Below are 60,948 nucleotides of genomic sequence, written 5' to 3'. Positions count from 1 at the left end.
AAGTACAAAAGTCATTTAATAAACAGAAGCCCTGCCCAATTTCTCTCTCCACCGTTTTCATATTTTTACTGTTTTCGCTTTTGGAATGCAACTCGCAGAGAGAAGCGAGCACATGCAGCGGGAGCATGAGTCTTACTCTCACTCAGAGCCGCGACGGCTGGCTTGATCACTCGGCGATCACGTGAACGCGGCGCTGCACGGCGGCGGCGGCGACGGCGGCGGATCAATAGCTAGCGGGCAGGCGCATGCGGCCGCATGCACCCAGCATAACACATTACAGCTCCGGTATACAAAGGCCCTAGTCGGTCCCAGCTGACAGCACCAACTACGCAGTTCCAGCTACCCTCATCTGGATCGTGGTTCTACTTAACTCTCTCTTCTCCCAATTTGCGCTAAAGGTTTGCATTAATTTCTATTTCATATTTAATTTTGAGTTTTAAAAAGAGGATATAAAGGGGTTACTTGAGGGTTGTTTTTGTATGGCTTTGATTGAATTTCTAGACGTTTCGCTGGAAATTGAATCAGTTAAATACTTTCAAGTTTTCCGGCCTCTTTTTCCTATTTATATAAATAAAAGTTTAATCATTTTAAGCGTGTGTTGATCGAAAGCCGCTCCCTAGAGGCGAAATCCAATTTGTGTGAGTTGTCTATGAGGGTCTTACCGATGTAAGCCGTTTTATTTCATTACGCAAGCCAATATTTCAACAATCACGACAGCTTTGATGCGAAAATCGAAATTAAATTTCGCGTGTCCGCTGCTGTTGCCCCGTTTTCCTGAATCGGTCAGTGCATAATAGGATCAATACTCGGGTTCACTCTCGTCTGTGACCTTCACAGTCGGTAGCGTTCTGATACGCCTTCTCCTGATCAACTAGAACGCACGTCTCACAAAATCACGAGCATCACTGATCACTGCCCCAAGAATATGAGCTGAGTTTGATTTGAATCCGAGCAAAATCAGATTTATTTTGGTGGCGTAGCGAGCGACTGAGTGAGGCTCGCGCTTGCACCGACCGACCACCACTCCAGATAAGAAAGGGCGTAATCGCATGTTTATTCACGTTGTCACGACAATATACGGGATATTTAAACGTTCATACAAAAGTGTTCTTGTTTTGTGTAATTTTAATTTATAAACGCGCTGTGAAAAAATGAGTTTAGTGTCAGAACAATAATAATTATTGCAATATTTTTGCTAGTACTATGCCTTTTCTTGCTACGTTTTCTATTAATTTTATGTATTGACATGCAAGAATAAATTTCAATTATGAAATAAATAATGGTTATATAACCTCAAAAACGAAATACATTCCACAAGAAAAAGAAAAAAACGATCATTTGAAGCCAGCTATTAATTGATCACTACAAAACAAAGTTTAGAAAATCCGTCTAAATATAGCAGTCTAAAAGAAGTTTGCTCTTTTGACCAAGCCGTTCACAGCCGTTGCGTGTAAAAATAGGCATTGTTAAAACGAGGATTTATTTTACTTTCCAACCACGAGTGGAATTTTTACTCAAGATTGATGAAAGAATACGTACGCAGAAATAGCGAATTTTCCGCTGGCACATCATCTGTTTTGGAAGGATTGCAAAAATGTATTTTTACTTGCTGACAGAGGCATCATCACTTTGCAGAAATTTTTGGTATGCGTCATGATGACAACTTTTAAATACTATTTAATTTATCCACAGCTTCAATTGTAAAAAATTAACTTTATAAAGGTTAAATGAACTTGTTGACACAGACAAGTCGTACGCAGCAACTGAAAATTTAAAGTTCGATGTTCTAAAGTCAACACTGCGCATTTTTAAATTAAATTTGCCCTCAAAATGTTCATATTATTTCCTTTTTCAAGCAACACCATTCCCTGCTTCCCTTTAAAATTTTACTCATGAAAGAACCAGCCTCGATTGTTGACATCTTTTCTTTGGAAATTTCTGAGTTTTCTGACTTTGTAAGTTGAGTGCGATTTAGCTCAAATTATTTCTGCGAATGATTCACTACTTGTTATTGCAATAGGCTAACTACTATTTCAGAAATCTGTTGAAATTGAGTCGCTCGTCTTATGGGTCAAAATGAAAACAAGCTGATCTGCCAGCAAAAGATCATCGCGTGCATGCTAACGAGGCCGACGCAAATAAACGCATTTATAGCAATTAGAATTTCCGCGGCGCGACCTCTAGAGGAAAGTGTTTTGAGCACCGCAGCACTCGCGGTGCATGCGGCGACGCTTCATTAGGTTTTACCAAGGCCTCACTCACGCTGCTGCCGCGAGCACGCGGGTCTTCGCCGCCTCGTCTCGAGTGAATATTGTTTGCGCCTATTTATTTGCCGACAGAAAGTGCAGTCGTATTTTCAGCGCCGCGCCGTCCTATCTAATTAGTCCGGATGCGGTTACACGCCTGTTTTCGCAATTTAACTCCGGCGGGTGCCAAATATTTCGTTTCGGAGCGCACCCAAAGTGATTTTTTCATGTTCTTTCTTATCGCAAACCACTTCTGAGAATTTGAGTATTTTGAACTCGAGTTGGTGAATCAGTATATCCTCAAAGGCCTTGATCTTTAAGTTAATTGCTAGATTTGATTGCGTGAAGTGACAGCACGGAAGTCTTTCTTAAATGTTTTTGTTGACTGATTGTTTTAAGTATATAAATATTGTAAGAAGTGGTACAAGATGAAAAATACAATGATAAAGTGATAAGATAGAATAATGAAGGCCTAATGAAATTTTATATTTTCGTACCTTAATTCACCAGTTGTTTAAACCCTTAGTGTTCGAAGCCGCCAACAGATGGCGGCACCGTATACTATCATAAAAAATTTATTTTAAAGGCACTTCCCCTGCGATTTCAGACTCAATCCTGATACTGTGCATTCTTCACTTAATTTTCTTTCTTTTGACGTGCTGAAAACCAAAATCGGTTAAGCCAATCGCCGTAGAATCGTAAAAAACTATTTTTTGAAATTAAAAAATCTTTTCCAACGTTTCTACGGCGAATGGCTGGACTGATTTTGGTTTTCAGCACGTCAAAAGAAATCAAATTAAGTGAAGAATGCACAGTAGCAGAATTTAGTCTGAAATCGCAGCGGAAGTGCCTTAAAATTAAATTTAATACGAAAGTATACGGTGGCGCTATCTGTTGGCGGCTTCAAACGCTAAGGGTTTATACAACTGGTCATTTATGAAGATTGAATTTATTTTGAATGCGTCCAAACTGAATTTATATCAAAATAATCCACTTTAAATATTTGTTTTTGACGGAATCTGGCCGTACGATTAGTCCAACACTTCGATTCTCTAAACTAACTCTGCCATTTTGGGTTTAATTTTTATAGCATAATCTGCCGAAATGAACAAGCTGTGTCGGCAAGTAAGCATCGAGTCGCCCGGGCCGACCATCAAGGACTGCGTGTTCAGCTTTGAAGTGCCGATGCCGGACGTGCCGCCGCACGGTGCTCGCATCAGGGTGGCGTGTGCCGGGGCGTGCTACCGCCTCCACCGCACGCCGTCGCTCTCCTCCGTCTCCTCTGTCTCATCCATCTCGTCAGACAAGTCATTCGACCTGCCGCTGTTCACCAGCCCCTCCCACCCTGGGGTCAGGGACACAGCCCTCTACCCTGGCTATGAGGTAGCCGGCATCGTCGAGTCGCTCGGTTCGGAAGCCGTCGCCGACAATCCGCTTAAGGTTGGCGACCGGGTTGTCGTCTTCCCTTATGAGGGTGTGCCCCACGGGTGAGTACCTTAATTTTGATTTAAATTAGCGGGGGACGCGCAGACATGGCGTCCGAAAGAAAGGACACGTGAAAATGCGCGAAAAGAAGCAAATTTTCGTCAATCTTGTGACATAATTTGCTAATCGCGTCTTTTGGTTCGTAAAATCAGACTCTTGACACTCGTACGGCAATCCAAACGAGAGCTTTTTGCTTCCCACATTCAGACGCCATCTTGGATCTGCGCAGTGGGAACCAATTTTATCGCACATCTGGACCCCGCTGCTTTAAATATAAATTAATTTGACACCAATGAAAATTTGATACCATTTGGGAAAGACGTTTATTAAGAAAATGAATTTAATCGCTAATTTTTATCATTTATCACTTTTAAGTTTTTGTATTGGAGGTTTTAGGAACTTCAATTACAAGTAAAGATTTTGAATTTCGACTATGACCAGATTTTAAATAGTTCTGTCGTGTTCTCCGTGGGGAATGAAATTCATCCACCGTCTTATTAGCTCCAAAAACCGGGAAACTTCTTGTCATTTTGTCAGTCAGTATCTATTTACCAGTTTGTCCCGCTCAAAAAAATTAATCTTAATTTAAAAATAAAATTATTCCAAATCTAATCATAAAAATTTGAATTCTAGATATGCCGAGTTCATCACAGTGACAGACCTAAAGTACTTGGTGAAGATACCAGCGCACATGCCCCTGAGCGTGGCTGCAATGCTGCCGACCGGCGCTCTGCTGGCCATGAACACAGTCATCCACGCCAGGGAGTACACCGACCAGTTGTTCAAGGAAAAAGGCGAAAATGGTAAAAACCAGCGCTATAAAGGTCAATGGTTCGTTTTATTTTAAATATCGTTTCAGCTCGTGCAAAAATTTTGGTCGTGGGCACCGGAGGATTGGCCCTGTGGGCCCTGAAAATTGCAAGTTACGAGTTTCAAGACATCGAAACCAGGGTGTGCATATCCGTGGCCACCCTCAGGGATGAAGGATTCCAACTCGCCAAAGAAAATCTAAGGTGGAATAATTTAAATTAATTAAACTGACGTTTTTTTAATTATCTTAATTTTTCTAGAGTGAATCAGGTGCAGTGGAATGAAGACGTGTACGAGAAGCAGCTGATTGAGAGAACCATCGACGCTTGCAAGGGAGAAGTGGACATCGTCATCGACTTTGGCACAACCTCCAGGAGCCTGCACAGATCTCTGCAATGCCTGAGCAGGGTAAGCAGCAGCCCCGACATTCCCTGAAAGTCAATAATGACAAAAAAAAACAAATTGAATTCAGGGTGGTGTGGTGTTCATCAGCGCCGAGGTGGCTGAGCGGCTGATGCCCAAGTTCAGCAAAAGAGCGGAAGAGAAGGACCAGTGCATTCGCCCTGTCGACATGGGCTCCATTGAGCAGCTTGAGGAGCTAGTCGAGCTTGTCAGTAACAGAAAGGTAATGACGCCGGATTCTTTTAAAGAGGAATGATACTGGAAAAGCCTGGAAAATGCTTGTTGCCAATACATAAACTCTCCCTTAGGATTCAGTTAAAGCCTTACATTGACCTAAGAAACGCTGTAATCATTCGAGAAAATTGGCTGGAAAGTTAGCGTGCTTTTCAAATGGCAATGGCTGTCTCCTTACTTGAAATCCGATTAAATTTCAAAACAAAGAGTTTCCCCAATAAGTGGCATTCACCGTTGGACAGATCTCGACGATAGGAATCGAAATATGCCAAAAAAATATGTTCAAGCACTGTAAATTTTGGAGAAAATTGGCAAAATTTGAATTTTTATTGTAGGAAGGTCATTTTTTTATTATTGCAAATTGTTGAACAAATTGTTTATCGGTCAATTGTTTATGGCATCCAACAGTTTAAATAATTTTCAATTGTTGCCCAGTATTTCATTCCACTTTAATAGGTGGATGAGAGAAAATATATTGTGATTTTAAATACAAGCTGAATCCGAGAGGGTTGAAATAATATAAATTAATTTTTTTTAATAAAAAATTCGTGGGGAATGTGTAGAGTTATAAAGCATTGATAGGAGAACAAAAAAGAAGCAATATTCAGGTCAGGATATTTTTTTATTAAGGTTCTTCTCAGGAAATCAGAAAAAAGGAAGTGTTAAGCAATATATTTTGTATTTCTTGTTTTGAAAATTTTCTGGTTCAAAACAACTTTGTGAGAAATACAGATTTTATAGCTCAAAAAAGTATTTTCGTGCTCACCACGACATGCATTAATTCTGGGTCAGTAAACCATATCAATATTTTCGCTAATCAATAATTGCCCGGTTTCAGATCATCCCTCCTCCGCACACCGTATTCCCGGCGGAGCAGGCAACAGACGTCATTCAGAAGTTGTGCCACTCTGAAATCCCCGGCAGGGCAATACTGGAATTCTTCTCCTCTGACTAAGTACGCACGACGACGTGAATTGAACGACGATTGAACCGGGTCATTAGTCTATTATGTATACTTGTATAATGTATGTTGATATTTATGCACTTGTTCATTGCCAGGAGAGAAAAATGCAGAATGGTTTTTATAATTTTATGGCTGTTGACCAGACATAGAACGTAAGACAACCAACCCTTTTTGTATTTTCGACTAAAATTAGAGAGGCCATCGAGCCTAAGCATTTTAGTTAAATCGCATTGATTGGGTTTAAGGAGGAATTGAAATGAAAATGCACCTCAAAAATCCATGACAGTTCTGAGCACTTTTTGGCTAGTTCGCAGATCTCAAAGCATTTAGAAGCACAAACGGCAGGAGAGAAAAAAAGAGCTAGAAATTTCATGGTGGGTGTTTTATTGATTGATCGATGCATTTGAGACGATTCAGTTTTCAGGTTCTAATAGTGCGAGACGCGCGGTTGAGAGTTATTATATTATATAATTGACTGACATTCGACAGTTGTGAATGATGATTTAAACGTAATTATAAAACTAAAACTGTTAGTCCGTAAGTGGTTTGATATGATTTACGAGTTATAATTCATTTCTGGCTGTGCTTGATTAGGAAATAGGCTTACTACTGTTAACTGTTCATTCGAAAGTATTCATTAAACACGTGTCATGATGGCCATAAAAAAGTGCGGATCGAATGGTAAAGGTTTTGCGGACGGTGCTTGCTCAAAGCGACACACGAACCGAATGTGAACAGCATATTTTAGGCCAGTTTTATCGAATTCCACATTCAAGTACCACAACATCCACATGAGAAGTACAGAATATATATATTATTTTATATTTAACAAAGTATATTGTAGCTATTTTGTGAAAAGATACTAAGATGTTGGACAAAATGACGCAATAAAATCTAATTAAATTAGTTCAAAATCGGATTGTTTTAATTATCATACCTTTGAAATTATTCCTGCGGCCAGGACTTTTCTCTGGGAACGAAAATCTTATTTTAGAACAATTTGAGAGCCATAAGGGTCCGAGTTTACCTCTGAAAATCTTAGAAATTATTAAAATAAAAAAATATTCTCTGAGATGATTCTCGAATTGATTTTTCCCTAAAACAATTCATCCTGGTCCCGGTAAAATTGCGCAACGTTCAACAAACACCCAAATTTTCATTGTAAAATTTATTGTTGACCTTTTCTTGCAACAAGGAAATACGCGTTTGGTTGTTGAAAGTTGCGCAATTTTACCGGGACCAGGACGAATTGAAGGTCAAAAATTGAGAATATTAAATATGAGAAAAATTTGTTCAATGGGTAAAAAACTGGAAATTTAATCAGCCTTTTAATTTAGGCAATTTTCGACGCTACTATGAACTGGGGAATTTTAATGAAGCCAAACACAGACCCCTTTTGAAAATCTGCAATTTTTGAAAAAATTAAAAAAAACTTTCAAGACTCAAAAGTACTATTTTTATCTTCTAATTTTCATAATTTTTCTCACCCCGGAAGCAATTAATTTCCTTAGCTCAAAAAAGAGGGCGTAACCAGTAAAATTCGAAATTCATTTTTTTAACAAAAAATCATTCCACTTTAAAACAAAAAGAAGAAGAGTCTTTAGTTATGAGGGAGGAAATTTAAATATTTTGATCCTGTTTTTGGTCTCCTTGCACAATATTAAAATTTCACTTTCTGACTGTATAATTAAATAGAAAAACTTCTCTTCCACGTAGGGAATTTTTCTTTAAAAAATTTTTATTATAAATAAATTTGTGTCGAGGCTAGTTTTTGCCCCACAAATAATATTCTATCTGCGATTGAAAGATAAAAAGTGCTTGATCGACTTTAAAATTCCAATTGCCCCGTTACAAAATAAGAGGCTGAGCAGCGTTGGTTCATTCCCGAATTACTCGCTGGTGAGTTGGGTCGATGACCGGCACCCGCGGTCTCGCGCCAACCCCGCGGGTGCGGTGCGCGCGCCGGCGTCTGTGCGAGGGCGCACGTGCCACCCAGCGGCAACCAGCTGACACCCACCCTCTGCTCTGCACGGAGTATATATTTACCAAATAAATCTGGCCGCCGAGCATGGTGTGTATTATTTGGTGAAAGTCTCCGAAACGCAGACAAAAAATGTTCGGATTCGAACTGGGCGAGAAGCTGATGTACGCCTTCCGCGGATGGATCGCCTTCGTCGCCTTCATGGATTTGGGAACCGCCTTCCGCTGCTTCATCGACAAACGCACCTTCCTCGACGACGCCATCGTCGTCGGGGCCAACAACACCAACCAGCAGGCCACCACCGGGGAACAGGGTGAGTGTAGGCAACCGGCTTGACGCGCCGGTTCTCACAGTTGCCTACTTGGTGTGAAATGAGATCGATTGGTTGATTAGCATTCCCTGGGATTTTCCTACACTCTTTGTATTTGTTAGCTTTTATTTAACCACTACATACAATTCCCTTAAGAGGTATAATTGTCCATTAGCGAAAATATGACGCTCTTTTAATCCCCAGTCTGTTATTTCTTAAGTTAATAAGTTCTTAAATTAAAGGAGATAATTGAATAATTAAATAAAATCTTGCCGGATAAGAATAATTTATCCCCTCGTATGCCCTCCAACTGCAGTCAAAGATATAAGTAAAATTTACGGACAAATTCAATAAAAGTTTAAAATAATTAATTAGATGACTTCGGGGATTCTTTTGGCATATATATTTTTAAGCTTTTTAACCACAATGGCAGCTCTTTACCTCGAATTTTTAAATTCTGAACATTAAATGGCTTCTTTAAATCGATTTTCATTAACTCTTCGATCAAAATTCTCAATTAAACGGACTATATTTGACTAAAAATAAATTAAAATTAAAATTACAAATATTTCGACAAAAATCTTTGCTTTTCGCAAAATGTTTAAATAAATTTATTTCTCTCAAGCTAAGAATTTAGTGTAAAAAATAATTTACTTTATAACCTGAAACCTGGCCCTTCGAGACAGTTATTTATTCTCATGTTAAAGTTTAAAAATCATTTTTAGCAGCATAAATAAGATTTGAGGACTTTGCACACTCTCATAAAAAATATGCTTATCCTTTCCATTAATTGCAGAAATATTTTATTCCAATAAATACCACCTCCCCTATAAAAATTCCTGTCATATTCGCTCAGTCGTGTAAAATTTGCTTTAAGTCACTGTGTCTGTGAGAAGACACAAAATAAATAGAGAAATTGGCTGTCAACTCCTGTCAAGATTTATCCACTTTTGCATTTATAAACAAAATCCTTGTCCCTATCCTTCGATTTGCATTTTTCTCTTTGCTATTAAATCAAAATACCTTTTCCAGATCCTGCGTTAGCACGAATCGTAGGCGCCTACGCGATTATGAAGGCTGTGATTTTGATACACTGCGCTCTATTCATCCACTACAGGCCGTAAGAATTCTTTTTACACACATTATATTGTTATCTAAAAGGAATTTTCTATTCTTATAGTTTAATCAGTGTGGCGATTTTCTCTCTCATTCTAACGGTGCTTGTACATTTGACCGAGTGTTTCCTCTTCCAAACTGCGCCCTTTGGCTTCTACGTCATCTTTCCGGGACTTCTGAACAGTGCGAATATTAATTTTTGCATTTTTAAAATCCTCCTTGTGACTGTTTGAATTTTAGTGATCACTCTGATCGGGCTTTCCCTGGCGCCGCGCTATCTGCACAGAGTGGATGAGCTGGTCAAATCCTGTGGCGAAGACGAAAACGCAGAACTCCTGAGACAAGCCGGCGTCATGCGACGCAAAAGACACCACCGCAAGAACCAATAATAAATAACCCCGCTGCAATTACACAAATATTCAACTGAGGCCAAAAAACATGTTCAAATTACATTTCTTACTTAGGGCAACTAGGCAACGATATAGATAGCATTTTGATTTGTTTTACTTTTCACAATTTAAATGGACCATTCGCAGTTTTGATATTACCTCGAATTTCCTGCTGTTGCGAGTTTGATGTAGTTTATTGCCTAGAAAATCGGTGTTTTTGTACTTTTGCCGAATAAATACATAGTGCTAAATAATGATTCCTTACGAGTAAATATAACCAGATTTTTATTTGTGTGAGATATATGTACAATGTTTTAACGTCGTTTTTCCGAAGGCGCACAAGAAACGAATTCTAGTAATTAAATTTCGCAGAGCAACTGCTTTCATGAGGAATTGTGAATTCTTGAGGGGTGAGCAAAGAAAGGGTAGCAAATTGATTTTTTGTTAATTATTTGATTGAATTTTTGTTGAAATATTTAATCTAAATATCTGAATCTACTCTTTGAATTTTTCATCAACATTTAATATTTATTAAACTAACATAAGTGCTTGATACGCTGCTATCACGAAATGCTTTAAAAAATGTAAATAAATTTAGCATTTTTAATGATTGGTAGATGCAAATAAAGGCAGTTGTTGTGTAAGTATTTAAATTTTCGAAAATCTACAATTTTTAAACTACAAAATGAATAACAGGTGGATTAAATCATACCCCCACTTCCAAAAAATTAAATAAAACAAGTACTCCTCACGTAAATTTAACAAGTCCTAAAGTTTTAAGTGCCTTGTTTGATGCCTTAATTAGTTCACCCTTAAACCGCCGAATAGTCGTGTCAATCTGCAATTGAGCACCCCTTTCCGTCTTGCACTCATCCTCTTCCCTACCAACGCAATATTTATGCAGTTGGGCGTCAACGAAATCAGAACGGCAATTACTTCCTTGTCTAACACAAAAAAATGGAGAAGTGCTTTTGTGGAATACAGCATTTTCAATTGGCATATCCGCAGTGACGTTTGTCTCGAAGTTTCGATAGACGTGCTGCAACATGTGCAAATATTTTGGGACTTCAGCGGACCAGTCATGCAACTCGGCTTTGTCGTCCACGAACACGGAGCGATTTGCTGTGAAGGACGAAGCAGGGGATTTCTTTACAGGTTCAGAGAGTAGGGCTCGCCAATCCGGCGCAAGTTTTGGAATGATGACCTGGAAATTATTCATAAAATTTCAAAAATAAATAAATTGTCATTATAAATATGGATTTATTCGCTCTTTTGTGGAAATCATTCTCAAGCAACACAAACGAAAACTATTAAAAAAAATTAATAATGGTACTGGCGTTGAGAGAAAAATTCATAGATTTTTTTAGACTTTATTATATCTCCCATTATTTTATATTTCTAGAATTTTAGAATTTCTTCCCTAGGAATTGCGACTTTGTCAAAATTTATTTTGTTAGAAGTTAGAGCGAAAGAAGAGCGATTATAACAGAAATATAGAAATTACGAACCTCAAAGATGTCGAGCACTACAAGGAATTCAAACTGGTGCACGTATTTGTAATAACAGTCATTGTACGCGAGGTCCTCGATGAACGTACGAATGTGTGGTTTGGTGTTCAAGTAGGATAAAATGAAGTCCGGGACGTTTGTAAGGTAGCCTGGAAGGGACAAGCCAGACACTTCCACCTCGCCTGCGTTTGAATAGTGCTCCAACACCGACGACAAATTTGGATGCGTCTAGTTTTACACTTGCTAATTAATTTTAAAGGTGAACAACTCCATTTTCTGCTCTTTGAATCTCTTTTTTTAGGGTTTAGTTCAATTTGACTCTCATCCAGATCCCTTCTCCAACGAGGAATTTTATTTTACAAACTCTTATTCGTAAAATAAATTGAGATTCTAGGTAAGGAAACAATGATCAAGCCTGCTGACGCTGACTTTGCAGCGGCCATTTTTTTAAAAAGGTTAATTTTGGCTTAAACTCATTCCTCAAATGTTAAGTCACAGTTTAAAAATGGATTTTTCAGTGTCAATTTTCTTAAATTTCCCAGTTTTGCTTGGTTTTCGGAACAATTTACAAGTATTACAAAAGTAAAATCTGTAAAACAAAATGGTCAAGCACAGTAAGGTTTGGAGAAAATTTGGAGACACTTATATTTTTCATTAAATAAAGTCCTTCTTTCAATATTGTACTTTAACGAGTTTAATTATTCTCAAACAATTCACTCGATTGACTGCTTAGGAATGTTGGTTTTTGTGGAGTGTTTCTCTCAAAGTGACACCAAAATTAATTTCTGTAAGACCATTTTAGTTATTATTTTTGGGTGTGATTAAAATATTTTAGTTTCTTAATCCCCTGATCGACTCTAATTTTTCCTGGCAATAGGGGCTGCAGGGACATTTATTTGTGGCTTAAGTAGCGGTGATTTCGAGGCTTTAAATAACGATTCAAAGAACAGAAAAAGAAATCGATGAAAATTACCTTCATTTCGTGAAATACGATCTTCTCGGCACCAAGGATTTTAATCAGTTCGATCCACTCGACCAACCTGATAGGCAGGACGGGAAGATAGGACCTGAGAGACAACCCAAGAGCCGTGACGCACACGGCAAAGCCCTTCTTTGTACCGTTCGGTGCACCGTTGTAAACGACCCTGAGGTTGTTGGTCGCGTTTTGACAGGGTGCGCCCACCAAGGAGACCGACTCTGGCACCACGGAGTTATTCAATTTCGGCACCACGCAGCTCAGTAAAAACGGATGCAAATCACTGTCGCTCGAGTTTGAAGCATTTGCCCACAACTGTCGGTACTCTGACACCTCAAAGAACAATAATTAAAACAAATTAGATAAGAAACATATTTGAGAACAATTATAAAATGAGAATTTGAATTTAGATTTTCAGTCCTTTATTTTTTAATTCAATTTCTGATGTTTGGTATTTTGCCAGCGGGGGCCAGATTCGTGCGACGCGCAGATATGGCGTCCGGTGGAAAAACAGTCACGTGATAATGCGCGAAAAGAAGCAAGATTTGGTCAAAATTGAGACATAATTTGTTAATTGTGTCTTTTGGATCGTAAAAACAAACTCTTGACACTCGTACGGCAAACCAAAGAGAGCTTTTTGTTTCCCACAAGACGCCATCTTGGATCTGCGCAGTGGGAACCAATTTTACCGCACATCTGGCCCCCGCTGGTATTTTGCAAAAGAGTGGGATAAATGGAGATACCAATTATTTTAATTAGGTTAACTATTCTTAGCTCAAAACCTGCCCCGGAAATAAAACCAGAGCGATTCTATAAAATTTTAAATTGGACATACGGCTGAAACAATCGGCATTCGTTCTTTTTGGTACCAAAATTGGCACGTAAGGTTTTGCGTCCGGTTGCGCTTGTCCAGCATCGCGATGATTCGAACGGCCGGATCGGCGTTCAGGGTCGTGCGGTTATCGAGGTAAGCGCCGAATAAATAATAAGTGTCATTGGCAGCTCGCTGCTCCTGCCAGTAAATGTTGTTGTGATTGGCATCCAACATGTTCACGTACAGGGCACAGGAATCGTTTTGTCGAGGACCGTACTCCGTTAAGCGAGATGGCACGAGGTTTGGATGCGAATCAAACAGCTGAAATTATTTGCTCTCTCTAGAAAATGCAGTTTTTCCATTATATACCGTAAATTTTACCTTTTTTGCAATTTCATCATTTGATATATTAATTTTGTCTACACCGAGATAGTCTTGGGGATGGAAAACTTGCTCTGTGACAATTCTCTCCGTAGACGCGTCCGTTTCATTCTTGTATCCAATGTTGAAAAAAAATATTGTGGCGAGTACAACGCATAATAGGAAAATGAAAATGGATCTCAGCAATGAATTTTCCATCATATTCGCGTCTGCCTATCGCACCACAGACCTGCACATAAATGAAGCTTTCAACGACATTTCTGATGATTCGCTCGCTGCCAGAGCGATGTTGATAAATAATTTCGTCATTGCGGATGTGCCAGCGCTGCAAAATTCTACTAACAGAGAGAAGGACGCTCGCATTTTATATTTTTGGATAAAAATCAGGCCAATAGTTTTCTCCGTTACTGAAAAATTCAAACCTTTACTTTTAAAAATTAGGAATATTTATTCACCTGAGTCAAAGAGTTACGCTGATTTATCCATTTAAGCAAATTTAAATGGTATTTGCCTGACTGTAGGTGGTTTTGGCAAGTTTAAATTTATTTAAAGTTAATTTGGTTCAAATGATTCGTGCTCATTTGATGGCTACATGACAATTAGAAGTAGTAAATCATCTTAAATCCATTACACTGAAAATTAAAATATATTCCGGAGCACATTTTTATTAATTCTACAAAAAATGAAATTTTTGGACATGCGAACATTTTGAAATATGTTCCTGTTGCGGGATGGCCGCTTAGGAAAAGGAAAGAACTGCTCAGTTTGGCTGCTATAGTGATTGAATAACTTTATTTCACACTCTATACACTCTCTGCGTGCACATAGTCACGAAATAACTTGGGATATAACACATTTCACACTCAAATTTTTATTTAATTTCAAACAATTTAAAGAAATCCAATTGCGCGCAGGACTTTCTGCGTAGCTGGAATGAGTTTGTCCTTGAATCTCCACATGGACGTGTCCACCACCAGGTCCTTTCCTCGCTTCCACTTGCACTCACTCTTCTTCCTGCCAAGACAGTAGTGCTGCATGTGGGTATCCTCGATATCAAAATCGACGCAAGGGCAATAATCGCGGAGACAAAGCCGGGCAAAGTGGTTGTGCAGCGCCAGAACGTAATCTGTGTTGTGGAAACACTAGGAACGAAGTTTTCAATTATGGAAAGGAATAATTATATAGATCAGAAATAATTAAAACCTTAATCGCTTCGCCCTTCTTTGTGTGAGACACGTTGCGATGCACATTCTGCAGCATGTGCATGTATTTTGGTATTCCCTGGGTCCAGTCCTGATACTCATCCGTGTCGTCCATAAAGTGCACATTTCTTGCTACGAATGACGCTATGCCTTCTTTATTCTTCTTGTGCTTTGGAATGGTAACTTTGTAGATGAGGTCGTACCAATTATCGACTTTAAGCGGAAGGATAACCTTTAAATTTATTTCATTTTACAAATTTGAACTGAATTTCGACTTCCCAAATTATATTTTACTTCATCGATGTCGACAACAACGATGAACTCAAAGAGATTCATATTTTTCAGCAGGCAGTCGGTGTACTGGATGAGTTCGAGAGGGCACTGAATACCAAATGTCCTGTGACTCATGTACATTTCCATGAGGTCAGGAATGTTGGGGGCACTTCCTGGCAGGGCCAGTTTCGTGATCTCCACCAAGCCTTGCGCCTTGTAGTAATCCAAGACTCGTGTCGTATTTGGATGCACCTGATTTATGTTTAAAATAATATTCATCGATTAAATTAACACTTACCTGAAGCTCATAAATGATAATTTTATCAGCGCCGAGTATTTTGTGCATTTCAATCCACTCGACCAGCTTAACAGAAACGAGGGGCTGGTTTTTGAAGTTCATTGCCTTCACACAGACCGCAAAGTTGAGTTTTTTGTCTAATGGTGCCCGGTTGTCGATCACTCTCAAATTGTTGGTGGCGTTGTCGCACGGATTAGCAACCAGAGAGACGGATTCCGGAACCATCCCCAACGAAGAAGGCACGGCACAGCTGAACAGGTACGGCTGGTACGGCGATTTTTCGTTTCCCCAATACGTGTACCACAGAAAGTCTGCTCGCGTCACCTGTCAAAATTGGGATTCCAAATAATGATTTATTTCAATATGGTTCATATTTTGTCAATATGTTTCAATTATTCTCTTGGCTTGGTTTTGAAAGCTTGGAATAATTTTAACTATGTTTCATAATCAGTTGACGAAGAATAAAACCTCACAACGAAAAAAACAATGTCTTCAATGCGTAGCCCTTGTAAAATAACACTTTGGCCAAAGTCCCTTGTGCAAATTTTTTTTTTAAACAAAATACGTGTATATTTGAATTACTCTCCATTCCACGTCACATTTGCGTCACATTTGCGAACTATTTATTCGTTCCTGATTGGCTCTCATGTGTACTGAACAATTTTCCGCAATATATGCCACGCGGACAAAAATTTATTTCACTGACTACGCGGTTAGTTAAATTGCTTTAAATAACAAAATTTGCAAATACTTACATTTGATATCGTTGGCTCGGGCTTGTTGGCGAACCAAAGTTGGCAGAAGGTTTTGTTACTTGGCTCGCGTCTGTCAATGACGGCGAGGATTCGAACGAAGGAACCTTTGCCCATTATAGCGGTGCGGTTGTCAAAGTAGGCGTTGAAGAGGTGGTACGTTTCGCGGGGCGTTTTCTGCACTTGCCACATGATATTGTTATATTTCACGCCGTAGGGGTTGACGTAGTGGGCGCAAGTGTCGTTTAGTTTCCGGTCCGTGTCGTTCACGTGGTCTGCAAGAACGCTAGGCGCCCAGTCATGCACCTGAGAAATGATTAAAATTGGAGCTAAAAGTTTTAAATTTATTTGCGCTGTAAGTTTTGGATATTAAGTTTTCAAATTTTCATGGAAGATCAAAGGAGCTGATTCAAACCATAATTAAAATCATCTAATACTTTCTAGAACTAAAAAAATCGTCTTTTAAAGAGTTTAAAAGCAGTCAGAAATCGTCTAATTCAGTTTAAAGTTTCAGATCAGAAAAATTTGGAAACTTTTCTCATGAGATACATTTTGCGTGGAATTAATTTCCCAGTAAAACCTTTTTTTCTTCTTGTAAACCTTCCATGCTTGATTTTTACTTGGGGGAGTAGCCATTGTAAAATCAGTTGGGTTAAATTCACCCAAATTATTTTCATAAAGTTCTTTCTTAATGGAGAGCCTGTATATAAATTTGTCGTAAACGACGGGACCAAACTAAAATTAACAGCCATAAAAATTATTATGATTTTACCTTTTTTAATACATCATCTTGAGACAAGTTTTTGGATTCACCGATATTCAAAATGGCTTCTCCTTCCTCTATGTTGGTCAAATTGGCAGCAGCTTCTTCATTAGTCAAGGTTTCGTGAATTTCCTCGCGTATTTGCACAATGGACCAAGAGTGTTGCCGGTCAGATATTAAAATCAGAAGGGTGCACGTTGCCATCGTAATGATTAATGCAATTTTTAGAAAATTGCTCAGATTTCGCTCTGCTCGCATTCCCTGCATCGTTATTTGTGTGCTGTTTACGTAGGTCTGTTGCCTGTCATTGCGGGAGAGATACTATCGCGTTCTATTGCTTCTACTTCCGCTGCTCAAATACTGGGAACTGGCCTGTTGCTCCATATTACTCTGTTTTATAAAATATGATGCTTCGTCGGCGAAAATTTTGTTTCACTTCAACTTCAATCAAAAATGTAAAATTATAATAAGAAAAGTCTACAGATTTTACTTTCATAATAAGCACTTTAAAAAATAATTTCAAATTCAACTTTTACTTTTAATCGTATACTGTGTAATGTATCTTCTTAGCAAGTTGATTAATGAAATACCTGTAAAAATTAAAAGGTTCCGATCGCTATTGATTGCTAGAATAACTGTGAAATTAATATTTCCAAACTAGCTATTCCTCTGGTGTTCTTGACTAATTGAGACAAATACCGATTAACAATTGAAGAATTAATTAAAGCAGATTTAGCAGGATCTTGCATGAATAATAAAAGGGTGATGTGTAAGTTTTAAGTTAACGTGTATTATTTAATTCAGAAAACCTCAATACTTGTGTATACGATTTTACAAATGACATCAATTCAAATATTCACTCAAATCTTGATTCTTGTCCAGTCTTTTCACTATTGCGTCTTTCAGTTTGTTACTTCACTTGAGCTTGTTGACCTGGTCATTTATGGACCTGAATGGTATTGCTTTGCTGATCACCTGTGCTGCTGGTGACCTCTTGTTCTTGGTGCAGTTTTCTTGTGGCTGCTTATTGTCGAAAACAATGATTGCCTGCTTCAATTTGTATGTACCTTTCCTGTGTGGTACAGGAAAAGTACCTCTGCCCATTTGGCTTGGCTTGGACACATAAAACCTGTATCGCGGAACTCACTCTCTCCACAGGTGCTGATAGGGCCTGATTGCTGAGTCTTTGGTCACAGTTAGAACTTTATTTCACTGCACTTGGACAGACTGAGAAGACAGATGATGTCTAATTAGTCTAGGGGGTCGCGAAAGACTGACTTCTTCCTCTCGGACACCGACCTTCTCTCATGGACGTCCGAAATCCTTTGACTTTGATTGGTTAGTTAAAAAGTCAAAGAGTTTAGCTATTTTATGCATTTTAGCAAATTTAAATTGCATTTGACTATTTGTAGGTGGTCTTGGCAAGCTGAGATGGCTTTTAACCCTTTTAAGTTTGATTTAAATTGCTGGAAATTGCATGATTAGTGCTCATTAGATGACCACATGACAATTAGAAGCCCATAAAAATAGTCGATCTTCTTACACCCGTTACACTGATAATTAAAATATATTCCAAAGTATTTTTTACTTATTCATCAAGTATAAAAAATTTACATTTTGCTATAAAACAAACAATTTAGAGAAATCCAATTGCGCGCAGGACTTTTTGAGTAGCTGGAATGAGTTTGTCCTTGAACCTCCACATAGACGTGTCCACCACCAGGTCCTTTCCTCGCTTCCACTTGCACTCACTCTTCTTCCTGCCAAGACAGTAGTGCTGCATGTGGGTATCCTCGATATCAAAATCGACGCAAGGGCAATAATCGCGGAGACAAAGCCGGGCAAAGTGGTTGTGCAGTGCCAGAACGTAATCTGTGTTATGGAAACACTAAGAACGAAATTTTCAATTGATGGAAAGGAATAATTATATAGATCAGAAATTAGTAAAACCTTAATCGCATCGCCCTTCTTTGTGTGAGACACGTTGCGATGCACATTCTGCAGCATATGCATGTATTTTGGTATTCCCTGAGTCCAGTCCTGATACTCATCCGTGTCGTCCATAAAGTGCACATTTCTTGCTACGAATGACGCTATGCCTTCTTTATTCTTCTTGTGCTTTGGAATGGTAACTTTGTAGATGAGGTCGTACCAATTATCGACTTTAAGCGGAAGGATAACCTTTAAATTTTTCTCATTTTACAAATTTTTTACTTTCCAAATTATATTTTACTTCATCGATGTCGACAACAACGATGAACTCAAAGAGATTCATATTTTTCAGCAGGCAGTCGGTGTACTGGATGAGTTCGAGAGGGCACTGAATACCAAATGTCCTGTGACTCATGTACATTTCCATGAGGTCAGGAATGTTCGGGGCACTTCCTGGCAGGGCCAGTTTCGTGACCTCAACAAAGCCTTGCGCCTTGTAGTAATCCAGAACTCGTGTCGTATTCGGATGCACCTGATTTATTGTTAAAATAATATTCACCGATTAAATTAACACTTACCTGAAGCTCATAAATGATAATTTTATCAGCGCCGAGTATCTTGTGCATTTCAATCCACTCGACCAGCTTAACAGAAACGAGGGGCTGGTTTTTGAAGTTCATCGCCTTCACGCAAACTCCAAAATTGAGTTTTTTGTCTAATGGTGCCCGGTTGTCGATCACTCTCAAATTGTTGGTGGCGTTGTCGCACGGATTGGCAACCAGAGATACGGATTCCGGAACCATCCCTAACGAAGCAGGCACGGCACAGCTGAAAAGGTACGGCTGGTAGGGCGATTTTTCGTTTCCCCATTCATTGTACCACAGAAAGTCTGTTCGCGTCACCTGTTAAAGAAATCAATTTTTCATACACGAAACATTTTTTAGTCTCGTTAATAGATCAAAATTATTTTTTTTTTGCGAAAAATCTCTACCTGGCAAATACAAAGGTTGCAATTTTTACCATTTTTATATAATTTTTAGATGCTTTTCAAACAATTTTAAAAATGTTTCATAATCATTTGACTAAGAATAGAACTGTAAATAAAAAAACATTGTCTTAAATGCATAGCCCTTGTGAAAACCACTTCTACAAATTGGTCAAAAATGAGTATTTCATTAAATCACTTTCCATTCCACGTCAATCCTCCCATTTGTGAACTTTTTCTTCGTTCCTGATTGGTTCTCATGAATACTGAACAATATTTCCGCATATGCCACGCGAACAAAAATTTATTTCACTAAATACGCGGTTAGTTAAATTTCAAAATAAAAATTGCTGTAAATGTCATAAAATTTGCAAATAATTACATTTGATATCGTTGGCTCGGGCTTGTTTGCAAACCAAAGTTGGCAGAAGGTTTTGTTACTTGGCTCGCGTCTGTCAATGACGGCGAGGATTCGAACGAAGGAACCTTTGCCCATTATAGCGGTGCGGTTGTCAAAGTAGGCGTTGAAGAGGTGGTACGTTTCGCGGGGCGTTTTCTGCACTTGCCACATGATATTGTTGTATTTCACGCCGTAGGGGTTGACGTAGTGGGCGCAAGTGTCGTTAAATTTGCGGTTCGTGTCGTTCACGTGGTCTGCGAGAACGCTAGGCGCCCAGTCATGCACCTGAAAATAATTAAAATTGAAGATAAGGTTGTACATTTTTTGGGCTGTAAATTTTAGACGATTGGATGTTTTTTCTAAGTTTTCAAATTTGCATCGAAGATCAAATGAGCTGATTCAAACTACACTTAAAATCATCTTATACTTTCTAGGATTAAAAAATTGTCTTTTAAAGAGTTTAAAAGCAGTCAGAAATCGTCTAATTGAGTTTAAAGTTTCACACCAGAAAAATTTCGGAACATTTCTCATGAGATACATTTTGCGTAGAATTAATTTCCCAGTAAAACCTATTTTTATTCTTCTTGCAAGTCTTCTGTGCTCGAATTTTACTTGGGGGGGGGGGGGGGTAGCCATTGTAAAATCAGTTGGGTTAAATTCACCCGAATTATTTTCTGCAAGTTCTATTTTAATGGAGAGCCTGTATATAAATTTGTCGTAAACGACGGGACCAAACTAAAATTAACAGCCATAAAAATTATAATAATTTTACCTTTTTTAATACATCATCTTGAGACAAGTTTTTGGATTCACCGATATTCAAAATTGCTTCTCCTTCCTCTATGTTGGTCGAATTGGCAGCAGCTTCTTCATTAGTCAAGGTTTGGTAAATTTCCTCGCGTATTTGCACGATGGACCAAGAGTGTTGCCGGTCAGATATTAAAATCAGCAGGGTGCACGTTGCCATCGTAATGATTAATATAATTTTTAAGAAATTGCTCAGATTTTGCTGTGCTCGCGTCCCCTGCATCGTTATTTGTGTGTTGTTTACGTAGGTCTGTTGCCTGTCATTGCGAGAGAGATACTATATCGCGTCCTATTGCTTCTACTTCCGCTGCCCAAATACTGGGAACTGCGGCATGTTGCTACACATTCCTCTGTTTTATAAAATATGAAACTTCATCGGCGAAAATTTTGTTTCATTTCAACTTCAATCAAAAATGTAATTAATAAGAGAAGTGTAGAGATTTTACTTTGATAACAAGCACTATACAAAATAAATCCAACAACCCTAATTAAATTTTGAGACGGAAAATTAAAAATGTGGTTCATCGTCCTGAGATATTATAGCCCCATATTTTAAATCGTTCAAAATGTCTTTTGAAGTCAAAAAGACAAAATTTTCTTTATTTTAATTTATTTTAATCAGTACTCCCCAATATTTGTGATACGCTGATCGTTGCCAGAGCGATGTTGATAAATAATTTCGTCATTGCGGATGTGCCAGCCTGCCAGCGCTACAAAATTGTGTCGTTTTTACTGACTGAGAGAAGAACACTCATCCATATTTGAAGTTTTTAGATAAAACCAGAACTAGCTAACTTCATCTTTTTAATTTTTTGGGTTTTAAAAACATTGAAGATCTGAAAAGTGAAACCTTTAACTTTAAAAATTAGGAAAATTTGTTCACGTTAGCCAAGGAGTTACGTTATTTTATGCTTTTTAGCAAATTAATTGAAATTGTATTCGACTGTTTGTAGGTGGTTGCATGACAATTAGAAGCCCATAAAAATAATAAATCTTCTTAAACCCGTCTCACTGATAATTAAAACATATTCCAAATTATTTTTTACATATCTTTTATTTATTAACTATAAAAATTTTACATATTGCTATCAAACAAACAATTTAAAGAAATCCAATCGTGCGCAGGACTTTCTGAGTAGCAGGAATGAGTTTGTCCTTGAACCTCCACATAGACGTGTCCACCACCAGGTCCTTTCCTCGCTTCCACTTGCACTCACTCTTCTTCCTGCCAAGACAGTAGTGCTGCATATGGGCATCCTCAAGGTCAAAATCAACGTCTGGACAATAATCGCCAAGACAATGCCGGGCATAGTGGTTGTGCAGCGCCAGAACGTAATCTGTGTTGTGGATACACTAAGAAAAAAAAATTATTGGACGGAAAGGAATATAATTCTAGATCAGCAACCTTAATTGAATTGCCAATCTCCGAGTGAGACACGTTGCGATGGATATTCTGCAGCATGTGCATGTATTTTGGTATTCCCTGAGTCCAGTCCTGATACTCATCCGTGTCGTCCATAAAGTGCACATTTCTTGCTACGAATGACGCTATGCCTTCTGTTCTCTGCTTGTTCTTTGGAATGGCAACTTTGTAGATGAGATCGTACCAATTATCGACTTGGAGCGGAAGGATAACCTATAAATTTATTTAATTTTACAATTTGAACTGAATTTCGACTTCCCAATTTCTATTGTACCTCGTCGATGTCGACAACAACGATGAACTCAAAGAGATTCATATTTTTCAGCAGGCAGTCGGTGTACTGGATGAGTTCGAGAGGGCACTGAATACTAAATGTCCTGTGACTCATGTACATTTCCATGAGGTCAGGAATGTTCGGGGCACTTCCTGGCAGGGCCAGTTTCGTGACCTCCACCAAGCCTTGCGCCTTGTAGTAATCCAAAACTCGCGTCGTATTCGGATGCACCTGATTTATGTTTAAAATAATATTCACCGATTAAATTAACACTTACCTGAAGCTCGTAAATGAAAATTTTGTCTGCGCCGAGTATTTTGTGCATTTCGATCCACTCGACCAGCCTGATGGAAACAAGGGGCTGGTGTTTGAAGTTCATCGCCTTCACGCATACCCCAAAGTTGAGTTTTTTGCCAAATAGTGCCCGGTTGTCGATCACTCTCAAATTATTGGTCGCGTTGTCGCACGGATTGGCAACCAGAGATACGGATTCTGGAACCATCCCCAACGAAGCAGGCACGGCACAGCTGAAAAGGTACGGCTGGTACGGCGATTTGTCGTTTCCCCATTCCCTGTACCACAGAAAGTCTGTTTGCGACACCTGTTTTCAATTTTAAAATAAAAAATTTGATTCGAATATCGTAAAATTTGCAAATAATTACATCTGATATCGTTGGCTCGGGCTTGTTGGCGAACCAAAGTTGGCAGAAGCTTTTGTTACTTGGCTCAGGTCTGTCAATGACGGCGAGGATTCGAACGAAGGAGCCTCCGCCCGTTAAAACGGTGCGGTTGTCAAAGTAGGCGTTAAAGAGCAGGTACGTTTCGCGGGGCATTTTCTGCACTTGCCACATGATATTGTTGTATTTCACGTCGTAGGGGTTGACGTAGTGAGCGCAAGTGTCGTTTAATTTGCGGTCCGTGTCGTTCACGTGATCTGCAAGAACACTAGGCGCCCAGTCATGCACCTGAAAATAATTATAAATGGGAAATTAATTAACTTTTTGTAACTTTTGGGCTGAGTTTCAAATTTACATGAGAGGATAATGCTAATTCAAACCCTTTAAACCATCATTTAAAATCATCTAAAACTAAATTGTTGTCTAATAAAGAGTCTAAAAACAATTAGAAGCCGTCTAAGTCATAGCTTAATGTTTCACGTCAGGAAATTTCGAGTTATATTTTAGCCTGAAAATAATTTTGATCAATTTCCCAGTGCCACTATCTATTTTTCCTTGAGAGACACCTAGCCATTCTAAAAACAAGAGAATTAAATTAACCACACTATTTTATTTGCGTTTAAGTAAAAACTATTTATACATATTTATTTTATTTAGAGATGCGAAAATCAGTTTAAACGTATTTCGTCAGTGTTTTTCTTTAAAGCAAAGTTTCTGCAAATAGTTTTTTTTACTAATCTTCTTACATTAGCATGCCTTGTCCGTTCGGCAAGAAATAAACTGTAAAATATTCAAACAAATTTTATAATTAATAGCACGATCCCTACTATTTCGGCTGAAAATTCAAATAAATCCTTATAACTAGTTTTGTAATGTACGGTTGAAAATAAAAATAATTAACTTTTGTTTCAATTTCTTAACAAACCTATTTATTTCGTGCCTGTGGCCCCTAAAATATTACATTTTACAGAATTTTTGTCAAACAAGTTATATTTTATTAGAGAATCTGTAAATTTGGCTAAAATGACGAGACAAAAAAGACTAAAACCATCTGAAATTCACAGCCATAAAATTATTATGATTTTTTACCTTTTTTAATATATCCTCTTGAGTCAAGTTTTCGGCTTCACCGATGAACAAAATTGCTTCCCCTTCTTCCGTGATGGATAAATTGGCAGCCGCTTCATTAATCAAAGTTTCGTAAATTTCCTCGCGTATTTGCACGATGGACCAAGAGTGCTGCCGGTCAGATATTAAAATCAGCAGGGTACACGTTGCCATCGTAATGATTAATGCAATTTTTAGAAAATTGCTCAAATTTCGCTCTGCTCGCGTCCCCTGCATCGTTCGTGTGCTGTTTGTAGGTATGTCGCCTGCCGTTGCAGGAGAGATACTGAGATACTATCGCTCCACTGCTGCAACTTCCGCTGCCCATAAACATTAAACTGGCACGTTGCTCCATATTACTCTATGATTTATAAAATTTGATGCTTCATCGTCAAAATTTTTGTTTCATTTCGACTTCAATCAAAATATAATTAACTAGAGGAGTGTATAGTAATGTTACTTTGATAATGAAGCACTACACAAAAATTAATTTTCAAATCGTTGAATTTCTTTGAGAGAGATATTGTTTGTGCCATCTATCTGAGTGATTGTGAAATATATTTTGCTGTTAATATGTGAATTTGTGAAATTTTGTGAGCCGCCAGGGGCTTTTTTATGCTCAGCTCGGCATATAAGGAGTGCAGCACGTTTCGTCCTCCAAAGGTGGCTTGGCCAAGACCACGTGAAGGGTCTCGCATTGAATTGCGGATTTCAACCATGAAATTGATTTGTATAGTCAATCAAATTGAATTTATTGTAATAATATTAATTGTTATACAAGAATATTATTTTGATGTTTGCATGAATACTTGTTTGTAAAAAGGGAACCTGGCCAACTGGCTGATTAGACGCCCGATTAGGACGACAATTCTGATTTGAGATGATTTGTGATGACGACGAAGGATTTGAATTTTATGTTTCGTACTGACGGATCTGAAACGTTTTTGTTTAAGACTCAATTTGAAGATCGCATCGTTAATGTCGAACCATATTCCGATTTGTTAAGTATTGACTAACCCCGAAGTTATGATTTGGCTTAAACGTCTCTATGATTAAACCGACGTCTTTTATAGAATTTTATATAAAATCGAATGTTTTTTACTGTTATTAATTTATTAATTCAAAAATTCTACATTTCACACTAAAATTGAATATATTTCAAACAATTTAAAGAAAACCAATCGTGCGCAGGACTTTCTGAGTAGCTGGAATGAGTTTGTCCTTGAATCTCCAGATGGACGTGTCCACCACCAGGTCCTTGCCTCGCATCCACTGGCACTCGCTCTTTTTCCTGCCAAGACAGTAGTGCTGCATATGGGCATCCTCAAGATCAAAATCAACGTCAGGGCAATAATCGCCGCTGCCGAGACAAAGCCGGGCATAGTGGTTGTGCAGCGCCAGAACGTAATCGGTGTTGTGGAAACACTAAGAACAAATTTTTTATTTCATGCTAAGGAATAATTGTAGATCAGAAATAATTAAAACCTTGATTGCTTCGCCAATCCTGGTGTGAGACACGTTGCGATGCACATTCTGCAGCATGTGCATGTATTTTGGTATTCCTTGGGTCCAGTCCTGATACTCATCCGTGTCGTCCATAAAGTGCACATTTCTTGCTACGAAGGACGCAATGCCTTCTGCTCTCTGCTTGTTCTTTGGAATGGCAACTTTGTAGATGAGATCGTACCAATTATCGACTTTGAGCGGAAGAATAACCTTCAAATTTATTTTATTTTCAAATTTGAACTTTCCAATTTATATTTTACTTCATCGATGTCGACAGCAACGATGAACTGAAAGAGATTCATATTTTTCAGCAGGCAGTCCGTGTACTGAATGAGTTCGAGAGGACACTGAATATCAAATGTTCTTTCACTCAGGTACAGTTCCATGAGGTCAGGAATGTTCGGGGCACTTCCTGGCAGGGCCAGTTTCGTGACCTCCACCAAGCCTTGCGCCTTGTAGTAATCCAGAACTCGTGTCGTATTCGGATGCACCTGATTTATGTTTAAAAAAATATCCATCAAATAATTTAACACCTACCTGAAGCTCGTAAATGTAAATTTTGTCTGCGCCGAGTATTTTGTGCATTTCGATCCACTCGACCAGCCTGATGGAAACGAAGGGTTGGTGTTTGAAATTCATCGCCTTCACGCAGACCGCAAAGTTGAGTTTTTTGCCTAATGGTGCCCGGTTGTCGATCACTCTCAAATTGTTGGTGGCGTTGTCACACGGATTAGCAACTAGAGAAATTGATTCTGGAACCATCCCCAACGAAGCAGGAACGGCACAGCTGAACATGTACGGCTGGTAGGGCGAATCGTCATTTCCCCAATCCTTGTACCACAGATATTCTGTTTCCGACACCTGTCAAATTTAAAAAAAAAATGCTTTAACTATCTTAAAAATTGCAAATAATTACATCTGATATCGTTGGCTCGGGCTTGTCGGTGAACCAAAGTTGGCAGAAGCTTTTGCTGCTAGGGTCGCGTTTGTCAATGATAGCGAGGATTCGAACGAAGGATCCTCCGCCCGTTAAAACGGTGCGGTTGTCAAAGTAGGCGTTGAAGAGGTGGTACGTCTCGCGGGGCATTTTCTGCACTTGCCACATGATATTGTTATATTTCACGCCGTAGGGGTTGACGTAATGAGCGCAAGTGTCGTTTAGTTTCCGGTCCGTGTCGTTCACGTGGTCCGCGAGAACGCTTGGCGCCCAGTCATGCACCTGATAAATCATTAAAATTTAAGATAAGGTTGTAAATTTATTTGGGCTGTAAATAAATAAAAATAATCAACTTTTATTTCAATTTCTTAACGAACACCTATTTATTTTGTGCCTGCGGCCCCTAAAATATTACATTTTACAGAATTTTTGTCAAACAAGTTCTATTTTATTAGAGAATCTGTAAATTTGTCTAAAACGATGAGACAAAAAAGGCTAAAACCATCTGAAATTCACAGCCATAAAATTATTATGATTTTTTACCTTTTTTAATATATCCTCTTGAGTCAAGTTTTCGGCTTCACCGATGTACAAAATTGCTTCCCCTTCCTCCGTAATGGATAAATTGGCAGCCGCTTCATTAGTCAAAGTTTCGTGAATTTCCTCGCGTATTTGCACGATGGACCAAGAGTGCTGACGCTCAGATAAGAAAATCAGCAGGGTACACGTTGCCATCGTAATGATTAATGTAATTTTTAGAAAATAGCTCAGATTTCGCTCTGCTCGCGTCCCCTGCATCGTTCGTGTGCTGTTTCTAGATAGGTTTCTGGCCTGCCACTGCAGGAGAAATACCATCGTACTTCCACTGCCCATAAAGTGGCACGTTGCTCCATAATATATTACTCTGATTTATTAAATTTGATGCTTCATCGTCGAAAGGTATGTTTCATTTCGGCTGTAATTAAAAATATAACTAATGGGAGAAGAGTAGAGATTTTATTTTGATAATTAACCAGTTGCGTAGGCCCTCAGTGTTCGAAGCCGCCAATTCAAAATTATTTTTTTGTTTGAGCGTCACATTAAATATTATTATTTTCCTATTTCTCTTATTAAATTAAAAATCATGAAATCTTCAACCAATAAATTTAATAAGGGAAAAATTTCCAGAAATACCTTATTTTCAGTTTTGATTTTATTTATTTTATTTAGCACTTTCTTAACAGGTAATAAATAAAAACAACGGCTTGAAAGCTACGTTTCCTTAGTCCTTAAAATTAACACAAATTAACAGTCTCGGTCGAAAATTTCCTCCTGCTCACAGTCGATCCTCTGTTGCAGATCTTCGCTCAAACGTTCCTTGCAATTATCCATAAAGGACTCGCATTCGGAGAAGCACGTCAGTGGAAGAGTCACATTAAAAGGGTCTTCGCAGGCTGGTTGCAGCAGTTTGCACACGAAGTTGAATGCACCTAATGGATGACACTCGGAATCCACAATTTCTCTGAAAGACCAATGGAAATATAGTACACACATACAATTCAAATTTTACAGCATAATATTGCAGTACATTGGATATTTTTTGTTTTACCTGAATCTAACGAGGTCATCCGTAACTTGTTCTTGATTCCTGTGCCCAAAAACGTTGGGGTAAACGGTGATGTTCTCGTGATTGCAGTAACTGAGTTTGGACATGGTGCACGTCGGGGGTGGCTCAGTCGTCGTTGTGCTCACGACGATCTGCACGGACTGGTCAGACATGAAAGATCTTGGAATTTCGTCCTCGTCATTCATGCCAGGCTCTGGAAAACGAAATTTTTTTTATAGCTTCTATGGGTAATTTGTGTATAAAAAAAAGGAAAATTAGTTGAAATCATGATTTCAAAATATGTATAGACTATACAAGGCAACAAAGATACCTTTTAAGACGGATTTGAAGCCAATTTAAACGGTTCTTGATTGATTTTGACCATTTTTATTCCTAAGAGTTTTTCTAATGCCAATTGACCAGTTGCATAAACTCTTCGTGTTCGAAGCCGCCAGCAGATGGCGCCACCGCATACTTAAGTAATAAATTTAATTTTAAGGCATTTCCGCTGCGAATTCAGACTCAATCTTAGCTATATTGCATCCTTCAATTAATTTGCTTTTTTTGACGTGCTGATAACCAAAATCAGTCCAGCCATTCGCCGTAGAAACGTTGGAAAATATTTTTTTATTTCAAAAAATAGTTTTTCACGATTCTACGGTGATTGGCTGAACCGATTTTGGTTTTCAGCACGTCAAAAAAAGCATACTAAGTGAAGAATGCACATTGGCAGGATTGAGTCTGAAATCGCAGCGGAAGTGCCTTAAAACTAAATTTATTTCGAAAGTCTACGGTGGCGCCATATGTTGGCGGCTTCGAACACTAAGGATTTATACAACTGATAAATTATTCAAATTTTAAATCAAGAGAGCTGAATGGTACCTCCAATGAAGATGCTCTCCGGGTCGATGATGAGCCGATTAAAGTGCTCGGAACGGACGGTCTGCGTGCGGTTGACAAGCTTGTGGAAGAGAATGCGCAGCTGCTCGCTGGACACGTTGGCGTGGTCGCGGTCGTAGTGCAGGCGGAAGTGCACCGCCATGCCCTTCTCGTCGACGCCATCGAGCGCCAGGATCTCGGTGCCGACGAAGCCGACGCGGTGCTCCGAACGGCGCACCAGCAGATTGATCAGCTCCTTGTAGCCGCGCGTCTTCTTGCGGTACACCGTCGAGTTGGTGTCCACCAGCGACGGCTCGAACGCGTCGCCTGACGTCACGCGGAAGTTGGCCCGGAACGTCAGCAGCGTCTGCTCCTCGTCCTCCATTGTTTCATCTGAAATTTCCAAAGTTAAATCAAATAATTCTGTAATAAGGCATTTTTAAGAGAGATGAACTGCTCTTTTTAAACAAAACGGTGAATTTAGACAATGAGTTGTAACCTTTCTATATGTTAAAGACCATCTTTGACGAAGTTTCTGAGCCCACCAATCGATTCTTGAGGGTCGAATTTGGTAAAATGGATATTTTTGCCGGTCAAAAAGTCCAGCGCGAGGTGCGAACTTTTTTTCCCGCCAAAACGGGAGAAATGTGAGAAATGCGCATGCGTCAGAGCTGGCATACGCCAACCGCCGGCTGCTAGTGGCTGCCGTGACACCTCTCCTCGGCCCCACCAGCTCTGACGCATGCGCAGTTCTCAGAAATAGGTTCATATTATTTTTGGCGGTAAAATATTTTTACTTTTGTGCTACACACGTCGCACTCGACTTTTTGGTCGGAAAAATATCCACTTCACCTAATTCGATCCTCAAGAATCGATTGGTGGGCTCAGAAATTTCGTCAAAGACGGCCTTTAAGTACTTTTTTATGTCTAAAATATTATTTACATATTAATTTTATTTTTGGACTATACGGACGTATTTTTTTATTATTATTATTTATCTCTTTTTAAAGAAGAGGTCTACAATCCATTAATTAAGACATTTGGCATTGTTGGACACATTAATTCTTTAATTTTATATGTACTGACATGCAAGAATCAACAAGAATAATAACATTAAAAGATTATTAATTTGTTTCTATAACGTTTGTGGAATTTTATCTTTTATGGTGCACAATAAAGAAATTTGGATCAAATATCAAGGAAATTTCATAATTTATCAAAGAATTAGAAAAAATGGACCGTCAAGGATTTTTTTAGACCCATCTGGTCGCGATCTATTCAACGTTGTGCGAATTAAAGAGGTAAATTTTCCTTTTTTTGGTGAAATAAATCATGATTTCCATTAAGGAAACAGGAGTTCGCTCGCACCGCTTGATAAATAAAAAAGATAAATTGGATATTTCCACAATTTTCTTTACAGATTTATTTTAACAATTTAGAGATTTTGGCAATTATGGCTCTTGAGATAATTGCCGATTAGCAACAGAAGGTAAAAAATTATAATTCCGGGTTGGAAAATAATTATTTTAGTAAAAGCCGAAGATGCGTTGCATAACTTTCTCATATTTTTTATTGACGGGGCATGTTTAAGACGGTCCTAATTGCGGACATTTCCCATTATTTCCAAGAGAATCTAACCTTAATTTTAGGAGATGTCCAATTCTAGAAGATGGAACATACTGATTAGTGATTTAGTACAAATTTATTATTTTTAAGAGAATTTTCATCTTAACCACAGTGAAATATAAATTATTTTAGTTTGAATTGGTATTTTTGCAAAAAATGTAAAATAAATTGCTAATATTTTCAACGCTTAATAATTTTTAACGGTCATATGTACTAAAAGCTGTCGGCCCGTGTTGATTTTTCGCAGAAAACCCGATAGTAACATTATTTCAATCCTCCCACGAGTAAAAAACAGTAAAAAGCGCGCGCGCAGTTGAGCGTGCATGCACCTTTCTTGTGAGAATGCCAAATGGGTGTTTTCAATCTGAAGGTTTTGAGGTCGCGCGGCTGGCGTGCACTCACTCACTTGCGCAGCAATGTGAAATGGCAAACCAATGTGTGCACGGCTCAACAGTTGTTGGCGATCAAACGATATGTATGACACGAAGGTACGATATTTGCGGCCAATTCTCACTTACATGCCCAGTAGACGGCCAGGGAGGCCAGCAACATGAAGGTCAAAAATGTGGCCAGCCCGCAGCAGCACCACTTGTAATTGTTGTTCAGCTTTCTTCTCGTGAAGCGCAGATCATACTGGTGGCCTGATGATGAACTCTGAAATTAAAATAGCAAATAATAGACTGTTAAAATATTTTGACAGACTGTTTTTTTATTAGCAAAATAATCCATTTCTCTCAAAGTGGATGTGGGCTGCAATTCTCGAAAAAATGAAATGTCTTTGCTATAAATTTGTTCTAAAAATTTAGAACGAGCTAAAATTTACCCAGGTTGCCGTGTAAATTTTTTAGAAAATCGGCTGCAAGGCCATCTCCCTATATTGAAAATCAGGATTTATTACAACAGAAGGGGAATTTCACTCAAAATTTGCCCTATTGGATAGAGGATAGATCGCGAGAAGAAGGATTGAAATTAAATTATTGACAAACAAAAATTTTTAAAAACTCGTCACCATTTGATACGCACTTCCTCTTTGTAGTCAATTTCCCCAAAAAATTGCATTTTATTTAATGCTCAAAAGGCTGCTTTATGCTTTCAAAGCTAGTATGTTTACTGTCGTTACAATTTAAACAGCAAATTTCCGCTCATTTAAAATTAGTTCTGTGGGGGCGTTGAGCCATGGAAATAATTCCAAATTCCTTCGAAGCATTTGGACTGTATTATTGTAAATTGATTTAACATTCATAATACAGAAGGATAATTTTATAAAAAAATAAATATATATGCAATTGACCAGTTGCATAAACACTTAGTGTTTGAAACCGCCAACAGATGGCGTACCACAGACTTTCTTAAAAAAATTTGTTTTAAGCGGTTTTAAGGCATTTTCGCTGCGATTTCAGACTCAATCTAGCTATTTTGCTTTTTTTAATTAATTTGCTAATTTTTGACGTGCTGAAAACCAAAATCGGTTCAGCCATTCGCCGTAGAAACGTTGGAAAAGATTTTTTTATTTCAAAAAATAGTTTTTCACGATTCTACGACGATTGGCTGAATTGATTTTGGTTTTCAGCACGTCAAAAATTAGCAAATTAATTGAAGAATGCACAGTAGCTAGATTGAGTCTGAAATCGCAGCGGAAGTGCCTTAAAATCGAAAGTCTACGGTGGCGCCATCTGTTGGCGGCTTTGAACACTTAAGGTTTATGCAACTGGTGAATTGCGATTATTAACAATTAATATAAATTATCACAAGAAGTTTACCCTGGTGAATTCAGGTTTATCATTATTACATTACGTCTGATTGTGAGTAGTAAAGCTTCCGGAATTACGTACGCACGACTAATTTTCCCTGACGGAGAGCTGGTAAGCGACTTGACCTTTGCGTCAGGTGGAGTGGTTAGTGAAGGTGGAAAATCGCGAGAGCACTTGTCATACGATAAAAACGATATATATAGGATCGATAATGATTCAAACTAGATTTTAGCCAGATAGTGCGGGAAACGACCATCGCAAAATTAATTGAAATTTGTCCGGAAATATTTATTGAAAGGTAAAAACAAAGTCACAATTTTATATCTCCTAAAAGGGTAATTGGATATTAAATTGAAGTACGAGCCTCTCAAGGATTCGCTCTTATAGAAAGGCAAAATTCGCCTTCACCTGCCGACAAGAGAGTGTGTGCGAAAATTTTGATATTTTTCCCATTTATTCCTCGTATTTGAAAAATTATTGTTGCAATCTTTAGTGAAATAATAGCTTTCTATTTTTATCCTATTTTATGACTTCCATAAAATAGCAGGAATCTGGTGTTTTCCTTCCCCTTATACATTTTACTACACGTTCTTCGACAGTTTATGATTTTTGCCCTGATTTCTGCTGTCATATAAGTTGATGAATACACTTTTGATACATTTTTCCCACGGGAGCGGATTGACATGTGAAAATTCCTACATTATCACTCAAGTTCACAACATTGTCAAGGGAATTTAAGAAGAAACAGAGCAGTGCTCTTGAAAAGGTCACTCAGTTCAAAAATTTCGGCGATTTTCTCGTTTCTCGCCGCAGGAGTTGAGCCGAATAAAATTTTGCGGCTGGCGGAGACAAACAATGCCAGGCGCGGGCGTCTCGCGATTTATTAAAGTTCCCTGAGAAAAATCAGCAGGCCATAACTGTCGAAATTGTGGTGAAAAATAATTTAATGGATTTCTCATGCAGGGCAGTCGAGCATCGCACAGTCGGTTCTCGACGCTCACTTTGTAGGCGGCGAAAGGTGCGCACTTTTAGCATTATATATACTGATCTTCGTTGCCGAGTGCCAATCTATCTGCCTGCGCTTGCAACACACGCTGCGGATAATGAACCCTTTCTGGATCACTTACGCGCAGTGTTGCACATGAGTATCAACTCAAATTGCAATATAATTGACCGCCTTTATTGCTCGCAAATTTTTACAAACCAACAGTTCAGTTTCGAAACCGCACGATTTTCTCACGGTCCGGCGTAAATAAGGAAATATAATTATGTATTACGTGCGAATTTTATTTCTCTATTTAATTAAAGGAACTACAAGTCTCGCGTTGTAAGGAAGTGTTTATTTTTTTTTTTTTTTTGATCACCGTTGTCCAGCCATAAACAGCGAAAATCTGCCTCTAACGCTTCGTGAAATGCATGTTTTCGTTATTAAGTTTCGTGCTGCGTTGAAATTCGAAACGCGGGGCTCTTTTGTATTTGCGGCAGGTGTGCGCCGGAGAAAATGAATGATTCAGTCTTCACGACATTTTAACCAGCCGCCAAGTTTTGCTGCAGGCAGTACAACTTTCTGTTGAGAAAACCCTCCATGCGCATGCAGACCGATTATAATGATGTTTCAAATCAGCGTTGCACAAAAAATGAGCTGCAATGAACTGAAAAAGTGTCTCCAATTACAATTTATAATTACCGTGAAACTATTTTAGGGATAATATATCTCCCTTTTTTATTGCTGCAAGGCCTTAAAATGAGCACGGAGCCGGGTAATAATCACTAGCTGAGATTTTTTTTATAGGTTAACTTTATTCTAAATTAACGCTACATTTTTCCCAGTGAACCTGAAATATTTAGGAAAATGGAGGGCAGTTATTGTAAATTCTTCAGTAGGAAATATATTTCGAATTTATGTTGATTTACGAAAGAAAAAAATAAATGCAAATATTAATTCAACCGATGTGAGAGGCTCGAATTTTTATAATAATTGTTGATCTGCAATTATGACAGCATGAAATTTATTTTTAATTTACTATCTTTATATTTCGGATTGTAGAAAATAATTTCCTAGTTTAATCCACTTAATTTTATTTTTTTAAATTGGTTCCAAAATAATTACATACAATTATAATTTTAAAAAATGTAATTTAAATGTAGAATGTTTTAATATTTTTAAATAATAATTTGCTATTATTTAAAATAGTAACAATACAACATTTGTTAATTACACAATAGTACTTATTTTTAATTTACTACTCTTCATAAGTTTCAAGAAATGCACCAGAAAAATGAGATTAAATTTCTCTTCTCTAATGGCCGCAAATTTGAGGCGTTTGAAATATTCTGCCTCTTAATTACGTTTGCAAGAAAATAATCCTTTTGCTTGAATAATGTTTTGTCTGATTAGTTTTACAGAGGAATGATACTGCAAAGGCCTGGAAAATGCTTGTTGCCAATGCATAAACTCGTCCCTAAAGATTCAGTTAAAGCCTAAATTGATTTAAGAAGCGCTGTAATTTTTTGAGAAAATTGGCTGGAAAGTTAGCGTGCTTTTCAAATGGTAATGGCTGTCTCCTTACTTGAAATCCGATTTAATTTCAAAACCAAGAGTTTCCCCAATAAACCGTTGGACAGATCTCGACCAAACGAATCGGAATTTGCCAAGAAAATATGTTCAAGCACTCTAAATTTTGGAGAAAAATGGCAAAATTTGAATTTTTACTGTAAGAAGGTCCTTTTTTATTATTGCAAATTGTCGAACAAATTGTCTATGGCATCCAACAATTCAAATAACTTTCAATTGTTGCCACTTTAAATAGCTCCTTTTCAATCTCAACTAAAGAGGTTGTCATTCAAAGATGCGTAATTGTTTCATCCATTAAAAGTTTCCAATTAATTTGTTGCGCGGCGAGCGTGTCCGTCCGTCTGTTGATTTTAATTGGCGTCGAAAGAGGCCATTAAGCACGCCACAAACCAAAACACAGCGCACGTCTCTCACGCCTTCACATCGCAACAACGCCTCTGCAATAAGATCCGAGAGCTGTTAAAAATTTTCACGCAGAGAACTAGGCTAAAACCGAACCTTTTTGTAGAGCACCGCAGGTGCCATTTATTGGTTAATTAGCGATTTGTGCTTTACCCGTGTATATGTGTGTGTGAGAAAACTGCTTTCATTTGAAAGAATTGGCCGAAATTCACCGCGTGTGTCGTTTGAATTTATTCCGAGTGCAGCTGCGCGGTTCACTCGCTCTGAATTGAAATTGAGTCGCCTGCTGTGACCGCTCTCACTGATTAATCAGCCTTTTCTTGTATACGAGGAAAAGGATTTGGTCATTGTTAAAAATACTACTTCGTGCCTTGAGCAAGAACAATGCAATTTTGCACGGTAAATAAAATATCTAGACATTTCTGTAAATTAATTCCAACAGTTTTATTTTAGTGGATTGTTCTGGCAAAATAGTAGACATGATCGATAAAAAAATTTAGTTCAACAATTTGCATTAATAAAAAAGGACATTCCTACAGTAAAAATTCAAATTGTACCAATTTTCTCCAAAATTTTGAGTGCTTGAACATATTTGCTCGGCATATTCCGATTCCTCTGGTCGAGATCTGTCCAATTGTGTATGCCACTGATTGGGGAAACTCTTGGTTTTGAAATTAAATCGGATTTCAAGTAAGGAGACAGCCATTACCATTTGAAAAGCACGCTAACTTTCAAGCAAATTTTCTAAAAAAAAATTACAGTGCTTCTTAGGTCAATTTAGGCCTTAACTGAATCCTAAGGGACGAGTTTTTGCATTGGCAACAAGCATTTTCCAGACTTTTCCTCTTTAAAACTCTGATATTTGAACTCTTGCTCGAATTTTTTGCTGTTTTTGACGCTTAAGGCGGTTCTGGAGTTTTTAGCATAGTTTAAGACCATCTTAATATTTGCACGATTTGTGCTCATTTAATAGTTCCGTTACGATTTGAGGTTTAAAAAAAGCAATTCAACGCCATAAAAAACATTAAAATCGTAAGCAGCGTTGTTATCATTCTTTTGAGACCTGATTCACCTGACTGTCAGGGGTTTAATATCGTCAGGTAAAACCCTGACACTGACCAATTAGCAATTTATGATAAAATTAAGTCATAAACACGTTAGAATATTCAATTCTTTGATTTTCATCCAATAAAACACTTGATTAAAACGGACGACCTACTTAAATTTATTTCTTTAATACCAAACTTTATTCAGGTAGTTGATATGGATAAATTGACAGTTATTTTTTGTCTTATAAATACGCATTTTAATTCAGTGCTTCAGCAAATATCTTCCAAATGATTGTTAATTTCAAAAACAAAATTAAAATTAAAGACAAAAAATTATTTCATATAGACAAACATTTTTAAATAAAATACACATTTAAGTTTGGTAAGCACGCCTTTCTAGCTTTGGATAAATAGTTCAGCGAGGCCAGACGAAACAGAAAGTTGTCACAGCAGACAATCATTTCCAATCGATTTGCTTGTGAAACCATGCACACTGCTTGACGGCTCTCAGCTGCTGCTTCATGCAATATCGATCCAGCGTTAGAAAATTTCCTTCTCGGGCTTAAATTACTCTGGTGAGTGCATCTCGTATTTAATTATCTTTTCACCGGCGGCTGCCAACGAGATTCACGCCTAATTTGCGTCCCGTACCAGCCGCGCAGTGTGTTTCCTCGTCGCAACTCGCGATTGCGTGGGAATGAGAGGAGCAAACAAAAATGGGACACACACACACTCAGAGGGAGACGTGTGTTGATTATTGTTGGCATTATCGCTGCTCATTAGTAGGCAGCTGACGATTGTGTGTCGGCCCGTTATAGGAGGTAGAAATGCATCACGACGCAGATGAAATAAAAATGGAAACTCTGTTGCGTTCCTCTGCGTCTCTGGCAGCAGATGCCGCTTTTCCAGAGATTTCAATGAGCGGCTTTGTTGCTAGGAATTTTTTCTGGCGGCAGTTTTCTTGACTTACGTGTTTGTTTTATGACATATATATAACCAGTTAAAATATAGTCTTTTTTTGTCTTACTAAAGGATGGATTTGGATGGTACGAACTATTATTTTGTTTTGATTCTTGTCAAAAATTTATTACATTTTTAGATTTTAAATTTCTTTCGACCAAAATTGACGGATTTATTGGCTAAAACGCTGTTTTTCAGCGATGAAAAATTGTGATATTAATTATTTTAAGGGCAATCAAATAATAATTAGAATGAAAATTGGGAAATTGTACAGGCACATGCATTTCAAGGGTAAAGAATTAATTGGAGATTCAGAAAAACTGTGATCCCGACTGAAATTATTGATAACTTGAGAGAAAAATCAAAATTTCAAAGCAAGTCCTAGAAATTTGTTTGCTGATTTAATTTATTCCAATCATAGTATAAACGGGCGACTTATATTCCCATTATTTAAGAAGACAATTAATCTATATCGACATGTTGCTTTAGTTTCGATAAATTGACTTTTAAGATTTATAGACATTTTATTTTTAGTTTCTTGATGAAACAATAAAGAACTAAAAATATAACAAATTGAATTTTAGAGGTTCATAGATTTTAAAACACATTAAAGATATTAATTCCTTTTTTAGATTTCTTTGATGTTGTTAATTTTTATAAATATGATACCCTCAAAGAATAAGATTGGTATTTCGACGTTATGGACGTTAATATGTATATTAGTGTGAAGTGAAAGTTTAATAATTGATATTTATATACCAATGAAGGCAGAAGAACACACAAGATTATCATGATTTATTAGACTACTGTAAATTTTTAAAAATTGAAATGTTAAAATAAAACATTTTCTATCTATTTTCCTGCGCGGTAAGATTTTCACTTATTTGTATTATTGGTGTTCAGCGAAATAAATTAAAGAGGAATGATACTGCAAAAGCCTGGAAAATGCTTGTTGCCAATTTGCAAGGACTCATCCCTGAGGATTCAGTTAAAGCCTAAATTGACCTAAAAAGCGCTGTAATTTTTGAGAAAATTGGCTAGAAAGTTAGCGTGCTTTTCAAATGGTAATGGCTGTCTCCTTACTTGAAATCCGATTTAATTTCAAAAGCAAGAGTTTCCCAAAAAAGTGGCATATACATCGTTGGACAGATATCGACGAGAGGGATCGAAATATGCCAAGAAAATATGTTCAAGCACTATAACTTTTGGAGAAAATTTCATTTACATGAAAATTAAACAAAATTTTCTCGACTTTTTTCACCATCCTGGCGCAATAATAGTTTTGTGTAGTCATCCAAAACTATATATTGGCTAGTAAAATTTACGAGCATAGCCGATTCAATAAATTGAACTCGTGCCTTTTTTTACATCTAGATCGTTTGAAATATGAACCAAATTATCTGTTTTAATAGGTCTAATTTCGATCAGAGCAAATTCATTGGGGCATTTCGAATTTCAAATTGGCAATCAGCCAACTCTCTCGATCCAGTTTCTCTGCAGCGGTTGAGGATTATCTCACGTTCAATTATGGTTTGATCTCCGACCCCGGAGGTGCGTGTGCATGTTTGCTCCGCCAAAATTGCATCACCTATCTCACAAAGAAATGCTCTCGATCGTTCTCATTCGATCCAGGAAAAAGCAGAGAAATTGGTTTTTGCGGCTGGATCGAGAGAATATAAAAAAATGGAAACAAAAGGCGAGGGAAAAGAGAAATGCACGTGTGTGCGTGTGTGTGTGTGTGTGCATGTGATTCGAATCTAATTGAGCGCGAATTATGCCACATGCTGAGAGACGCGTACACGATGAGCGAAAATTAAAGCCGATCGCGTTGAGCGCAGTCGTGAGAAGCAAACCGATTTCAGCGATTTATTTTTCTCTTTGCTCCGCGAGGATGAGTTTTGTTTTCGGCACGCTCCGCGCATTTCACACACGGCTGCTCCAGATGCTATCTTCTCTCTGCTCATTGTCAGTCAAACTCGCAGAGTAAGTGATTCCGAAAGGAAAAAGATTTATTCTGGGCCGATTGGGAGTGCCAGATATACCACAGCGGAACTTATTGCTCAGCTCAGACATGACGCAATTCATACTTTCAAAATTTACTGTGACACTATGACCTTTGAAATTTTAATAAGAATGTTCACAAAATAATCGAAAACATCATTTCAAAGGGATATTTATCGATCATGCAAAACCCCAGAAAATCTTTGTTGTCAATGTAAGAGGTTTCATTTAAAGAGGAATGATACTGCAAAAGCCTGGAAATGCTTGTTGCCAATGCATAAACTGGTTCCTTAGGAAAGTTAAAGCCTAAATTGTAATTTTTTGAGAAAATTGGCTGGAAAGTTAGCGTGCTTTTCAAATGGTAAGGTCTGTCTCCTTACTTGAAATCCGATTTAATTTCAAAACCAAGAGTTTCCCCAATGAACCGTTGGACAGATCTCGACGAGAGCAATCGGAATATGCCAAGAAAATATGTTCAAGCACTGTACATTTTGGAGAAAATTGGCAAAATTTGAATTTTAATGTAGGAAGGTCCTTTTTTACTATTGATAATTGTTGAACAAATTGTTTATCGATCAATTGTTTATGGCCTCCAACAATTCAAATAATTTTCAATTGTTGCCCTGTATCATTCCACTTTAAATAAATATCCAATAGGGATAAAGTTAGCACTGCTTAAGTGGCATATTAATTAAAAAAAAGATCAAGGAAATTTGTATCTCTTTCTTCCAAAGTTTTGTTAAGGTTTTATAGGAATAAAGTTAAATGCGAATTTACAGAATCATGAAGTACAATCGTTAATTGATAATCCAAAAAATTACTTTTTAAACCTTACAAAGTTTAAAAAGAAAAATAAAAATTCAGTCAGTGCTAAAAATGATTCGTAAATCGTAAAAAGAATCAAATATCATGCAGAATAATTTTGTTGTCTTTTTGCTTGAAAATTATAAACCAAAACAGCTGCCAGATGTTTCCCCCTAAAGATCAGCCCTCCATGCATGACAATAATAATTAGCATTTTTTATAGTTTGAGCTAATTTGCGTCGACTGACCTTGGAGTCCAGTGAGAATTTCCGTTTCGATGAAGTGTCCATTGTTTTTAACGAGGCTGGCTCACTTCCGGCGTCCCATCGTCTGAAAAATGCAGAAACACGTCTTTTTAATCCAAATAAAAAATAAAATAAAATCGAGAGTGTGCTGCGACCGGCGAAAAGAGCGTAGGTGAAAGGTGAGATGGTCCATTGTGAGCGCCGAACAAACGAACCCCGCAATCGAAAACCTGCCCACCCACCTTCACTTATTTGTATCTGCGATCACGCGCGAGTCGTCGTAAATAGGAACAGGAACCCTTTGTTTGTTTCGTGCGAATCCGCGGAGCCCATGCGGCCGCAATTATTATTACTATTAATTTTATTTCCATTCTCTATTTATATAATGATTGTTGTTATTGCGAACCACTTCTCGCCGAGCAAGGCACATTTGTCAGATTATTAACTCTCTCTTAATGACCCGAGTGGCGGCAGGATGCTGCGAGGAGCAAAACGGGGACACAGACGAGCGGGATGACATTGAATGACAGCTTCCACGTAATTTGAGTAAGAGATGGGTGTTTATTTACTGCTAAAAAAGGTTGGTTTTCTTTTCAGGATGTCGGGTAAATCTCAAATAATTTTTTTTGCACCTGAATACTTTAATTAATACCCCAACACTAATGATTAACATACAAACGAAAATTTTGTACGAGTAGGCCCGAGTTTTTTTTTTCACCGTCCTTCTCAATGCTTGATTAGTCATTTGACCTACAAAGCGACTGTGAACTCTTGAAACATTTGTCATCCTCTCTCTTGCTCAACGGTTAGAAATTTTCCAGTTAATTATCAGATTAAAAAGCATCTCAGCTTGATTTGCGGTTTTTATAAAGAAATTGCGTACGACAGAGCAATCTAGAAACTAAATGACTATATTTCTTCTAGACGAAAGAGTCCTGAAGATTTCAACATAGAAATAAATATGGATTTTTAACAATAGAAAATGCAGAAGAAAATTTTCTGAGCGAAAAACTCAAATAGTTAATTTTCTAATTGAAAAATTATAATTTCACGAAAAACAATTGTATTAAATTTAATTTTAATAATTTCCGAACTGATCCTAAAGTATTAAAACATTTTCTATCTAATCGGTTCTGCTGCACTCTTTGAAATGATGAGAAAATTTTATAATTTTTCAGTTTGATGATTATTGTAGTTAAAAATACAACAAAATAAGTATTGGAAATCCCCTGCTTGAGTCAGTTTTTTAACAGAACTAGTTGAAAAATCTTCACTAATATTTCTGGAAGGTTCCGTGCATGAATTTATTTATCTAAAAATTCAAATTTGAAAATCCTAGCTATTAAATTTGTTTATTGTCGTTTGTTGAGGACCTTTTTCAGTTGTTGTTAATAATTTAGATAAATAAATCATTGTGGCTCTGTAATTTCCATTTTAAACAAATTAAATGAGAATGTCAGGAATTATTAATCTTATTTTTTTACAGAAATTAAAACAAAGATCCGCCTTTGAATTCTTTCAACGAATTTTTTTTTATTTTTAAATTACAATAATTGATAAAACCTTTGAGTACTGACCTGAATAATAATCCTTTTGAGTTGAGTGCCCGTCTGCAGGCAACCTTTTGCCGAACCGCCGTGTTGCTTTCCAACCAAGCGAGCAATATCAGCTGCCTCTCAGCGGAAAAGCACAGGTGGTAGTTTGGTTGTCGGCTCTGCTCGATCCCCTGCTGCAAAGCGTGAAGCACTCGCGGCGAGCTGCGAACGCGACTGACTGCAAAACAAAAAGCGGCGCGCGCGATCGCATCGGCGGCCGAGTGAGGAAGGAAGGTTGTTTCTCATTGAGTCCGCCCGCCAGTCAGTCAGGCAGCCAGGCAGCCAGGTACCGCTACAGTTTACAAGCTGACCTACTACCGGCCCCTGAGTCGTGCCGCCAGTGACCAAAAGTAGGTCCTCTGTCAGCCACGGAGCGATCCTTTTTCTACTTCTTCGCTCGCTCCTCCTGACTCTATCGACGAGAAATATGTAGATGCACGCTGCTGGCATTACGCGCGTGGATGAACGCCAATTACCGCCGTAATTATTACCATTCTCATCCGCGCGCGCGCGCTGAATCGGCTTTCCGATACGCATCCACTCTTTCGCCTTTTGTTAGCACGGATTTTGTCTTTCGATGCTGATTATTTGATTCAGGAAATTGGACAGGTTCCCGGTATTTTGTTTGTAGGTCGATGTGAATTAATATTCGCTCAGAGGAATTGCGATTTAGGTGGCCGGAGCGGAAATTGTTTGTGTTACAAAGAACATTCTAGGACATTAATGCGCATGGAGATAAACACGTCTTTATTATGAAGAAATATTCCAAACAAATTTTGCTTAATGTTGGTCCATTTTATTTGAAATATAAAATAAATTCATATTTAAATACACCTCTAAAAATATTGAATTGACTAACTCTGGATTTTTTATATTTTTGTATAAAATAAAAATTGCTTAAATGTCATTGCTTACATGTCTTCAACTTCTTGAAGACTATTTTTCCTTGCAAATCAGACGGTTTCTTAGCCGATTTAGATGGTATTTTGGAACACAATTTCATCTAAATTAACTCACTTTTTCTTTAAAACTGTAGATAAATTTCTAAGCCTGATGCAAAGTATACATGCACAATTCCATGGTTTTTAGGCAATCTAAATAGTTTCAGACGGTATTTTGACGCCGTCTAGAATAATTTAGATTGTTTTGGCAGTTTTGGACGGTATTTTATTAAGAATTGCGCGATTCGTGCTAATTAAATGGTCCCGCAACGATGGGAAGCTCAGAAAAACAGTCAATCATCTAAAATTCACAGCACTGGTCTTACGTGCTTTGGTTATAACTTTTGATCAATATTTGCACTTATTATCGTGAGTGTTATTAATTAAATTTTTTAAATTGAGCATCAACTTGAAGAAAATAATTCATAAATGAATGTGCAATTTTTATAAAAATACGTACATGTTTTTCTGAAATAATTTTACTGAAATTTAAACCTGTAAACAGTTGAATTGGGGATCACAATATATATGTGAGAAATATCGCTTTAAAAAGAGGATTAGAACTCTCGGCTTATTTTGAAAGAACGTCGAGAGGGTTTACATACGTAAAATTTATAAAAAAATCTCATGTTTATTAATACCGTCGAGGAGCATGCTGCTTTGACGGTGATTTTCAAATACTACGATCGAAGAGAAAATTCAACTGGTCGACTAAAGAGGCTCTCGAAACGCAGAGGAGAGCAACAGAGACCTCAACGCCGCGTTCAGCTTTACGTTTACTCCGATAGATGGATTACGCTCACGATCGTGCTGCTGAAATAAAGCATGAGAGGATAATAAAATTATTTAATATCTGACTGTTCCGCGATTTTGATTTTCTGATTTTTAGAAATCGCGTCAATCTCCAAGCTGCACAATTAAGTATAAAATTATTCGAGACAAAATATGTTTTTCCTGATCTAGTTCCCGGGTAAATTCGCTTCTTATTTTCACATAATATTTAATCCCTTAATTAAATTTGATTAGCACTTTGCTCCAAAACTGTTGCACAAATAAAGGATGCGATAATTAATTCCGAAAATATGGAAATATGTTTAAAAATAATATTTGCAATTGAGAAAAGTGAGGATTTTTTGCATTCTTCATACCATCAAATTTAAAAAAGAAAATTCAAACACTCTAAGACCAATTTAAAATGACGATTTAAAAAAAATTGTTAATTAACTTCTTAATTCTTGATATTAATGCTAATCAACGCAAAATTTACTCCTCTTTTATTTATCCCCTTTTTTGCTGAGCGTAAATAAATAATACAATAAAATACCCGAATAAGTCGGATGTAGAGCAAAAACAACACGCAACTAAAACAAATACATTTAACTATGCCATAAAAGTAGTGCAATTATGATAATTACACCTAATTAGCAGCGCATTTATTTCTTTTAAGGCGATTTAAAATCAAAATAAGATAAAATCCAGTCATTTCGACAGTTTCACAGATGCGGTAATGCAGCAAACGAGCAAAGTTGCGTAATTTCCAACAGTTAATCGAGATTATCATTTCTCATAATTAAGCTGCTTTTAAATACACGGAATGCCGCGTGCGGCTGGCTGTTTTTGCGCCGCGGCGGCGGCGGCGTCTGTGTATAATTGGGCCCGACACACACACACCACAACAGCGCATACATAAAATAATGTTAATAATAAGTTGCGCTGATGAGCAAGAGTATAGTGTCGTAAATAGCTGCGCCGCTATTTATCTCACGTTTAACCAAGTTAATTGCGTAAATCGTCGTCGTGTTTATTGGTCCCTGGCGGGCTGTTGGCGCGAGAAGTGCAGTTCCGCGCGCGCAGCCCATAATGGGGCCGGGAATTAGCCGAGCAAGAGAGTCTTTTCGCCCGCCGCCACGAGATGCGAGGGTTGTTTTTTCACCGAGGCCCACTCCAGAGATAGCTAGCTAGCTGGCTCAAGACGCGCCCGGCATTTTTCGCCTCGTTAATGAGTTTTCCACTTTATTGCAGAAAAAAAAAACTTTCCAAACTTACTTAGATCTTTTTCTACTGCATGAACCTTTTCTTTACACATTGTCAGGATAGGCTAGCTTTTATAACATCGTATAAAATAATATCTGCGACAGTAATGAGTTGAAATAGATTTGGAACAAAAATAAATAAAATTAAAACACCTGTAAAACTGTAATTTTCCGGATTGGGATTTTCAGGAATTTTTACTGTAAAGACTATACCATTTTCAGACCAATTCCGGTTTTGATCAGACTCTTTTAGAGGCTGTTTGTTCCGATTTTTTTTCTCTCTACAATCATTTCAAATTTTCATTGGGTTGCAATTCCTTTGAAAAGTTATTTAGCTTCTAAAAAGTGCTCAGATAGATCAAATTCAATTATTTGTCCCGACATGACTGACAAATTTTGCTCATAAAATCAATTTGCAATTCTTTTTAATTTTTAGTTAGCGTTTATTCGCAAATTTTCTGATTTTATGCAAAATTAACACAGTTTTGGAGCATTCGTGAAATTTTCCTCCGTTTTTTTCTAGAGTGCAGCTAAGTGAAATGGGAAAATTTCATTATCTTTTGGAATTTGCGAGGAAATAAAAAAGAACAAAGCATATTGCATGTCATAAATGACCCATAAAAAATATTTCTATGAACTAAATAATCCCCTTAATTGACCAAAAGCTTAATTTTTAATTTTATGCAGTATTTTTATCATCCGTTATTAATTAAAATCACAAAAAATGCGATTAACTCGGTTCACATCACACTAGACCTGTCAAATTCAATATATTCACCTGCAAAATTAAAACGTAAAGAACCCTGAGAGTTTCCTATTAGTTTTTCCGAAGATTGAATTCAACAGATATCGCGATCGTTTTCTGCGCTGGGAAAATTAGATAGATTTTATCGTTTGCATAATAGATTGCAGCCGCGTGGCAACGAGATGCAGATTGTAATTGGATTACAAAAGACCTGCCTCCCTCGCAGCGGCACGAAATGGAACGCGCACCCGCACCCCATACTTTGAGCACGCGCGCACGCATTCAAACCGTTCAGAGTCAATTAATTTTCACAAATAGCGCGCGGGCATCGATATCTGCACGGAGTAAATAAAATGCTTTCCTGTATATATAATAATAAATGCGGCTAATGCATTTTGCGCGTCTGAGCCGACTGCCTTTTTCAATGGACCGTGACCACTGACAACCGAAGCCGTGTCTTTTGTTTCGCTATGCCGATGCTTGCATGCGTGAAACTGCTCGCAACCCCTCGTCGATGATATAAAGAGGATTCGCTCGCTTCGTTTGACATCCACTCGCCCGTGATCCAAAAGCCAGTATCTGAAATATTTGTATAATAGGTTTTGATGCTTTTCAAAATGGTTTATGCTCTCCTCGTGATAATAATATTTTTTAACTGGCAGTTTTTATTAAATATGAAAAAAATCCTTACTGGAGGTGTATCAATGTAACACTTAAATAAATCAATTATTATTATCCTTTAAAATTGGGTCAGAGGAAGGGCTGCGAATTTAAACGATTTTTTAGATGGTTTCTTATAGAGCAAATTAGTTGGTTTTAGGCGATTTGTAATTTATTTTTTAGGGACACAGTCAAATTGTAGCCCGTGAGATTCTGTGCAAGTAAATAAATTTTCAGAATGGCATTTTCGCGGCAGTTAAGGTTTCAAGTTTTGAAAGCGGCTCGAATCCGTTCTCCCGAGCATGACCTTTAATTAAAAAATGTGCCCGTCGTTTAAAAAATCGATTTTCCGTGTCCTTTTTACTTCAACGCACTGTTGCGATCAAAATTGAACCACTAAAGGTTGATTCCAACCCTCAGGTTTTTACCCTGAGGGTCAGATTGCGAAAAAATGCACAAAATTGTCAAGTTTCGTGTCGATTTACTGGGTTTTGACCCATTACAGTTCAAATTTTGCTATGAATATTTTTCACGGTATAAAAATTATGTTTTTGGAACATTTTGCTTGCCAAATTCAACTCTTTAGACGGTTTTAAGTGTGTTTAAATAGCTTAAAATTGCATAATTCGTGCTCATTTCATAGTTCTTCAATGATTTGAAGCTTAGAAAAAATAGTTAATCGTGTAAAATTTCTTCAAATTTAACAAATAGAAAAAATTCATAGTGTCTGAACCGCCAGAAAATGGCCCCACCGTTAATTCGGAAATTTGGGTACTTGTTAGGAGTAAAAATATATAATTTGCCGCGTTGAAAATAAAAATAATACGTTCATGCAGTTACACTAATTTTGAGACAGTTTCTTGAGGGTATAGATTCAGCACAACTCTTGAGTAAATAAAATTACCAGTCTGATTGGATCGACTTTACCGAGGCCGTTATAGCGTGTGCTAAGTACGCTTGATGCAACGCACGACTTATTGACGCGTCCGGCAGCAGCAGCAGACTCTCCCAAAGCTCTCTGATTTCCTTGCTCGCCCGCTTGCGTCACGTCATAATTTATTGTCCCGTGTGGCAGCAGCAGCAGCGAGGCAGGCCGAGGGATGAAATAATTGAGTTGTTGTATGTAGTGGTTGGCCATTTATTAGCGAGAGCGGCGCAATAAATGCTCCTTTTGTAATTAGATTAGCACGCAATTGGACACTCATGGCGGAGGCGTTTTGCCTCCTCATGCTCGGCAGCAATATTTTATAGCAGTCCGCCGTACTTTTTGTGTAATAATTGGGCTTCGCTGCACCCAAGCGTAATAAATCCGGCTCGCCCAAAGGCCGAATCCGCTCGCTGCCTGGTCATTTGCTTGCAAATTAACCATTGTGCCGCAAAGAGAGAAAGAGAGAAAGAGAGAAAGATAGAAAGATAGAGGGGCTTACCAATTTTTAGTAAGATGTTATTTATAAGAGATGGTTTACAGAAAATTATATATACGAAACATTATATGGAAAATCCTTGTATTAAATTTTAATTTGGGATTGATACAAGTTGTTTTGGTTATTCGCTAAAAATTTTTTCTATTGCCAACTCCAAATCTTGGGTTCTAACCATCCGAATTGCAATACTGCACAATTTTGAAGTGTAATTTCTAGGAAACTAAAGAGAATGCCAAATTAGTACACTAGCTTTAAAGCACATTTTAAAAATTTTAAAATAATTAATAAGCTGACTTCCAAAATTTCAATTAGATTTGAGACAAAAATTAACAGAAGAATATAAATGTATGATGTAAAAGACCAAAAATTTGATTTAATTTCCTTTAAATAAAATTTAAGTTATTTAATTTAAATAAAATCGTGAAAGTGTTAAAGACCATCTTTGACGAAGTTTCTAAGCACACCAATCGATTCTTGAGGGCCGAATTAGGTAATGTGGATAATCTTTCCAACCAAAACGTCGAACAAACTTTTTTCCCGCCAAAACAATAAAAAATGCGAGAAGTGCGCATGCGTCAGAGCTTGCTGGAAGTGAAAAAGAAGTCATTTGTACAGGTGGTAGCCCTGCAAGTGCTCAAACCAGCTCTGACGCATGCGCACTTCTCGCATTCATATTGTTTTGGCGGGAAAAAAAGGTTCGCACGTCGCGCTGCACTTTTTGGACGGAAAAAACGTCCACTTTACCTAATTCGACCCTCAGGAATCGATTGGCGTGCTCAGAAACTTCGTCAAATACGGTCTTTGAGCTCATAAAGTACAAATCAAGTTAATTAAGCTTTTACACTCTAAAATTTTTCCAGGCCAATGATAATGATAATTTTATACAGCTGTTTATAGATCGAGTAAGCTTTAATAAGAATTTCTTGGCATTGCTGAGATTAATCTCATTTGAACAGTGCAAAATCCAAAACTAGCGTAATTTGACTCCGCATACACGAGGGACAATTCCATTACACGTAATATGAAGGTTAGTGGAACATAATCCACGCGTTTTTATTGCAGCAATCTGCAGATAGATCTGAAAGGAGGCAAGAGACACGCCAGTCAGCCGGGGAATTGCTTAAATATACAAAAGCGACTAATCACCGGGCGATAAATAAAAGCAAATGAAGTTGTAATTTGCTTGTCCATTTACGGACATGTTCCCCAGGCATAAAACACACGGCGCAGCCTTATTTGAATATATGCACGGACTGGCTTTACGTTTTCTCCGAATATAAGCACAAGCACACACTCGGCGCGCAGATGGTGCAACTTAATAATTCAGATGTTCAACTCGCCTGCCTGCTCACCGCTTGGCGCTGCTCCACGCCGTGTGACATTAAAAAGATAAAATTTCTGTTTAATGTTGTTGTTAAATGAGCTAGGAGGGAAAACACTCGTCTCGAAAAGCGAGACCACAAGCGAGGGGACACCCAAATTTATATATGGACAACGCGGCGCTCCGTGTCGCTATTCCGTCTTCTCTGCTGGCGATCTCCCGCATTTTATTCAAATTTTTTTCGATAAGAAAAAGTTCGTGCGTTAATTTGCATAACTGAATTATTGCGACAGTGCGTATACGTTTGTAAATTAAGCTTTGCACTCACGCCTCTTTCTCTCTCTCTCCCCGGCAAAGTGTGAGCAATTTGTTTTGAGTTACGGACTACCTGACAGGCACTTGCTCTCATCATGCAATTTGTTAACGGAGAATATTATTAACGTGCAAGGACGGAGAAATTTGAAAAATTTCCTTGTGGAATACAAGATAATCAAGAAAACGTATTATTGATCGCCTGTCGAGTTAAGCAAAAGCATACAATACAATTTTGATTTTTTTAGATTTTAAACTGAATAAATATTTTGATGCGTCGTAATTCTGTCATTGTTACGGTGATTTCTCCAGCGGGGACCAGATTCGTGCGACGCGCAGACATGGCGTCCAGTGGAGAATGGCGCGAAAAACGGTCACGTGAAAAGAAGCAAGATTTGGTCAATATTGTGTGAAATAATTTGCATTACTATTAACTAATTGTGTCTTTTGGATCGTAAAAACAAACTCTTGATACTCGTACGCCAATCCAAAGAGAGCTTTTTGTTTTCCCCATTCAGACGCCATCTTGGATCTGCGCAGTGCGAACCAATTTTATCGCACATCTGGACCCCGCTGGATTTCTCCAAATAATTTGTTTATTTTTTGAATATTTATATTTACAAAAAAGTTAAAAGGGTTTGAAAATTAAATTGTGGTTTAAATTACACTTTTTAAAGAAAAAAATTTGAAAAGTACCATCAAAATATAAATATAAAATTAGTTTCAGAGTTGTTTCCCATTTTTATGTAAAACGAAAGCCGTGTATATCGAATAAATTTAGCTGTGGAGTATGATTTGTGAGCTCGGATAACAAGATGTATACATGAAGGTTAATCTGGTCTCTCTGCACGGCTTTGGTGGTGTTTTGTGTATATTATATCTTGATCAGCGCGTACACTATACACTCACACACACAAGCTCACGGAGACACCGACTTAAATTCACACGAGCATATTTATTACGTTATGAAGTTGTTGTTTAAGCGCGGAGAAAAGGCACCATGATGAGGCTGGCCAGTGTCAGGTTTCACTCGGCGTGTCTTTATGCGCGTTCAGAGGTGAGGCCCCAAACGAGTCCTGCGCGCTCTCCCAACTGGTAAAATAATATAATAAAATGCACCCAGCACAATATATCTCACGGGCCAAATTAATTCCAAACGCGTTGCTTTGTTGCCTGGAATTGCCTCTCGGACAAAGGAGATGGCCCAGGGAGCCGGAAGTCGATTTAAGTTCAATTTGAAAGGCTGACAGAAAGACATTTTAATTTTAGGTGGGATTTAGAAATATTTATTTTAATTAGCCATCTGTGTTTGTCGTTGAACCATTATAAAAAATAAAAAGGCTTTTTAATTTTTAGAAAATTATTGTCACTCTGTATTTTACTGTCATTTTTACTACTTGTTTTGCCTTGAAATTGTAAGGGATTGTGAGTAATTTAACTCCTTCAAGGAAAGCGTCCGACGCCCTGTGAATTTTAAGGAGAGAATCAAGGTGCACATGGCGAGTGCCAGCCACAGCGAATGAGAACGTGTATTATGGTCACGAAATTTAACGCCCAATTGTTTACATCGAGCGAGTGCTTAGCACATAATTTATGGAGAATTTAATTAAATGAGCAACACAGACACACAAACACACACACACGTGACGGGCATTTATTGGGGTTTCTATATACTCTGCGCTTTACGACGAGGAAAAAGCTCTCGCGGCTTGTCCAAATTAGGCGCTTTGTAAACTGAAACGCAGACCAATTTGTTGGATGAGCTGCAGACGAGAGGCTTCACCGTACTTGTTTCATCGTTTAATAAAAATTAACGCTGGAAACCCTTTCTTTTATATAAATATTATGTTTTGAGTAGTTTAGCAAATTTTCCTCACAAAAAACGCCTTAAAGAGGAATGATACTGTAAAAGCCTGGAAAATGCTTGTTGCCAATGCGTAAACTCATCCCTTAGGATTCAGTTAAAGCCTAAATTGATTTAAGAAGCACTGTAATTTTTGTAGAAAATTGGCTGGAAAGTTAACGTGCTTTTCAAATGGTAATGGCTGTCTCCTTACTTGAAATCCGATTTAATTTCAAAACCAAGAGTTTCCCCAATAAGTGGCATGCACCGTTGGACAGATCTCGACGAGAGGAATCGAAATATGCCAAGAAAATATGTTCAAGCACTGTACATTTTGGAGAAAATTGGCAAAATTTGAATATTTACTGTTGGAAGGTCCTAATAATTCAAGCATTTATTAAGTTTTGTAAATAATTAAAATAAACATCCTTCATAATATTAACCAGCTGTCCCACCTATTTTTTCTCTACTCAAGTTTGGCAGTATGCACTAATTGGAACGGTTGCGTTGCAACAGTCACAAAAGGTTGAGCGCAGCTTTTTTTCGGTTGTAAAACAGAACATGCTCGGTGTTAATTGACGCGAACTGGGCGGTCGGCTGGCTGGCTGGTTGCTCCTCTCCCGATAATTTCAATTTTACGATTTTCCGGGTGTGTGCATGCTTGCATCTCTCTGCATAGGGCAGGTAAAAAGAACCCGGCGCTGACTGAGAGTCAATTAAACGTGCACCCCTCGGCCCTCGCGCGCCAACACCGCACACACAATCAGAAGGACAGATTGCAGCTGCGCGCTTGTCAAAATTCAGCTTTATGGCTCGTAAAAGTTAACAGTAGTAAAATGTTGAGGTATGTTATATGTGTGTGTGAGTGTGTGAGTGTGAGTGTGCTCCCTCCCATTTGTTATTAACAAGCAGATGAGTGATCCTACTTATACCCTCCAGAGAGAGAGCATGCACGACGCGCGCGTTTTTCGCAGCTCCATTGATGGCTTTCCAGCACTGTGTGTATGTGGCTTCAGCTGCGGCCGAAATAAGCTCGAGATTGATTGCTTTTAATAAGTGTCTACATTTTAAAAATATTCCTAAATCTGCTCAAGATCCATGGATGGATTAGGGATTTTTTTTTAATTTGCTTCTCGTTTGGAAATTTTCTCAAGTGGATGTTAAAGAGAAATGATGCTGCAAAAGCCTGAAAATGCATAAATTCATCCCTTAGGATTCAGTTAAAGACAAATTGTAATTTTTTTAGAAAATTGGCTGGAAAGTTAGCGTGCTTTTCTAATGGTATTGGCTGTCTCCTTACTTGAAATCCGATTTAATTTCAAAAGCAAGAGTTTCCCCAATAAGTGGCATACACCGTTGGACAGATCTCGACAAGAGGAATCGGAATATGCCAAGAAAATATGTTCAAGCACTCTCAATTCCGGAGAAAATTGACAAAATTTGAATTTTTGCTGTAGAAAGGTCCTTTTTTATTATTGCAAATTGTTTATGGCATCCAACAATTCAAATAACTTTCAATCGTTGCCCTGTATCATTCCAATTTTGCAAATATGGATTTGCAGAGGCATGTCTCTTCCATACAATTTTTAATTTAATTAAAATCATTTAACACCTCAAAATTATCTGTTAAAAAAATTCCATAATTTTAAAACAATTTTCTTTCTTAAAGAATTTTAAAAATATCGTGGATCATGGCTGATCTAACAAATAAAATTAATTTAAAAACATTTGGTTTATTTCTGAGAGGAGTGTGATATCGAGGCGCGATGAGTAGCACATAAAGATAAAACGGGATTGAAAGGGGGGAAAATATTCCCTCTCTCGCAGCGAGACAATTTTAAGGAGCGGTTTGCCGCGATTTTTATTCATGACACGGAGGCCATCACAAAATCAGATCGGATCGTATAAACTTATATTCCGATTGCGTAACATGTGCTGCGTTTACCGCGGAACAAATTGTCCCAGCGCGTCGCGCACCGATTGCTGTGGGACCCTAAAATCATCATCCTCTCGCGCTCGGCAAAACGCCGCTGGGGGTTGCTGCGCCGTGTGCACGACGCGGCCGCTCAGATGGCCCCTCAGAGGCCGCTCGCCGGGGCTCATCTGCGTCCATCATAACAAGGCACTAAAGCTCCTCGCTCTCGCTATTTGCTCTGGACACACCATTTGATACGCACATTTTTCATTGTTGCACCCTCGAGTGCGTGGCCCCGGCTGGCATAGGAGATCTCCAGACGGATTCGGTTTCGATAAGGAAATCTCTGGGAAATAAAAGAAGAAATATATCTGCTGCGAAAAAGTCTTGCAAAGAAAACTCTCAAAATAAAACACACAACCTTCCAAATTACAGTCGAATTTAATATAAAATAACGTTAGTTATTAATTGTTGATAAAATAATAAAAAATAACAACTGTGAATATTGAAAATAAAGGGGTAACAATAAAAAAACAGTGAATTAAATCTTTAAAGTGGAATGATACAGGGCAACAATTGAAAATTATTTGAATTGTTGGACGCCACAAAAAATTGATCGATAAACAATTTGCAATAATAAAAAGGCCCTTTCTACATTAAAAATTCAAATTTTGCCAATTTTCTCCAAATCTTACAGTGCTTGAACATATTTTCTTGGCACATTCCGATTCCTCTCGTCGAGATCTGTCCAACGGTGTTTGCCACTTATTGGGGAAACTCTTGCTTTTGAAATTAAATCGGATTTCAAGTAAGGAGACAGCCATTTTACCATTTGAAAAGCACGCTAACTTTGCAGCCAATTTTCTAAAAAAAAATTACAGCGCTTCTTAGGTCAATTTAGGCTTTAACTGAATCCTAAGGGATGATTCCATGCATTGGCAACAAGCATTTTCAAGGCTTTTGCACTATCATTCCTCTTTAAAAAATTTAAAGTAATCAATAAGTGGTTGAAATAACCTTTTAAAAGGGTGCATTTTACAAGATTCAGAAATTGTCAACTCTGTGCGTTTTTTACAAAACCATTTTTCAAACAAAATCAAAATTTTCGCTGTTTTGCGAATTATATGGTCATTAGGATTTGGAGGATGAGAGCATTCCTTAATAAAAAAGCAAAGAAAATAAATATAAATCACTCTATAGTCGCTTACAAATTATACAAGTGTCTTTAAAAAAATGATTAAGGTCGAAACTCCACCAATTTGAATTTGAATTTGATTTTTATTGAGAGTGATGACGAGAAATGATTAATCTGAAAATATTCCTTTTTACAGCTCCCGCCGTCTCAATAAAAAAACGTCGCTGTATACATACGAGAAGCGTTTTGTGCTGAGAGATGCTGGAAAAAGTAATCGCGCAGCAGCAGTGTGCTGTTAGTTAATGGTGGCTGCGATTCGGCCGGGGATCTTTATTGCAGGGGATGAGATGGTCTCGAGGCATGTATAAAAGTTGCCAAGTTAAACGCTGCTTTAATGAAAGTTTCGCTCGAGTCTCGGAGGAGAGCGGCGAGCCGGCAAAAAACAGCTCCGCCAGCAGCTACATTAAGCCGCTATTACTTGATATCGCGCGCGCGGCCCCTGCAATTTGATTCACCGCCATATTGATCCCGGCCAGCCAACCCCCGTGCGCAAGGGGTGGCAGCGCACGCGCCCCTCGCCAGCTTTTCGCACCCTTCGCGCAGAAATTGAGCTGCAGCAGCGCACACCACCAGCAGAGATTCCGGCTCAACGCTGAAACTCATGCGAGAGGGATGCTCTTTTCCACCCTTGTTTGCTTTGCCACTTATGGGGAAGCGATATATATAGTTGACGCAAAAGACGAAAAATAATGTTTTTATAAGAGAAATGAGATGAATTTAGGTTCTATAGTTCAAAATCGAGCAGGTAAAAATGCTCAAATTCATAAATTGCTTTGAAATTTTTCTTTTCTTTGAAGGCAATTTTCTTTAATGTATTTTTAAAGAGGAATGGTACTGAAAAAGCCTGGAAAATGCTTGTTGCCAATGTATAAATTCAGTTAAAGCCTAAATTGACCTAAGAAGCTCTGTAATATTTTTAGAAGATTGGCTGGAAATGGAAAGGGCTGTCTCCTTACTTGAAATCCGATTTAATTTCAAAACCAAGAGTTTCCCTAATAAACCGTTGGACAGATCTCGACGAGAGGAATTGGAAAATGCCAAGAAAATATGTTCAAGCACTGTACATTTTGGAGAAAATTGGCAAAATTTGAATTTTTACTGTAGGAGAGGGTCCTTTTTTGGTTGAACAAATTGTTTTTGGATCAATTATTTATGGCATCCAACAATTCAAATAATTTTCAATTGTTGCCCAGTATCATTCCACTTTAAGAATGCCACTTCTTAAACCAAGCTCAAGTAAGGTTTTGGTTTTTCATTGTTAAGATTAAATACATGCATGAAATATAACCTGAAAATGTTTTTTTAATACTTTATTTTTGTGTCATTTCATCAATTGTTGGGTAATTTAGAGATTCTGAGAATAATATATCTTCTAATGAAATGAAAATAATGATTTTTATTTTTTATAGACTAATTATAAGATTGATGCAGTCAATTATTTTCTTGTTCACATGCTCCGCATGCATGCCCTGATGATGTCAATTTGATATGATTTTTTTTTTAGTTTTAAATGTTCCTTTTACAAATAAATATCCGTTATTTTACTATAAACAATTATTGTGTTTATGTTCATTGCACTTGATCCTTTTTTTAAAAAAAGTTTCAATCAATGAATTATAAATTGAATCGCGTGCAAATGTATAATTAAAAACAGTATCAGTTAAAGAAATAATATATTATATCCTTCTATACTTCCAATTCCCTGGTTTAATTTATAGTTTTTTTGATTGTAGTTTAACATGATAATATACAATTAAAAGAAACATAAATGCACTAATTATTGAAAATATTAATATTTGAATTTAAATTACTTCTTTAAAACTATTTAAAAATTAGTTTATTTGAAAAACTGCTTAAAAATCGAATATTTAGAGACAAATTGCAGACAAAATTCTCTTAAACTTCCATTAGGGCCAAACTGTTGTCGTTGTTTTTTGCAAAACAATACGTTTTACGGACACTTAAATTAATGTAAATCATTTGACAACTTTGAGAAAAATCCAGTCGCTTGTGGATGAATTGGACAGTTTAAATATTAGTTTCAATTTTAGAGCGGGGCTTAAATAAACCTTAAATTTTATTTGATTGCGATTTTAATTCCTTTTTTTCACCCTTGCTTAGCACTTTCCGAGGGCTATGAACTCACCGGGTCCCAGTTCCTAATAATAACGCTGAGCGAATTACATTGCATACTGCAGTGACAGATTGTGAGTCGTCTGGAAATAAGCACTTTGGCATACAAAAGGGCCCGAGTGGCCGCAGAGGAGCTTTGGGCCAATGAGGGTTTAACCTTTCGCTTCGCCGCCACGAGGTATTTCATTTAAATGCCAGACATTTTTCCCCAAAGCAAGTGTCGCCCTCAATCATTAGACTGTCACTTCTGTCATTTCGCTGCCAATATTATAAAAGACCCCCGAAGAGCTCACATGCCTCCCACGTAGAAGAGACTCCTAGAAATTTATAATTTTAGCAATGCGAGACAACGGGGGTGAAACATATAATAAAGGATGGGAAGGACAATTCTGAGGAAATTATTTAACGAAATTTAGAAGACGCTTTTTTGAATTTATCCTCAGACGAACTTATTGGGTCCAATGGGTTTTCGCCTCGCCGCACCGAGGTCTTTCATTGAAACACCAGACATTTTTGTCTCCAAAGCAAGTGCGGCGAGAGCTTTTTGAGAATATCATAAAACTAAATTTTCATTAACTCGAAAAGCTCAAGTATCTGCCACGTCTACGGGGTTGTTAAATAAATAATGGATGGGAAGGAATTCCGAAGAGAATTTATTTAATGAAATTTAGAAGACGCTTTTTTGGATTTATCCGCAGACGAACTTATTGGGTCCAATGGGTTTTCGGCTCGCCGCCCCGAGGTATTTCATTGAAACGCTATAGACATTATTTTGTCCCCAAAGCAAGTGGCGAGAGCTTTTTGAGAATTCACTAAATTGTCATTAATTCGAAGAGCTGAAATATCTGCCACGTCTACGGGGGTGGTTAAATAAATAATGGACGTGAAGGAAAATTCCGAAGAGAATTTATTTAATGAAATTTAGAAGACCCTATAATACCGGCGGCTTATAATGTATTATCCAATACTATATAAAAGTTGCGGAACCAATGTCGAGGTATGTACAATTTTCGAGGGAGCTTATTTTTCGCTGTCTGACTGACTTCCCTAAAGTTATTTTAGCTAAATGTCACGCCATTGTTGATTGCACACAAAACACGTATATACATCAACAATCTATTATGTTTATTTTTCAGGTTTATAAGCATTCTGGGACGAGTGTTAGAAAATCTAAAAGATGCTTCTGCCGGTTAAATCCTCTCAAAGGCAGAAGAGCAAAATTCTTTAACCACGCGAACTTGAATAACGCACCATTAGTGCGTTTTATAATTTTGTTATTTGCTTGCGCGGCACATTGACTTTGTGCCCATCACTACGGCCGTGATTGCAATTGACACATTTATTTCAGAGGCAGGTGACGGCGTCAACTTTGAAAATTACCGCGTGTATGGCGACTATATATACATGTAAGCTCTGCTTTTGGAGACGGTCTCGCCGGTGAATATGGATCAGTTTTACGGCGCCGTCGAGACGCCACTCGACGAATTCATCATCGCCCTCCGCCTCCGCACCCGCGCGCGCTCACTCTCGCAAAATACGGTCTCTCACATCCTTTTAATGCAAAGTGCTTGTTCCAGCCAATTAAGCAAATGATGACAACGAAAACTATTAAAACACGCTCGCTGGAATATCCAACATGGAAATCAGGCTTTTAAAAAAAAAACGGCTCCTTTTTATATGAGATTTCACAGGGAGGCTGTGATTTTCAATTGAAAAGAATTCAAAAAATTAATTTTTTCGCATATTGAGTGCAGTCAAAATATTATTTAAAATTTAGTTGATTGGTTTTGAAGTCCTCGCCGTACTTTTTTTGCTCTTTTTATCCCTGTCCGAGGACCGGAGGACCGGGAAGGGCGCGCACTGCACTAGCACGAATGCTGAAACCCGGGTCCCAATAACACCGCGAACGGATTGAATGGGCGCACCAGGCCGCACAGGGACCCAGCCCACTGAAGGGCCACTTGCCTCCGCACCGAGGACTGCATTGAAACGCTAGACATTCGTCCCGTGAAGCCAAATCACGCATGCTTGAAAGGTGCAAAGCAGCCCGTTGAGCAATTTGAGCAATTCGAGTCACTAAACTAATCACTTTTTGCCATTTTTGACATTGGGTAGCCAGTATTAGATCTCCGAACTGCTCAAATACCTCTCATTGCTTTGCCACTCCTGAGAGTGCCTTAACAATGCGAGCCAACAGGCTGGTTACTTTTGTAACGAGGAATAATATTTTTTTTTTTTTTTTAGAAGGAACACGTAATGATTGATCTATTTATTCACCTTCGTAAAATGTACGCTAGTGGAATATATTTTGTAAATTTTGAACCTATAGAAAATGAGTATGGCGTTCTAATATAACAATAAACGACAATACAACGCAGATTGCGTTTTACTAGTCTCACGTCCCCTGTCAATCAAGACAAGCTCGGTCTTTTTTACCTGCCTGCAACCAGCGGAAACGTCAATCGTTCAATTGATTCACATTAACAAAACAAATTCCAGTGGAGCATTTGTTAATAGATTATGAGAAAAAAAAAATGAAAAAAAATGAAGAAAAAATCTTAATATTTTCTCATTACGTGTATTTCATACCGAAAATCACTCTGCAAATTAAAGTTTGGCTTGATAGCGCAGTGGAATGGGAATTTAAATTTGCAAGTTTTAATAAAGGAAAATAAAAATTCAGAGTTCCCTCACTTCCCTCAAAAGGACTGATAGCTGGAACAATGAAATGCATTTCCTGATGTCTTTTAATTTCTAAGATTTTAATCGCAGCATAGAAACGTTCTTCATTGGGATTTTAAAGCACACATTTTAATTTCAAACATCACACGCATCCGAAATATTAAGATTTGATACTCTAAGACTTTTTTAAACCTGCGTTTATGAAGAAAATAAATAATTTTCGCATCAAATTTCGCAGTTAAATCAAATAATAATTGTTAGTTTTGTTTTCTACGGTGTGAAAATTAAAAGAATATTTTCTTAACATAATGAAATTGAGATTTTGCACGATTACTCCGAAATGTGCCATTTTTCTTGGCAGATTTCAATTGCTCTCGTCGAGATGCGAAATAAATTAAGATTTTAAGAAAGAAGAAATTTCTCCCCATTTGAAAAGCATGCTAAACTTTCAGCAACTCTTCTCTAAATAAAACCTAGGTCAATTTTAGCTTTTAGATTCAAAGTGATTTTATATTGCGAATCAGCACACACCTCCCCAAATTCAGAACACAATAGAAACAATTACAAGAAACATTTTTTTATAACAGAGGGAAATAAAAAAATTACTGAATCTTTATAAAAGGACAACAAGGATTTTCCTGGATTTTGCGGCATCGATCTAGTGTTGAAATTACTCTAGTTGAAAGAGTTAGCAAATTTAAACACATAGGCAACATGTACGCACACGTGTTGCAAAGGTTGCATACGCAGCAGTGGATTGAGCGAAAGAGCGCCGCCGTTTGTCGTTTGTCGCGCTGCAATATGTAATTACGTGTGACAAAGAGAGCGAGCGAGCAGCCGGGTGGCGTTGCCGGGCGAGCAGAGGAGAGGAGAGGGGCAGCGAATAAAAAGCGCAATCAACACGATGATGCATTTATTACGAGGGGAGGAGCTGAGAGTAGCAAGAAAAGCAGAGCATTTCATTATTATATTATTATATATATTTTTCTCCCCTCGGTAGACAGCGCGCGTATTATGCTCAACTACCGGAGCAATGATGATTTGCGATAAATAATCGTCAGGCTGTATCTATTATAGTGGAAAGCGCACGATGACGTTTTGCAAAATTCTGCTGTGCCAGAATTTATGTCTCAATTTTACGGCCGCTTCTCTCGTCTCACACGCCTCATTAAGATCGCATCATTAAAGGCGCTGGCCTCTCCAGGCTGCGGCTAATTTTTCATCCCATTATTATTACAAAGTCGGCTGCGAAGCTGACACTTATTGTGCAGAAATGGCTGCCTAATTCAAAAATAATTGCCGCCGCCGAATCGGTGATCA

The 60,948-nt window shown here is 37.8% G+C and overlaps 8 protein-coding genes across 9 annotated transcripts; 2 read left to right on the top strand and 6 right to left on the bottom strand.

The window, feature by feature from the left end:
• Positions 1-229: 229 nt before the first annotated feature.
• On the top strand, positions 230-7,055 carry Drat (Death resistor Adh domain containing target). Its single transcript, XM_065484381.1, has 7 exons — positions 230-398; positions 3,337-3,733; positions 4,365-4,534; positions 4,591-4,744; positions 4,802-4,949; positions 5,014-5,166; positions 6,016-7,055. The coding sequence occupies exons 2-7, from the start codon at positions 3,351-3,353 to the stop codon at positions 6,130-6,132; spliced, it is 1,125 nt and encodes a 374-aa protein (XP_065340453.1). The 5' UTR covers positions 230-398; positions 3,337-3,350; the 3' UTR covers positions 6,133-7,055.
• A 1,122-nt stretch (positions 7,056-8,177) lies between these two features.
• LOC135939161 (uncharacterized) lies at positions 8,178-10,233 on the top strand. The gene is made up of 4 exons (XM_065483388.1): positions 8,178-8,435; positions 9,465-9,552; positions 9,613-9,731; positions 9,789-10,233. Exons 1-4 carry the CDS (start codon positions 8,255-8,257, stop codon positions 9,935-9,937), a joined length of 537 nt encoding a protein of 178 aa, XP_065339460.1. The 5' UTR covers positions 8,178-8,254; the 3' UTR covers positions 9,938-10,233.
• A 410-nt stretch (positions 10,234-10,643) lies between these two features.
• Positions 10,644-13,823, bottom strand: LOC135940948 (uncharacterized). The gene is made up of 5 exons (XM_065486103.1): positions 13,617-13,823; positions 13,257-13,556; positions 12,419-12,754; positions 11,446-11,673; positions 10,644-11,141 (listed from the first exon to the last, which is right to left on the bottom strand). The coding sequence occupies exons 1-5, from the start codon at positions 13,815-13,817 to the stop codon at positions 10,686-10,688; spliced, it is 1,521 nt and encodes a 506-aa protein (XP_065342175.1). The 5' UTR covers positions 13,818-13,823; the 3' UTR covers positions 10,644-10,685.
• A 563-nt stretch (positions 13,824-14,386) lies between these two features.
• Positions 14,387-17,242, bottom strand: LOC135939900 (uncharacterized). The gene is made up of 6 exons (XM_065484506.1): positions 16,914-17,242; positions 16,145-16,447; positions 15,390-15,713; positions 15,113-15,343; positions 14,820-15,050; positions 14,387-14,758 (listed from the first exon to the last, which is right to left on the bottom strand). The coding sequence occupies exons 1-6, from the start codon at positions 17,169-17,171 to the stop codon at positions 14,507-14,509; spliced, it is 1,599 nt and encodes a 532-aa protein (XP_065340578.1). The 5' UTR covers positions 17,172-17,242; the 3' UTR covers positions 14,387-14,506.
• A 442-nt stretch (positions 17,243-17,684) lies between these two features.
• Positions 17,685-21,254, bottom strand: LOC135939992 (uncharacterized). Of its 2 annotated transcripts, XM_065484622.1 has the most exons (6): positions 20,994-21,254; positions 20,204-20,506; positions 19,415-19,738; positions 19,138-19,368; positions 18,855-19,085; positions 17,685-18,792 (listed from the first exon to the last, which is right to left on the bottom strand). In XM_065484622.1, the coding sequence occupies exons 1-6, from the start codon at positions 21,249-21,251 to the stop codon at positions 18,541-18,543; spliced, it is 1,599 nt and encodes a 532-aa protein (XP_065340694.1). In that variant the 5' UTR covers positions 21,252-21,254; the 3' UTR covers positions 17,685-18,540. The 2 variants fall into 2 exon arrangements, with proteins under 2 accessions (XP_065340694.1, XP_065340693.1); XM_065484621.1 differs by having other exon boundaries at positions 17,685-19,085.
• An 818-nt stretch (positions 21,255-22,072) lies between these two features.
• Positions 22,073-24,901, bottom strand: LOC135939697 (uncharacterized). The gene is made up of 6 exons (XM_065484206.1): positions 24,492-24,901; positions 23,388-23,690; positions 23,003-23,326; positions 22,726-22,956; positions 22,434-22,664; positions 22,073-22,381 (listed from the first exon to the last, which is right to left on the bottom strand). Exons 1-6 carry the CDS (start codon positions 24,744-24,746, stop codon positions 22,130-22,132), a joined length of 1,596 nt encoding a protein of 531 aa, XP_065340278.1. The 5' UTR covers positions 24,747-24,901; the 3' UTR covers positions 22,073-22,129.
• Positions 24,902-25,626: 725 nt separating this feature from the next.
• Positions 25,627-27,870, bottom strand: LOC135940028 (uncharacterized). Its single transcript, XM_065484668.1, has 6 exons — positions 27,496-27,870; positions 26,932-27,234; positions 26,553-26,876; positions 26,276-26,506; positions 25,995-26,225; positions 25,627-25,934 (listed from the first exon to the last, which is right to left on the bottom strand). Exons 1-6 carry the CDS (start codon positions 27,823-27,825, stop codon positions 25,677-25,679), a joined length of 1,677 nt encoding a protein of 558 aa, XP_065340740.1. The 5' UTR covers positions 27,826-27,870; the 3' UTR covers positions 25,627-25,676.
• Positions 27,871-28,122: 252 nt separating this feature from the next.
• Positions 28,123-42,651, bottom strand: LOC135940029 (uncharacterized). Its single transcript, XM_065484669.1, has 6 exons — positions 42,407-42,651; positions 40,833-40,914; positions 31,561-31,696; positions 29,420-29,809; positions 28,541-28,751; positions 28,123-28,453 (listed from the first exon to the last, which is right to left on the bottom strand). Exons 2-6 carry the CDS (start codon positions 40,872-40,874, stop codon positions 28,237-28,239), a joined length of 996 nt encoding a protein of 331 aa, XP_065340741.1. The 5' UTR covers positions 40,875-40,914; positions 42,407-42,651; the 3' UTR covers positions 28,123-28,236.
• Positions 42,652-60,948: the final 18,297 nt, after the last annotated feature.

The sequence above is a fragment of the Cloeon dipterum genome, chromosome 3, assembly GCF_949628265.1.
Source record: "Cloeon dipterum chromosome 3, ieCloDipt1.1, whole genome shotgun sequence".
Taxonomy (NCBI): Eukaryota; Metazoa; Arthropoda; class Insecta; order Ephemeroptera; family Baetidae; genus Cloeon; species Cloeon dipterum.
The sequence above is the reverse complement of the archived record's forward strand: the minus strand, read 5'-3'. Positions and strand labels throughout refer to the sequence as shown.

Bases quoted from the DNA above. Each gene is read 5' to 3' on its own strand.
- LOC135939900 (XM_065484506.1), bottom strand. From the start codon at position 17,171: ATGCAGGGAATGCGAGCAGAGCGAAATCTGAGCAATTTTCTAAAAATT. The intron at 15,714-16,144 runs GTAAGTATTTGC...CAATTTTGACAG, and splicing joins CCGAGCCAACGATATCAAAT to GTGACGCGAGCAGACTTTCT. The intron at 15,344-15,389 runs GTAAGTGTTAAT...AACATAAATCAG, and splicing joins TTATCATTTATGAGCTTCAG to GTGCATCCAAATACGACACG.
- Drat (XM_065484381.1), top strand. From the start codon at position 3,351: ATGAACAAGCTGTGTCGGCAAGTAAGCATCGAGTCGCCCGGGCCGACC. The intron at 4,535-4,590 runs GTAAAAACCAGC...ATATCGTTTCAG, and splicing joins CAAGGAAAAAGGCGAAAATG to CTCGTGCAAAAATTTTGGTC. The intron at 4,745-4,801 runs GTGGAATAATTT...TAATTTTTCTAG, and splicing joins CTCGCCAAAGAAAATCTAAG to AGTGAATCAGGTGCAGTGGA.
- LOC135940029 (XM_065484669.1), bottom strand. From the start codon at position 40,874: ATGGACACTTCATCGAAACGGAAATTCTCACTGGACTCCAAG. The intron at 29,810-31,560 runs GTAAGTGAGAAT...TGGAAATTTCAG, and splicing joins CCTGGCCGTCTACTGGGCAT to ATGAAACAATGGAGGACGAG. The intron at 28,454-28,540 runs GTAAAACAAAAA...TTGGTCTTTCAG, and splicing joins GATGACCTCGTTAGATTCAG to AGAAATTGTGGATTCCGAGT.
- LOC135940948 (XM_065486103.1), bottom strand. From the start codon at position 13,817: ATGATGGAAAATTCATTGCTGAGATCCATTTTCATTTTCCTATTATGC. The intron at 11,674-12,418 runs GTAATTTTCATC...GTGTAAAACTAG, and splicing joins TCGTATTTCACGAAATGAAG to ACGCATCCAAATTTGTCGTC. The intron at 11,142-11,445 runs GTTCGTAATTTC...AATAATTTCCAG, and splicing joins TAGTGCTCGACATCTTTGAG to GTCATCATTCCAAAACTTGC.
- LOC135939992 (XM_065484621.1), bottom strand. From the start codon at position 21,251: ATGCAGGGGACGCGAGCACAGCAAAATCTGAGCAATTTCTTAAAAATT. The intron at 20,507-20,993 runs GTAAAATTATTA...AATTATTTTCAG, and splicing joins AAGATGATGTATTAAAAAAG to GTGCATGACTGGGCGCCTAG. The intron at 19,086-19,137 runs GTAAAATATAAT...AAAAATTTAAAG, and splicing joins TTGTTGTCGACATCGATGAA to GTTATCCTTCCGCTTAAAGT.
- LOC135939697 (XM_065484206.1), bottom strand. From the start codon at position 24,746: ATGCAGGGGACGCGAGCAGAGCGAAATTTGAGCAATTTTCTAAAAATT. The intron at 23,691-24,491 runs GTAAAAAATCAT...AATTATTTTCAG, and splicing joins AAGAGGATATATTAAAAAAG to GTGCATGACTGGGCGCCTAG. The intron at 22,665-22,725 runs GTACAATAGAAA...ATAAATTTATAG, and splicing joins TTGTTGTCGACATCGACGAG to GTTATCCTTCCGCTCCAAGT.
- LOC135940028 (XM_065484668.1), bottom strand. From the start codon at position 27,825: ATGGGCAGTGGAAGTACGATGGTATTTCTCCTGCAGTGGCAGGCCAGA. The intron at 26,877-26,931 runs GTAATTATTTGC...TAAATTTGACAG, and splicing joins CCGAGCCAACGATATCAGAT to GTGTCGGAAACAGAATATCT. The intron at 26,507-26,552 runs GTAGGTGTTAAA...AACATAAATCAG, and splicing joins TTTACATTTACGAGCTTCAG to GTGCATCCGAATACGACACG.
- LOC135939161 (XM_065483388.1), top strand. From the start codon at position 8,255: ATGTTCGGATTCGAACTGGGCGAGAAGCTGATGTACGCCTTCCGCGGA. The intron at 8,436-9,464 runs GTGAGTGTAGGC...TACCTTTTCCAG, and splicing joins GGCCACCACCGGGGAACAGG to ATCCTGCGTTAGCACGAATC. The intron at 9,732-9,788 runs GTGCGAATATTA...TTTGAATTTTAG, and splicing joins CTTTCCGGGACTTCTGAACA to TGATCACTCTGATCGGGCTT.